This window comes from Girardinichthys multiradiatus, chromosome 3 (genome assembly GCF_021462225.1).
Source record: "Girardinichthys multiradiatus isolate DD_20200921_A chromosome 3, DD_fGirMul_XY1, whole genome shotgun sequence".
NCBI classification, from domain to species: Eukaryota; Metazoa; Chordata; class Actinopteri; order Cyprinodontiformes; family Goodeidae; genus Girardinichthys; species Girardinichthys multiradiatus.
Window position 1 is genome coordinate 27797517 of NC_061796.1, and position 67706 is coordinate 27865222.

General features: G+C 39.5%; 3 protein-coding genes across 3 annotated transcripts; 1 reads left to right on the top strand and 2 right to left on the bottom strand.

Moving 5' to 3' along the window:
* Positions 1-8527: 8527 nt before the first annotated feature.
* Positions 8528-46423, top strand: chrnb2 (cholinergic receptor, nicotinic, beta 2). Its single transcript, XM_047362087.1, has 6 exons — positions 8528-8906; positions 24998-25143; positions 27839-27883; positions 34508-34617; positions 38441-39569; positions 43397-46423. The coding sequence occupies exons 1-6, from the start codon at positions 8840-8842 to the stop codon at positions 43544-43546; spliced, it is 1647 nt and encodes a 548-aa protein (XP_047218043.1). The 5' UTR covers positions 8528-8839; the 3' UTR covers positions 43547-46423.
* A 2833-nt stretch (positions 46424-49256) lies between these two features.
* On the bottom strand, positions 49257-50934 carry s100t (S100 calcium binding protein T). Its single transcript, XM_047356861.1, has 3 exons — positions 50787-50934; positions 49801-49963; positions 49257-49727 (listed from the first exon to the last, which is right to left on the bottom strand). Exons 2-3 carry the CDS (start codon positions 49960-49962, stop codon positions 49566-49568), a joined length of 324 nt encoding a protein of 107 aa, XP_047212817.1. The 5' UTR covers position 49963; positions 50787-50934; the 3' UTR covers positions 49257-49565.
* Positions 50935-54357: 3423 nt separating this feature from the next.
* On the bottom strand, positions 54358-65123 carry si:ch211-105c13.3 (uncharacterized protein LOC325758 homolog). The gene is made up of 3 exons (XM_047356872.1): positions 64969-65123; positions 54870-54993; positions 54358-54780 (listed from the first exon to the last, which is right to left on the bottom strand). The coding sequence occupies exons 2-3, from the start codon at positions 54987-54989 to the stop codon at positions 54625-54627; spliced, it is 276 nt and encodes a 91-aa protein (XP_047212828.1). The 5' UTR covers positions 54990-54993; positions 64969-65123; the 3' UTR covers positions 54358-54624.
* Between the last annotated feature and the right edge of the window lie 2583 nt (positions 65124-67706).

Below are 67706 nucleotides of genomic sequence, written 5' to 3' on the forward strand. Positions count from 1 at the left end.
CTGCCGCAGTCATTAAAACTAAGAATTTGTGTTTAACCTAGATTTAAAAAAAATCCAAGGGTTTTCTTAACTCTTTAACTGTTTTGGGGTAGTTTGTGTATTGCAAACACCTGAACTTTTTTAAATTTAGCCAATAAACCTAATTTGCTGAATACTCAGCAATTATCTTAGGCATGCACTTGTGGTAATATGTCTAACCTGTAAACACCAGTGTGGTGGGTTGCATGAGCATCTCTACCGGAGCGTGTGCATGACTGTGCAGGCGTTACTCTGTGCACCCATGTGTGAGTGTGTATGAAAATGTTGTTCTTTTTCTCTGTGTCTTGAAACAAGAGAGAATGGTAGTGAGAATATTCCTGTTCAGGGATTACCATGTTGCCATGGTGAGTAGTTGGAGTGATGTAGTGCCATTTCTATAGGGAATGATGAGAGAGGAGGAGAAAGAGACAGGAGAGACAGGCTGCGGTGTAAAAGGAGCTATGAATAATCTTCGTCATAGTAGCAATGTAGGTTCCACACAGAATAGTCTGCATGGTTTGTGAATGAACAGCTGCAATATGAGATGTGAGTGCCAGAAATCGCCCAGAAGGACGTAGCTCACCCCTGTTAATGTCAGTTCCCTAAATTGCTTCATTGGTTGTGCAACACCTCTTTGACTGGTCAGAGTGCAAGACTGCCTCCAGAGCAACACGTCTGAAGCGGCTTGTTTTAGCTCAAGCTTAAGCCCAGTCTTTTACAGTCCAGGAGATGCTCCAAATCTTTGATATTGTGCTTCCCAGAGGGTCACAAATTGCAAGGTTACACAACAGTGATCTGATTTGAGAACGTTCTCTTAATTAAATTAACTAGGGCAAACAAACAAGAAACTTGGGGTGCTGTAGGCTACACATGATTCTTACAGCCCTTCCTGACTGGAGAATATAGCAACTTATGTCAACAGCAAACATACAAAACTAAGTTGGAAAGTCAATCTCCAGTTGTTGTTCCTGTTTATATGCAATGTAGCACAAGCACTGTAGCACAGATATCTGCAATGATAAAATTATGGTTAGGGACAACACTAGTGCAGGAAGGAGGGGGCTTCAAGAGATGCAGCACCTATTTTGGGGGACTTTACACAAGCAACAACAGAGGACATTTTCTTAGCATTATGTGTTTACCAAACAAAGTGTTGTTAGCTAAAGCATTGTTATAGAGAAGGGAAAAATATAACTATAACAGAATCTGTTTCTGTTTCTATTTAAGTAATAACAGGTTTTACCTCTGCAGTACAGTTAGCTATCACAGATAGTTAGAAACTCCACTGACCCACTGCTCGAAAGGTTGTGCCCATTGAAAACTATTGTAGGTTGATAATTGTTGTTGGGAGTGTTGGCAATAGTTTTTAATATTGGTTTGCTTCAATTATGGTGAATAATGTTACACTATAAAAAAAAAGCACAGCAGTGAGTGAGTTCTGTTTATAGAATGGTAAGATTGTAAAATAGCATTAATAATGATAGTTGTCTCTCTCTATTATTGTAGTCTTATGCAGTATTCTCTTCAGCCTCGTTCCCTAAACAAAGTTGCTTACCTGCATAATTTTGAATAGCATGTAATCTGGGGAAAGACTTTAAAACTTACACAATGGAGCATGAGGTATTTTATTTAGCACTGTCACACAGTAATGTTGTTTTAATAGGGCCATTCTGGAGCAACTCTGGATTAATTCAACAAGACCTAGCTTATTCCTAAAGGTACTTAAACCATTGCATGCAAGTTTATTATTCTTTGTAGTTGAGTATTTCCATGAATTATGAAGTTTAAAATGCTGAGATTGTATGTATCTAAATTTATGTTGTTTTCTGAAATGTTTCTACTCGTACTCATACTCGTCATCTTCCGCTTATCCGGGACCGGGTCGCGGGGGCAGCAGACTCAGCAGAGACACCCAGACGTCCGTCTCCCCAGACACCTCCTCCAGCTCCTCCGGGTGGAGCCCAAGGCGTTCCCAGGCCAGCCGAGAGACATAGTCCCTCCATGATGTCCTGGGCCGTCCCCTGGGCCTCCTCCTGGTGGGACATACCTGGAACACCTCCTGAATGTTTCTATTACATCTTATTTTATTTTTATTCTTACCTACTTTTGGGCATGTTGAGTCTTGAAATACGACTGATGACTCTAAGAAACCTGCTGTTGGTAGAGATTACTTATTGGTGTAGCCTAACCACATTTAATTACAGTAGACTATGAATCCATCAAGGAAAAGCCACTTGTCAAAATAAAACCTGCAGTGGGTGTAAATTAACGCTATGATGATGATGTTTAGTCTAAATTATCTTGTGCTAGACAGTCCCCTTTTGTACTTGAAAGAGCCGGTTACAAGACGACCAGAACTACAACGTTATAAAATGACGGAGGACCAAAATGACCAGTGCCCAAAATAAATAAATAAATAAATGTCAGTATAGCTATTGTTATTGTTAATATCAGTGTGATTATTTTCATAGTTGTTTTTACTGTTATGATAGTTACTATAATTATTATTAGCCCAATGTGCACCTGTACTACCTAAAAAATAGCCGGCAAATATAAACAAACAACCAAACAAAATTCTAAACCAAAAATAATCATTTATTCATATAATGCACAACTTAAAATTTGTATTATTTCTAATAGCTTTTGTGTTTTAGTAATGTGCACTTTTACTCTTTATTTGTAGAAAAACGTATGAAATAAATAACCTATCAATGGGAATCATGGAGGTAGCAGCCACCATATCCTTCCCTACAGGTTTCTCTGGAGGATCATCCCAAGGCGTTCACAGAGAAGAGGGAATACATACTGTATCTTTCCTCCAGCAGGATAGTCTTGTCCACTCATAGAGCATGAGAGAGTAGTGTGAAATAATAATATGAAAATCATCTGAATTGGCAGTGCCAGTCCTGGCATCAATGGTGACTTGGGCGAGGACATTTTTGACTCCACCTCTTTCTGCAACCCACCCACACATGCACACATAGATCACAATTGTTGTTTGGTGTCTATACCAGATCAGACTTGTTGTACCATCATTGTAAGAAAGTCAGAATTTAATAAAGGAATAACGTTTTTATGCCAGGGCACACACCTGTCCCCACAGTAAAGCCTATTCTGGAAAAATCAGTAACTTATTTAATTATAACTTAGCAGAAACTTTAAAGATCAAAATATTCATGCATTTGATGGTAGTATGGTGCTTTCTAAAAAATAATTTAGATATTAATATGCACACATAACAAAACACATTGAAAATTATGTTGTTTTTTGTTTTGTTTATAAACACAAAAATGATAAAGGGTTTATGAATTTCAAAATACTTTTTTAAAGAATCGTTCAATTTACAAAAATCCATTTAAGGTTTGGTCTGTGGTAAAGATGTTGAACAAAAAATGATCAAAAGCATGCCAGATTTACTAAGATATTTTTCCGTGCTGAGCTTGCAATTTAAATGCCAATTTCTGCCTCTTCAACTTGAATGTTTTCAGACAGTGCTTAAAATGTTCAAAGCAAAGGTGGGCACCCATTCCACCATTACTGAACCTCCAAATAAGCCATAGAAAATCTCACGTTGGTTCCACCCAGACAGAGAGCTGTGTTGCCAGTGTGAACAACTGCTGATGACCCATAGAGATATATGACCAACTTGTTAGGCAGTGTTTTCCATCATCATCACCATAAAACTAAAAAAGAAAGGTGCCCAATCTCTCAACTTGTAGTTACTGAGTGAAAACGGGGGCACATTATAACCATTTTGGCAGCATCTGACATCAAGGTTATAACTAGCAAAAAAAACAGTTCTTCAATCCTCTAAAAAAAACTAAAGGAAAACAGGTAAACTGTAGCAAAAATCTATTTTCTGTCTATTTATTCATCATCGTCGTCTTCCACTTCATCCGGGACCGGGACGCGGGGGCAGCAGACTCAGTAGAGATACACAGACGTCCCTCTCCCCAACCACCTCCTCCAGGTCCTCCCGAGGGAGCCCAAGGCATTCCCAGGCCAGCCGAGAAACATAGTCTTGTATCCAGGATCTTGTTCTTTCGGTCATGACCCAAAGTTCATGGCCACAGGTGAGGGTAGGAACGTAGACCAACTGGTAAATCGAGAGCTTCGCTTTTCGGCTCAGCTCTCTCTTCACCACAACGGAACAGCACAGCGTCCCCAGCTGCATGGATCCGTCTGTCGAATCTCCCGCTCCATTCTTCCCTCACTCATGATCAAGACCCCGAGATACTTAAACTCCTCCACTTGAGGCAGGAACTCCCCTCCAACCTGAAGAGGACAAGCCACCCTTTTCCTGTCGAGATTCATGGCTTCGGACTTAGAAGAGCTGATCTTCATCCCAGCCACTTCACACTCAGCTGCGAACCGCCCCAGTGCATGCACTCGAGTTCGGGGATTGCAGCCGCTACACGCACCACTGACCTTAAAGCTACAACTACGGGCAGAAGACTAGAATTAGTCTGGCTTGCCTTCATGCACAGTGTGGGCCCTGGAATCCAGCTCCTCAAGATAGGCTGGACTCATTTCAACTCTGCAGTGGCCCGCGGGGAGAGGCGGCGAGCTGGGGTGGGTTTGCTTGTTGCCCCCCCTTGTGTTGGGGTTTATCCCAGTGGATGAGAGGGTCACATCCCTGTGCCTTCGGGTCAGGGACAGGTCTTTTACTGTCATTTCAGCCTACGGACCGAGCGGTAGTGCAGAGTAGCCGGCCTTCTTGGCATCCATATTGGGGTTGCTGCATAGTGCCCCTCCCGGGGACTCTGTTATTCTGCTGGGGGACTTCAACGTTCACGCGGGAAATGACAGTGACACCTGGAGAGGCGTGATCGCGAGGAATGGCCTCCCGATCTGAATCCGAGTTTCCCGTGTTCAAGCATAAGGCTGTTCATCAGTGCACTTGACACCAGGAAATCCTAGGTAGGAGGTCGATGATCGACTTTGTTGTCGTGTCGTCTTCAGACCCTCAGACGCATGTTTTGGACACTCGGGTGAAGAGAGGGGCTGAGCTGTCCACTGATGGCGGTGAGTTGGATCCGCTGTAAGAGGACAAAACCCGACAGACTTGACAGGCCCGAGCGTAGAGTGAGGGTCTGCTGGGAAGGTCGGGCGGAGCCCTCGGCCAGGAATGTATTCAACTCCCACCTCCGGGAGAGCTTTGACCAGATTCCGGGGGAGGTTGGAAACATAGAGTTCGAGTGGACCATGTTCTCTGCATCTTTGTCGATTGCCTATTTATTCCTTTCCTTTATTTATCCTACTCCATTAATTAGTCTTTGACTTGCAATCATCAGATTTATAAGTTGTGTATCCCAGATGTGACAGAGTCACAGGAAATAATCGCAGCAACTCGAAGACAGAATGACAGCAGGGCAGGAAGGGATGGAGAAGAAAAGCAAGGAGAGAATGAGTGTGAGAGGGGAAGACAAGCACTTGTGGGGGTCCCAGCTTCTAAATAATTCAGGGTGAGACTAGCTGCACTCAGTGCAGAGGAGGAGCACTGTCAGGTCAGCTCATTCACTGCAGAGAGGAGGTGGGGAGGAGGAAAGGATGAGATTGTAAGGAAAGGGTTTAAAGATAACATAGAGGAATCCGTGGAAGAGTTTGCGTTTGTGCACGTGTGTGTGGGTGTGTGTGTGCACGTGTCGTGTGTGTGTGTGTGTTTGTGTGTGGTGGGGGGGCTTGTATTGTGGGCATAACTGTGCACGAGTGTGTATCATGTGCTAGTTGTACATGCCTCTGCTTTGTGTGTGCATGTGATGAAAATAGACAAAATGAAGAAGAAACAGGATGCTTCTTTGTGGACATTTTCTTAGTCACCACAGCAACTGCCTCCTCCCTCCATCCTGCACTCTCTTTTTACCTTGTTTATTCTTCCCTTATATCCTTCCCTACATTCCTCCTACATTCTGTTGACTTCCCTCTTTCTGCTCTGGCTTTTTTTTGTCCTGCAATATTTTTAATTTGATGACATTTCTTTGCTGACCTCATTGTTTCAGTATTAGCTGGTCAGTAAGTCTCATTTTCAGCATATACACCTGCATTTGTTCTTCCTGCCTATTGTTTCCATTTTCTCCACCTTTCACTATGACTTCTTCACATAATACTCTGACGTCGGGTAGTTAAAGTCATTTAAGAGGCCTTTGATTAGAGGAACAGGGAATGTGACATTAATTGCCACAGTGCCTTTAGACCTCGAATGTTTTCACATTTGTCAATTTACAACTATAAACTTAATGTACTCTATCAAGATTTTATGTGATAGACCAACACAAAGCAGTGCATGTCTGTGAGGTGGATGGGAAAGGATTCATGTGTTATGATCCTTAGGTGTTTGGATTTTTGGGGGTTCTTCGTGTCACTGTTTTTATCATTTGCCTGTTGTTTATGTTCTCTAAGTTGTTGCCATATTAGTTCATTCTTTGTGTTTAGTTTCTTCATTTATTATCGTGTTCTGTTCTTTGGACATTTTGATTTATTTCTGTTAGATCTCTGCTAGGCATCTCTAGCAGAGATCTAACAGATCTAACAGATCTCTGCTAGAGTTCTCATTGTTCTTCACCAGATCCCTTTACTTAACTGCCATGTTTCTCTGTTCGTGCTCCTTGTGTTGTTCTCCTCATGTCGTGCTCAAGGTTTTGTCTTTGATTACAATTAAAGTCCTTCTATTCACCATGCTGCTCTCATGTTCTTGTCTGCACTTTGGTTCTGTTACAACCTCACAACCCTTGAGAACATGGTTTCTCAATTTTGTTTAAAAACAAAAATTGGAAAACTCAATCTATAATAATTTTCTGTAATTTAATACTTCTAAACAAAAATCCAATGCAACCGAATGTCTTCAGATTACACCTAATCGATAAATAGAGTCCAAATAGAGTAACTTGAGTAAATTAATCCCAGCACAAACACAGCTGGTTTGTGAAGACAACTGACAGAGAACATTAATGAACAAACAGCATTATGAAGATCGAGGAACACAGCAGACAGGTCAGGGAGAAAGCTGTGAAGATGTTTGAACAGAGCTGGTTTATAAACATCTTTGAGCATCTCATAGACCGCTATTGATGTGCACACCTACAAAGACATGGCCATCCATCTAAACTGAGAAGGCAAGTAAGTAGAGTATTACCAGTGAAGCATAGAAGATGCTCATGGTAACTCTGCTCCCGTTTGCAGTTTGCCACAAGGGGACACAGCTAACATGTGGAAGAAGAAGACTCAGAGGGGACATTTTTATCTGTGGTCGTAGAATAAAATTGAACACACTATACCCACTGTAAAACATGGTGGGGGCAGCATTATGTTGTGGGAAAGCTTGTCTTTAGCAAGGACAGGAAAGCTGGTCAGAGCTGATGGGAAGATGGCTAATTAGCCTAAACATACAAGCCACCCTTGTCCTCTTCAGGTTGGAGGGGAGTTCCTGCCTCAAGTGGAGGAGTTCAATTATCTCGGGGTCTTGTTCACAAGTGAGGGAAGAATGGAGCGGGAGATCGACAGACGGATCGGTGCGGCTGCCGCAGTAATGGGGACGCTGTGCCGGTCCGTTGTGGTGAAGAGAAAGCTGAGCCGAAAAGCGAAGCTCTCGATTTACCGGTCGGTCTACGTTGTTACCCTCACCTATGGCCATGAACTTTGGGTCATGACCGAAAGAACGAGATCCCGGATACAAGCGGCTGAAATGAGCTTCCTCCATAGGGTGGCCGGGCACTCCCTTAGAGATAGGGTGAGGAGCTCGGCCATCCGGGAGGGGCTCGGAGTAGAGCCGCTGCTCCTCCACTTCGAGAGGAGCCAGTTGAGGTGGCTCGGGCATCTATACCGGATGCCCCCTGGACGCCTTCCTCAGGAGGTGTTCCAGGCACGTCCCACCGGGAGGAGGCCCAGGGGACGGCCCAGGGCACGCTGGAGGGACTATGTCTCTTGGCTGGCCTGGGAACGCCTTGGGCTCCCCCTGGAGGAGCTGCAGGAGGTGTCTGGTGTGATGACGTCTGGGCGACTCTGCTGAGTCTGCTACCCCCGCGACCCGGTCCTGGATAAGAGGAAGACGACGAGTACGAGTATTTTAGTTTCTAGATATACAAAGCTGATAGAAACATATCTTAAAAATACTTGCAGCTGTAACTGCAGCAAAATCTGGCTCTACAAAGTACTGACTTAGGATGGTATGTGGTCTGAATCCTTTTGTGATGCTCTTTATATGTGACTGAAGAAGAGCTCTTGTTTTCTAAAGGATAAGATATTCAAATATATTAAACAACATTTAGATTCATATAAATAACAGATGATAACATCTGAGAAATATTTGGCCCCAGGCTGATATTAAAAATGAAGCAGACAGACAGGAAAAACGCCACCTTTTTTGACAAGGTCACCAGAAAGTCAATATTGGACATTCTGTTCGTGTCTGTGGATGCTTAATATTATATGGAGATGAGTGAGGAAAGACGCTGGCATGGATGGCTGATGTGGAGCCTCTGAGGTACATCCTCCCCTCCCTGCTGCTCCAGCGCGCCCGGCGCCCCGCCCCCGCCTGCGCTGCGCGTCGCATCTCTAAGCGGCGTTCGGCTCGGTCAGCAGCACCCCCCCACAAGCCAGCGCACCGCTCACCTGGGTGTACCGAGAACACATTTCTGTTTTTATATTCCCTCCTCATCAGGCGAGGAAGAAGAGGACCAGATAACCCAGAGAGACGTCACCATGCCAGGTAGAGAGTGAAGGGGAGATTCGGGGCCGTGAGGAGGTGGGGGAGCAACACTGCGGGGTGTGCTTGGAGTGGCCTCTCCATCCGGGTGAACACCTTTCCGGGCTTAAAGCGCGCACGATGACGGACGGCTGGCGGCGGCCGCCTCGGCTGCTGCTGCTGCTGGCTTTCCTCGCCATTGTGGGAGGTGAGTACTTTCTCCATCTATTAGCTCCATCGATGCGCTTGTGTGACAATAATCACCTTGTTCAGCCAAAAATATCTCCACGCATATGGTCATGATGGGGAATGAAAGTAAAGATGGAGTGAGGCTAAAAATAAATAAAAAGGAGTGGTGTGATGTTAAAGAGGAGGCAGGTGGAGAAAATGACTATTTCATTGCTGTGTCACCATCTTTCACAGCAGGGTACGCGATGATGTAGAGAAATATTTCACAATCCATATCTGAAAGCAATCTAGAAAATGCACAAACTGACATAATTAATGTTTCATTAGGATCATGTTTTCACAAGTATATTCTTAAGGATCTTATGCTTGTTAATGTTTTTAAGAAAATCACATTTTAGTTTCTTTATATTTTGGAATATCAATGAAGCCTGCGCTGTTTGTTCTGCTAATTTGTTGAAAAAAATAAAAGCACCACACTCTCCAAGTATCAAGCAGGCAATTATTTTTTTCTTTGCAAAACAGCCACCTGCCTGTAAATTAATACAAAAAGTGATCCGGCTGAAGCATCACACACGAATGTTAACGAGAGCCCGAGTGAAAGAAATTGTGTTATCACTCATCTCTCTGTGTCTCTTTCCCTCTCACTCATTAACACCGAGGTCTTGATTTGAGTGGGTAGGTTAATGAGAGACATGCGGAGCTAAAACAGCTTCCACATCCTGTTTGCCAAGGACAAATTACTTATCATTCAGCAGCAAAGCAAAATATGTCTTTCTGTGTGGAGGAGCTTTTATGTTCTGAGTACATACATCCATCAGCCACTTTATTAGGAACACCTGTTTATGCGCTGGATGCTACATTGTGAATCAGCCAGTCAGATGGCAGCAACTTAATGCATTTAGACATTTTGATGAGGTAAATGCAACTTACTGAAATTCAAACCAAGCACCAGAATGAGCCAGAAAAAGAGTTTAAGTGACTTTCAACGTGGTATGGAGTTGGTGCCAGATGGGTCACTCTGAGTATTTCACAAACTGCTGGTGATTTTCACAACTATCTCTCTGGTTTACAGGGTATGGTCCAAAAAAGAGGGGGAATTTCCATTGAGCGGAAAGTTGCATGTAGACTGGTTTAAGATAATGGAAAGGGAGCCATAACTCATATAACCTCTCATTCCAGCTAAAGCATGCTCTGAACGTAACAGTTGGTACCTTGAAGCAGATGTTCTGTAGCAGCAGAGGACCACACAAGGTGCCACTCCTGTCAGCTAAGAATAGAGACAACAATTCACATGCACTAACCACAGACTAGAAAACGTTTGCCCTGTCTGATGAGTATCGTTTTTATCTGCAGAATTTGGTGTAAACAGCATGAAATCACGGATCCATTCTTGCATCAACGGTTCAGACTGATGGTGTGGTATGAAGGATATTTTCTTGGCACACTTTGGCACCTTTGATACCAACTGAGCATTGCATTAAAGCTAAAGCCTACTTGAGTGTTGTGGCTTACGATGTCCAGCCCTTTAAGACCACAACGTGCTATTTTAAAAAAACGAAAACCCACCATGTCACAAAGCTCAAATAATTCCAAAAAGGTTTCTTGAATATAACCATGAATTTACTGCACTCCTATGGCCTCCACAGTCACCAGATCTTAGTCGTGTAGAGCACCTTTTGTAGATTCACATCATGGATGTGTAGTCATGTATGCCAGGCAGCAAATCTGCAACCCCTGTATGATTCTATCATGTCAATAGGGACCAAAATTTATGAGGAATGCTTTGGACACCTTGTAGAAACTCTGCTACAAATAATTAGGGCAGTTCTACAAGCAAAAAGGGGGTCCAATCTGGTTATAGCAAGGTTTACTTAAAGTATGTAAAGTGAATACATTGGCTAGTTAGGGGACATCTTTTATGCAGCAGTGTTTGTAGTCCATTTAAAGCAAATCCACAGTGTGTGTGTGGATGCCATGTAACTTGTTGGATGTGTTTTACCTCTAACTTTCCTCTGCTTTGGATCGGCTGTCTGCTCAAATGGTCACCGGACCGGATGGTATGAGGACAGCTCATACCATCCATCCATCCATCCATCCATCCATCCAAATTCATGTTTTCAGAATGTGCAATTACAGTAGCAGGGAGTGCATGACGAAAGCAAATGCGTGCACAATCAGAACATGCAAACTTTACACATAAAGGCTCCCATATGGTGCCAATATACTCCTGTCTTAGTTCATGTGCACAATACCAAGGTTTATCCCAGTTAACTCAGATATGATCACACATATAACACAAGATTGTCCCTTTAAGCTTAAAGTGCCTATGCTAGCAGAAAACCTCCGCATTTACTGTCACACTTTAAGAAGTTAGTGACAGATTTAAAACTATGTTAGACTATGTTAATTAAATATTTTTACCATAATGCAACCTCTTAAGATTTTGTAATTAAAACAAGCACTGACATAAGACATCTGCTGTTTATCACAGCCACAGTTGGAGGACATGGTGCTGATAGCTTGCCAGCTCCAGTTTTCAAACACCGTAATCCTAATGGTGGCTGCTGCCACTCTTTTAGTTTCCAGATCATGACTGTTAGTGTTTTTCACAAATGCAAGAATTTCCAATCTGCCAAATGTGTTTTTCTTATAATCAAAGGAAGAGGTAGCAGCTTTCTATTAAACAACTGACCGGCAGTGCACAGCTGTAGGTGTAAGAGGGAGAAGTATGTTGCAAGAGTTACTGGAAGAAAACTCCAGTCACTCTGCCATTTTCTCTGGCATCTCCTTAAAAGGATTTCAAATCATGTGAACTGTATGACCGATACAGAAAACACGCAGAAATGTAACGTAATGTGATAAAAAAACAACCTTAAGTTGATCTTTTATTTTGTCCAAAGTAAAAAGCACTTTCTAAAGGTTTTTACAGCTCTAGAAGCTGAAGTCTAGAAAAATAATAATTAATTTATGTAAAATTATTAAAATTAGGATTTTTGTATGATAACCTTGAGTAAAAAATATACAGTTTCATAGTTTTTATACAAACGCTTACACAGGAATGTAAGACATGATCTAATTGCTTTTATTTAAATCTTAAAGCTTGTAAGCAAAAAAAAAAAAAAATTGTTGAAGCCTTTTTTTCAGCCAGCTTACCAGTAGTGTGTAGCAACAGGTGAGGGAGGGGCCAGAGCTGGCCTTACCCTGGCACCATGCAGCTGAAATAAATTAGAAATTTGAATTTAGGTTGATATACCTGTCATGGTATGACATCTTTGGACTTGGTTTGTGTTTTTGTGTTAACTGTTGCTTAGGTCTATGTTTTCCTTTATTGTTAATTAGTTCCACCTGTCCCTTATGCCTCCATGTCTCCTTGCCACACCTGTTCTTAGTTCCTGCGATTACCTGCCTTTGTTTTCTCCCTGTATATTAGTTGGTCTGTGTTCTTTGTTACCTGCTGATTCCTCCGTCACTATTCCTTGTCACACCCTGGTTTAGTCTTGTGTTTTTCTACGTGCCAGCAGCAGTGAACTCTCATGTAAGTTTTCGTCTGGACTCTTGTGATACCTGAAGTGACTTTTTGCTTCACCTGGAAATCGCTTAATAAACCTCATAACTCATTTAATCATGCGGCTCCCAAGCTCTTGTCTGCGTATTGGTCCGATCCAAACTCAGAACCTGACAATACCTAGAAAGTTGCTAGTTGCTCAATGAATGCAATGGTTTCAGCAAAGACAAATTCTAAAGATCTAAAACTAAACAAAAGGTAAAATGTTATTTGATGTTGAAAACTTAGAGTAACACATTACCTTAAGTCACATTTTCTGACCATTACTATTTAACACAGAGGTATTTGGGCTGAAGGAGAAAACGCAAGGATTGTGAAACACTCAAAGGACCCTGAGAAACACCGAACTACTAATGAGTCATTTTGCCTTAAGGGAGGAAATCTGATTAGCAAAATCCTCGGGGACTATTAACTCTGTTCACACTCAGGCGCACACAGACACATATTTGAACGTTCATGCAATTAGATATGCAGTCATACACCTGGAGCATAACCTTAGAATTACACAATTAAATATTTTCCACTATAGAGCGTCACCATCGAGATACACATACACCTCTGTGTAAAAGTACTTGGCACCTTACAGATTCCTTTGGTTTTATCTATCAAGAGAAAAAGCTATCCAGACCAACCTGGTCCTATGTGAAAAAGTAATTTCCCCTTAAACCTAAAAACTTGTAGTACCAACCTTAGCAGCAGCAATTGCCATCAAGTCTCTGCAATAACAGGCAGTGAAACCTTCACATAATACGGGAGACAATTTGACCCACTCTTCTTTGCAAAGTTGTTTTAAACTCACATTGGAGGCTTTTTGAGCATGAAAGTGACAACTGATCCTACAAGGTCATGCCATAGCATCTCAATTGAATTTAAGTCCAGACTTCGAGTAGGCCACTCCTGAGCCCTTATTTTATTTATTTTTTATCATGCAGTGGTTGACCTGTGCTATAGATCATTGACCAAGTGTGCCTTGGTCAATGATCCGACAAACGTATAGTCAGAGATCCTCTTTCAGGATTTCCTAGTACAGAGAAGAATTCAGAGTTCCATTAATTACACCAAGGCATCCAGGTACTGAACCAGCTACACAGCCAGTTCAAAGTTACTTTTCCATAATTCAGTTTTAGTTTTATCCAGATTTAACAGGACCCAAACCTTTTAAAAAGTGAACTTTATTTGTTGTCAGACTACAGAATATTTCCCTAAAAGTTTCCAGGATTATTAAGATGTTTCTTGGTAAATTTGAGACTGGCCTCTGTTTTCACCTTGGTCAGCGGTGTTTTTCCCATTGGAGCTCTCCCATGGAGGCAAATTCTACTCTGTTGAATCATGAACACTGACCTTAATTAAGGCAACTGGAGCCTGATGAGCTGGCTATACTGTTCTGGCTTCTTTTGTGACCTCCTGGATGAGTTGATGATGAGCTCTTAGAATAATTTTAGTAGGTCGGCCATTCCTGGGAAGGTTCACCACTGTTCCATGTTTTCTCCATATGTGGATAATGGCTCTCACTGTGGATGCTGGAATCCCAAAACCCAGAAATGGCTTTGTAACCCTTTTTAGACTGATAGATGCTAAAGACTTTATTCTCATCTTTTTCTACATTTCTTTAGATTGGGGCATGATTTGCTGTTTTTTTTTAGATCTTTTAGCCTACTTCATGTTGTCAAAAAGGCTCTTTTTAGGTAAATGCTTAATTCTATGGGGTCAGGTAGTGCTCCGTTTAAGTCCAACATGCAAGTTGGACCTGTTCCTGGTGTAAGTTGGTTAAAAAGCTCCATGGTGGCAGGGCTTCGGGGGTGGATGAGATCTGCCCTGAGTACCTCAAGTCTCTGGATGTTGTGGGGCTGCCATGGTTGACACGCCTCTTCAACATTGCGTGGTGGTCAGGGACAGTGCCTCTGGACTGGCAGACTGGGGTGTGGATTTCCCTTCATAAGAAGGGTGACCAGAGCGTGTGTTCCATCTATAGAGGGATCACACTCCTCAGCCTCCCTGGTCAGGCTTACTCCAGAGTATTGGAGAGGAGAGTGTGGCCGATAGTTGAACCTCGGCTTCAGGAGGAGCAGTGTGGTTTTCGTCCCGGCCGTGGAACACTGGACCAGCTCTATACCCTCTACAGGGTACTTGAGGGTTAACGGGAGTTTGCTCAACAGATCCACATGTGTTTTGTGGACCTGGAGAAAGCATTCGACTGTGTCCCTCGTGGTGCCCTGTGGGGGGTGCTCCAGGAGTACAGAGTCGGGGGCCCTTTATTAGGGGCCATCCGGTCTCTGTACAAGTGGATCAGGAGTTTGGTCCGCATTGCCGGCACTAAGTCGGACCTGTTCCATGTTGGACTCCAGTAGGGCTGACTTTTGTCACCGGTCCTGTTTATAACTTTTATGGACAGGATTTCTAGATGCAGCCAAGGGCCGGCGGGGTTCTGGTTTGGGAACCAGAGGATTTCTTCTCTTCATTTTGCAGATGACGTGGTCCTGCTGGCCCCATCTAGCCAAGACCTACAGCATGCACTGGTCGGTCTACGTTCCTATCCTCACCTATGGCCATGAACTTTGGGTCATGACCGAAAGAACGAGATCCTGGTTACAAACGGCTGAAATGAGCTTCCTGCGTAAGGTGGCCGGGCACTCCCTTAGAGGTAGGGTGAGGAGCTCGGCCATCCGGGAGGGGCTCGAAGTAGAGCAGCTGCTCCTCCACATCGAGAGGAGCCAGTTGAGGTGGCTCGGGCATCTATACCAGATGCCTCCTGGACGCCTTCCTCGGGAGGTGTTCCAGGCACGACCCACCGGGAGGAGGCCCAGGGGACGGCCCAGGACCACTGTAGGGACTATGTCTCGCGGCTGGCCTGGGAACGCTTTGGGCTCCCCCCCGGAGGAGCTGGAGGAGGTGTTTGAGGAGAGGGAAGTCTGTGTGTCTCTACTAAGCCACTGCCCTGGGACCCGGTCCCGGATGAAGCAGAAGACGGTGACGACGAGGTAGTACTCCGGCCGAGGTGTAGATAGTTAAACTGAACCTGAATGTTGAATGTTGAACACACTGAATTTAGGATTTATCCAGGAGACCAATTACATTTTCACTTAGGGCCTGGCTGTTTTAGTTTTTTTCTTAATAAATTAAATCATCATTTAAAAACTGAATTTTTTATTTACTAAGGTTATCCTTGTTTTATATTATAACTGATTTGATGATGTGAAACATGTAAGTTTCACAAAAAATCAAAAGCAGAACAAATCTGCAAGGGGGCTAAAACCTTTTCTCAGCAATCTAGCTGTAAAACACAAACTGTGTGATTGATTCTTGTCTACAGACAAAAACAGTCGCTGTGTGTCCAAGGATGATCAAGGACATGTCAGCACCTGTCTCAGACACTGCAGGGAGGATGCAGCCATCCGTTGGTGTGAGGAGGATGTCTCTTGTCATTTCCCCAGCAGGCCATACATAATAAAAACAGTTGTGGAGCTGAGTTGACCTGATGCAGGAATTACTGAGTGTGAAACACAGTGTGTGACAGTTTCTGTTGTTTTTATTCTCTGCTTTGCAACGCTGTAGGAAGTTTAGCTGTACGTGCCTGCTCCATTGTTGAGACTGTCTAGTCTTTGTCTCATCTCAACCTGAACATGACACTCTTTCATCCTTTTGTCTAACTGCCTGCCACTTTCTGCCTTAACCTACTTTTTCCTTCTGTCTCTATTTCTGGAGGAAACACAGTAGCAATAGGATCAGATTAGCCAGAAGGATAAGTTATTACAAATGCTGTGAAAATGCCCAAAAGGGGGGTGGATTTGTATGGTATACTGTTAATGCTTCAATTCATGGCCCTGCAGATTAATATAGCAAAAAGGTTCACTAAAAAAAGAGAAGCACAAAAGGCAGATAAGACACATTTAGTAAATTAGGAGCTTTAATCCTGACCTAGTCTGTGTATATTTAGGAAAATGAGGATTTACACTGAGGCAAGGTTGTCTTTTCCATCTTTTCTGCTTCTTCTAGATAATTAATTGTATCTACTGGCTCAGAAGCTACAAAAACTCAAAGAAACACAGAAAAAAATGAAACAGTTTTTAGAGAGAATGAGTTTTAAGTTAGGACTGACTCAAAACTTATATCCTCAATCATGTCCCGCACTTTGCCTCCTTGCTTCTCCTTGTACCGTCTGCTTATGTGCACACATCATCAGTCTAAGATTTATGTGTATCCAAATGATAGCATATAATAATAGCTGCCAAAAGTTGCATAATACAGTTTGATGTGTTTTATTGCAATCCTTGAAATAAGCACTACTGTTTGAAAGCCATAGACCAATCATCAAACCACTGAGCTTCTCTCACAAATATAACACACTGCTCTAATGCACTGTGCACATGCAGCATGACTTATATGCAGACCGTTCAGCTTTAGATTCAGTCCCAGTTCAGTCCATAGAAAGTCTTGGGGATCATCCAGATGTTGTTTTGGCACACACGAGACGGGGCATTTCCCTTGTTTTTTATACAGTGGTGATTTCCCCTTTGGAACTCTCCCATGGATGCTATTTTTGACATTATTTCTTATTGATGAAGAACACTGACCTTAACTAGGGAAGTGAGACCTGCAGTGCTTTAAACGTTGTCCAGGGATCGTTAGTGTCCTCCTGGATTAGCCTTTGATGCTCAGAGTACTTTCTGGTAGGCGGGCCAGTCCTCACAAGGTTTAGTACTGTTCTAGATAATGGCTCTCATTGTGGTTTGCTCTAGTCCCAAAGCCTCAGTGAATGGTGCTTTCATATGTTTTTGGATTTCTTTAAACTTGTGCATGATATTTTGATTTTTAAAAACTTTTAGCTTATTTCATATTGTCAGACATTGATATTGTCAGGTTTTATTTAAGAGATTTCATGATTCTACAGGTGTAATCAGGTCTTGGTGTGGCTGTATTGAAATTAAACCAAAAATGAAAAATAAAAAGTATTTGAAAACTGCTTTTAAATAATAATTGGTTGGATGCTGTGAAACATTTAACAGGTGTAAAAAATAAACAGAAGAAAAGTAAGCAGCTCTTGGTGGGACTGGAAAACCCATGTAATGAGATAAATCAATAATATTTAAGTTTTTTAGTAGTTTGAACTTAAAAACTGCAGTTGCATCTGTTGCACATGGGGTCAATGTTTGGGAATATTCATTTGATTAACAGAGGTATTGACTTTTTCCATTATCTTCGTGTATATCATTGACACTCTTCCTTTATTCAATGGATTCACCTTCAACAGAGAGTCTAAACAGGAAGATGGAGGGATGTCTAGAAAATTGACAAATTTCTTACGCGCAAAGTCTTTCATTTGTAGATAGCAAAACAAATGTGTATTTGTGTCTGTATTTTATAGATAATTGTTCAAAGCTGTCAAAGGTATTTTATTTGTATAGGTCTTTTATGCTACATATTCCTCTAATTTGCCGGGCTTAAAATTTAGTATCCAGCAAAGATGGTTAAAAGAGGTGGTTATTCATTATTGGAGAGTAGATGGAGATATTTTGGATGCCCAAACATTTTTTAAATTGCTTTAGAAAGCACAGAAATTGATTCATGATGATATTCCCCTTCACATCATTAAATATTGCTAAGTAGATTTTTTTAACCCATGTTAATAATCGTGTCTTCTCTTTGGTGAGACATTAGTTTCCAGCTTATCAGAGGAGGTCCAAGTAAAAAGTGGATTTGTCGTAGAGTTGCACCAATAATAAAACTGCAACAATTATTGCAATATCAGTGTGTGCAATATGAAAGTAGTGGACTGGGACTGGACTATCATATTTTAAGAGTCTTGCATTGATGGTCTACATGCTATGCTAGGAATATAATGGGCTCTTTCGATAGACTCCCACTACATAATATATAGGATTGTTGCACAGATAGAAAAACTTACAGAGAATGATGGTAACATTTTGATCATGGAAAAGAAAAAAGGAGGACAACATAAGTCAAGAGCGACTGAAATCCCCATCATTGTCTCAACAATATTATTTAAATTGAAAGTTTTTAGAACATCATGGAGCCCTAATTTTAACCATGTGAAAACACACAAAGGCTTTTTGATTAAACTTGAAAGTTTTGTCACATTTGGATTTATGACATTTATGAAAACGCACTGCAAAACACAACGTGTTAAACCTATCTGAGCAGAAAGTCATAAAATAACTGGCACTTGAACAACTATAACAATATTGTTCTATCTTTGTATCAGACCACAACTTGCCATCTTCTTCGTAAATAATTATAGACCAATAGAAATATTTAAAGGAAACGGCATGGCATTCTGAAGGTTTATGTCACAGTATCTTTTTAATGAGAGGCCATAGAAAATCCAGGAATTATCAGAGTTTTCCTGAGCTCAGTGGAGCATAGAGTAACACAGGGAAGCCCTCCCTTGCCTGTAGCTGCGCATTGCCTGTCAGCTGGCTGAAAGAAGGCTACTTAATTTTTCTTTTGCGTACAAACAAAAGGATCAATACTGTTTGAAACCGCAGTTACATGAGGCATGTCTGTTTAGTAGCTGTGTGCAGGCTCTACCTGTGCAGATTGTCCGCCTGATTAACCAGCTAATATCAAATGTTTAGACTTTGGGTGTATAAAGAGTAGAAAGAGAAAAAGGTTTAGTGCTTTACTTTACTAGCAATAAACCATGAAAGCACTGAAAACTTTCATTAAATTTAGTTGGTGTTCAGTCTACATTTTTACTTAAATATAGCTATTAAAATCAAAATACCAATATATTATGAATATTGTAAATATTCATAAATTTTTACTATGTTTGCAGTTTTTAAGAACAAATGTTTTTATGTTTCTAATAGAAACTATTTGATCATGAAGTCTACTTTTCAAAATTTTGTTTTGAACACATAAAAACTAATTGTTACAGAAGGATATCACACTTTAAGAATCTGCAAACAGTCTATGCTTCACAACTAACCATCAGAAAATCCATCAAACCTCCCTATTGTTGGAATCTAATACATTTCTAAATGCTTCTTCTCAGGTTTGTTACTATAAATGAACTGGGGCATTTTTGTGCATGTCTACCCTATCTTCATGCCAAAGGTATTCACTGCAAACATAATGCAACGCTTGCTGGTATGAGAAGGGCTTATGAATATAGCAGTACCAGAGTTTGAACTGTTTATGTTTCTATAAAAAGGTAACTTTAGACTAAGTGGAGGTAAATGCATTGAACAACATGCTTTCTGCAGTGATGTAGAAGCAGTTACAGCTCAGGCTGTGCTCCTCCTGACTGTGGAGTTTAGTAAGAACATAAAGCTTCCGCTTCCAGTTAGTCCAAAGTGGGATGACTTTGTTTTTGAGTGCTGTGATGTTGAGGTGAGATGGTGAATCAATATTAATATCTCAGTTCTCTGGCCACTACGGAGCCAAATTGGGTGTTGTCAGGGAATCAATGGATCTCTCTTTTATTGATTTAAGAATAGTTCAGCAAAAAACATCTCAGCCAAAAAGCCTCTTTGGCAGTCCACAGAAAGGAATGATCAACCTTTCTCCTCACTCAACCTTTTTTTTTAACATATATTATATATATATATATATATATATATATATATATATATGAGACGGACGTTTAAATAGAGATTATCACCGTAAATATTCTCTCAATTTCAACACTTTTCCCTTTGCTGTGTGTGTGTACTCTAGTTTCTATTCAATCAAAATAATCCATCAGAATGCATGGATCACTAAATCCCAGACGTACACAGTCATGATGCAACCGTCTCGTCTGTTTCACTGGATCTTTGAAGCGTCTGGGTTCGCACACACCCACATGTGTGTGACTTCCGTTGCTCTGCGCTCTAATGGGGAGCCCTGCTGAAAAATTCATTGTGTCACATTAACTTTGCAACATTTTCACTGGAAAACAACCAGAATACAACCTGAGCAACGAGCAGCATTACAACCTCTCAGGGTCAGCGTCAGCGTTGCATGTAGAGATGGAGACAGAGAGAGAACCCTCTCTGCTCAGAAGCGTTAATAAGCACATGAGAACAGCCGCAGAGTTAACATGATGACGATTAGGTCAGAGCGTGCAGATATTTTTGCACCCTTGTTTCTGAGATAAGAAAAAAAGACTCTCTATTTGGCTCTCGGCACCAGCGCCATAAAATATTAGTCTGGACTTTCATCTTGAGAACATGTGAAGCTTAAACTATGAAATATCAAACCTAAGAAGACTGGGTTTGTTAAATAAGACTTCAAATGTCTCTATCGGTAACTGTTAAATTAAGTAACGCTTTAAATATGGTGGAATAAATTTAAGTCATTAGTTTATGTAGAAATATTACAACCATATGCAATAATGAAAGAAAAATTTAAATTTTGTTAGATCTTCATGCAAACCTTTGTTATTTATGAATTGTCTGAAATTGTTTTTATTGAACAAATTGTCTCCTTTTTTAAGTTGATTTTTTTTTAAGGGATATATGAGTGCTGGATCGAAAAGACATATAAAACTCTTGTTAGAGACGATGATGAGAATAATCCTCATTGCTTATAAGTGAAAAGGCTGTTTGGTTTGGATGCTTTGGACTACAAACTGGGAACTACAATTAGGTGTGGGTTGGTTTTGGGTTTTGAGATATGACTCAGGTTTAAAGGTCACTTTTAAAACCAGAAAAATGTCGCATTATAATGTTCCTGCAGCTAAAATGTTTTTTGGGTAAGATAATTCATGGTTTCCTCCAGTTGTCTGCAGCATAGAGTAGCACTCCCTGTCTGGTGCTGTGAGCTGTCAGTCAGCAGTGTATAAAGGCGAGGGAAGAAAGTTCTCCATACGCTTTAACTCTAATATAAAAAAGATGTGGAGATATTTGTGATGGTAAAACCAGAAATATTGCCTACCTGTAACTTAACAGTAAATCTATTTAGAAACACATTTTAAGAAAAGGCAGGTACGTTGGTAAAATAAACAGCATATTGGAGTGTAACTCTTTAATATAGCACCTATGTGAATCTTCTATATTAATCTCTGTTATTAATTAATCTTAATCTCTATATCAATTAATACACAGTGCTTTGAAAATTTTGTCAGTTTTTGTCTTTTTCTTGCTTTATTGTTTCATCAAACAAATCTTTATATGAGACAAAGACAAAAAAAAAACAAGTAAATGTAAAATACAGTTTTTGAAATTATGCTTTTAGTTGTATAAAAGCATCACTATTACTACTGCCAGACCTATAGAATCAGGAAAACACTTTAAATGTAAATGTCTGACAAAATGAGGTGGGCTAAAAGGCATGAAAAAAAAGCAGCACATCAGGCATAATGTAAAGAAATTCAAGAAGAGTTAAAAACCAAGGTCTGGAACATGTTACAAAGCCATGTCTGTAGCTGTGGGACTCAAGTGAACAACAAGAGGAAATATTTAGAACATGGAACATAGAAATAAGTAGTGAACCTTCCAAGCAGTGGCCTGACTACCTGAATTACTCTAAGAGTGCATCAACGACTCATCCAGGAGGTAACAAACTGTCAGCTTTTATGATTGACAAAAGGAAAGAGAATAGCCAAATATGACTGACAACACAACCATGGATTTTTTTTCAAAGGTTTTTCAAAACCAAGAGAGCATTTTATAAGAGCATCATACCAGCAGTCAAACATGATGGTGGTAGGGTAATGGTCTGAGGCTGATAGAACCATGCAAAAAAATCCTGCAGGATAATGTCCAATCAGTTTATGACCTTGAGGTCAAGCTCACTTGTGTCATGCAGCAGGACAATGGTCCAAAACACACCAGCAAGTCCACGCCTGAAAGAAAAAATAAATAAACAAAGACAATTTTGGAGTGGCCCGGTCAAAATCCAGAGATAAATTCATTTATGTATCCAACGTGACTGAAATAAAATATTTCCGCAATGAAGAGAGAGCCCTCACAGTGATATAAAACATAGTTGCCAGGTATCGGAAATGCTTAATGGAAGAATGGGTGGTGGTTATCAGGTTTAAGGGGCAAAACATTTACACAAAGGGAAAAAGTAAATAAACATTACATAAAACAATTATTTGCCATGTTTTTTGCTGAAATTGATTTCAAACCACTGCATATTAATATCATGGCTATAGAAATAATAAAACATGACTTGTTCTGTTTCTCCCTCTATTGTTTTAAATAGAAACATGACTTAGGCTTTGTTTAAGGACAAGACCACCTTAAGCAATTATGAACTTATTAAGATGTGAGCTGTTCTACTTCCATCTTTGTTTAAGTGAACTGCATTTGCTTCCTGTCTCTTATTCTTTTAAGTTATTGCCTTGTGCGTCTGGGAGTAATATACATAACTCATATTGTACAGACACAGACAGCCATGCTTATTTCCCTCCTGATCATGTGCAGACAAACAGGCTCATATAAAAAATTCCTAGCCAACGTTCATGCACAATGAGTAAGCAGAGTGCTACACACAGCTGCTGACAGGAGGTGTATTGATGACATAGGATCACTGAGGGAAGAGCTAATAAATGGACAGTGGCTGTCACTGACAGCGAGATGGAGATAACTTGAAGAGGAGGCAGGGAGGGAGATATTCAGCTCAGTGAGAGATCAAGATGTGAGCTGACTCCAGTGATGGAAAGATTAAGAGTAAAACAAAAATAGCAGAGAAAGAAAGGAAAGAGGGAGGAGTTGCATGCTAGCAGGGAATAAAGAGAGTCCTCATTGATCCACGGACAGAGGCCATCATTCCTCCTCAGTGAGCACAGGAGCGCTGCAGGGAAGGGAAGGGAGAGGAGGAAGAGAAGTGGAAGTAAAGGGAGAAACAGTAGGACAAAGTGTGGTGATCTGAAGGTTTAAGTTTAGGCTTCTCTATTTTCCTTTAAGTTCATGTCATGTTGTCTGTATGTCAGCTCATCCAGTTTGCTTGGTTGGTTTTGTTGTGTTTGTTGCTGTCTGCTTTACTTCTTCTTTATGTATAGTTTGTTTCATTTCTTTTTCTGAGTGTCTTCAGTTCTACATCCCCTGAAATGTATTTATTTATTTGTGTTTTATGTTTTCTGTTTTTTTTTATGTCTGTTCGTCTGTCTAAATCTAAACTTTGTGCAGCACGCACCCGTCCTGCCCATCTGAATGAATTTGGTCTTCAAAAAAAGTTTGATTCATTTATTAATTTTGAGTATGCAGAATACTTTAAAGTAGTCAGTATCTCACCTGAAGTGAGTAAACTCAGTTTGGAGAATAAGAGCAAAATCCTCATTGCTTTTGCACAATAATGCTGTTTATGTTTACACAATTTTCTCCTATGTATAACATTAGTTTATTGATTGATAACTGACAACCAATGCATAAACCTTCAATTAACAAATCCTCTTAAAAGTTAAAAGTCAAGCAGACTTGGACATTAATGAAATGTGGACTTTGGCATTGGCAGAGAGGATCTGGAAGTTTTTCATTAGTGCAACACACATACCCAACTCTGCTGCTCAATTTACAGAAGCGTCTTGCTTACAAATGTGGTACCAAATTTCAGAATTGTCAATAATCTTTGTTGCTATCAAGAAATAATCACCCAAACTCAAGGTTCTCAACTTCTGCTAGATTTATACAGCACCTCATGAGACAAACTTTACCTTCATGAAAGAAAATTGCTAAATCTTGTTAAAGCTTCACTCATAACAGCAGCAGATTCTAAGTAAAACAAAGGACAGGACGCTAAAATACATTCTGCAGTGATTGACTTAAAATATGAGGCAAATGAGAAATAATAAGCCTAACCATTGAACCAAAAGCATCAAACTCCACGTACTATTGCAGATAGCATTTTATTGTCAGCAGACTGCAGTGTCGACCTGAAAAAGCACGTGTGAATATGCTGAGTTCACAGCAAGCAGCCTGTGTTTGTCTTCGATGGGAACGTGTGAGGAAATGTGCAGCGAGCAGATGCCAAAGAGACTGGGGGTGAAAAAGGACAGAATCAGAGAGGAAGGAGGAAATATGCAATAGTTGTTTCTCCTACGCATTGTGTCTCGACTAAAAACAGAAACAAAACCCTCATAGTGTGTGTTTGCCTGACAGCTCTGTTTAAATTTGACTGCTCACAGATACAGATGGAGGGATGGAGTGAAAAAAGTTCCAAAGCTAAAACAGAGTTGGCAGTTGGGGAGAAGTTCAGCACCATACAGGAATAAATCGAGACAGAGCCGAGTCACTAAGCGAGTGATAGAGACAGGAAGGACAGCGAAAGAGACAGTCAGACTGGTTGAGTCAGTCTTATGATGTCAAAACTTGTAAGAAGTCTCCACCGAGCCGTGCCGACACGCTCGAGCTGGCAGCGATCCGTAACGCCATGCTAAAATCATTGCTTTCTCAGTGCACATGTGCAGCCATGAAGCTCTGAATGCTGGCAGCGAGAGCATGAGCCAAACAGAGAAACTCAGCAGCACGGCTGATTTTCTGCTCTGTGTGTTTGTAACATATTCCAACATGAGAAGTATCTTGGAAAAAAAAAAAACGCTGGGAGAGACACAGATGGGTGAAACCTTCTTTGATGACAATGGCTTCCTCTCATTGCAGTTGGCCTCGGGGCAGACACCGAGGAGCGGCTGGTGGAGCATCTTCTAAACCCGGCACATTACAACAAGCTGATCCGACCCGCCACTAATGGTTCTGAGCTGGTTACTGTGCAGCTGATGGTGTCGTTGGCCCAACTTATAAGTGTGGTGAGTATCAATGTGTCTTACATTTTGTAGCGCTAGAATCACAGATTGCTTTTTATTTCATTTGGAGATTTTGTAACAGATTAACACAAAGCAGTGCTGTTGATATGTGGCTTACAGGATTGTTTGGAACATAAAAACCTGAAAAATGTGGTGTGCCTTTGTATTTGACTTCACCCATCATCCTATCAGCTCACCTGTCCCTACAGCATGATGCTGCCACCATCCTGTCTCAACATGGTGATGATGCATTCAGTCTGATTTTGGTCAATTAGCGTATTGTTGTCTTGTTGACAGATTTTCCAACCTGAGTGGGGCTGTGGCTCTCTGCAGCTCTGCGAAAGTTACATTGGGCCTCTTGGGTGCCTCTCTGATTAATACTCCGTTTGCTTGTCAGGTTATGTGGACAGTCATGTCTAAGTGGTTTGCAGCTGCACCATACTAATTCTATTTTTGAATAATTCTGATAGTTCAAGGTTTGATCATTCAGCACTTCATTTTAGTCAATTTAAGATCTTGACCGTTTTTATTTTTAAGATTGTTTATTGGTGGGTCCCATCTCTTTGTAAAGCATATTTTTTGAAATAGTAGTAATGTATACAATCTCAGTGCAAGGAATGTAAATAAATTGCACCTTCCTGTAATTTATTATTTGAAATAGGTCTGCTTAATTATGGAACAGTTACCTTGAAAGTGCAGTCCAATTTATTTCTCTTAAAATGTTAAAGATGGGTTAAGGATATGTCTTTAGTGAAACATAATTAAAATATTCTGTTTTTATATGCAGTGGTTTGCACTGTTGCTTTGCACCAAGAAGGTCCTAGGTTTGACTTCTAGCCAGGGGTCTTTCTGGATGGAGTTTGCATGTTCTCCCCGTGCATTTGTGGGTTCTCTCCGGGTACTCCGGCTTCCTCCCAAAACAAAAACATGACTGTTAGGTTAATTAGTCTCTCTAAATTGCCCTTAGGTATGAATGGGTGTGTGCATTATTGTTTGTCCTGTGTGTTGCTCCCTGTCCAGAGTGTACCCCGCCTCTCGCCCGTAGACCGCTGGAGATAGCCACCAGCTCCCCCGCGACCTCGTATGAACTTAGCAGTATAGAAAATGGATGGATGGTTTTTGGTGATTGATTGTTTGCAATTAACATTATGTAGGTTACACATTTAAATATATACTGCATTTTCAGTTACATTCGTTCACTTTATTCTTTGTATGCTTTACTTCTTTTGTCTAATTTCCTAACTCTGAAACTTAGCTACTTTTACTTGTAATTTTGAAGTATTCTTAATGTAGTTGAGACAAGAGCTTCTATAAAACCCATGTTTTTTATATCACCAGCACGTTTTGTGTTTTTGTTTTGGATTTCTTGTGTTTCACTTGTATTTGTGTTACTGTGCCAATAAACTAAGCGAAACTACTTTATGATGGACTGAACAGTGCTCTGTGAGTGGACGACTGGTTGCGCTGGATTTTTATCCAGAGGTGCCAGAACAAAGGAGGCTAAATCACTTTTCAGATTATTGTTTGGGGGGATTTTTTCTCTGTGGGTCTATCACATAAAATCCTAAGGAAACACACTGAAGTTTGTGGTTGTAATGTGAAAAAATGTAGTGAGATTTTTATTGGTTTGCATACTTTTGCAAATTACTGTGTGTAACTACCTGACATGTATAGCTGTCCAAGCAGCTCTTTACATACTTTTTAATATACTTTGCAGCCCTGTTTTTGGTCAAAACTGAACAGAGATGTCTAAAAACATAAACAAAAGAGGATGCAAGGTGTGCAAAAATCTTGAGTCTTCCTTATTTGCACACCAACAGTAAGCTTTTAAAATTGTCTCGATTAATTTTTCTACAGACCTACTTTTTTGCTGATCTTTTGCTGCTTTTTGCATGTTTCCAGTTCTGTACCTGACTAGAAATCATTCTGACTTAAGAAGGGTCTGAAAAATGTTACCAAACAACAACTTTTAAACTTTTAGGCACACAATTTGTGTCAATTTCTTTATTAGAATCAATCAAATGTCCTATCAAAAGATAAACCAGTTTGACAGACACAAAGTCATATTTTAGCATTAACAATGTAATTTCAAAAGAACTGAAATTTGTCATATAGCAGATGATGAAGTGATGAATGGGGCATCTCATCTGTCAGCTCCTGCTATTTTGTAGAGTAAGGTCTGCACAATATGCTGTTATAGTCAGGCATTCTTCTCCCTTTCCCTTTGGTTGAGTGGTATCCGTCATGATGTAGACATCATTGCCTTTGCTGCAGGACTCCAAGGAAAAGCACAGAATTGGTCCCCGAGGCTGTCCTGCTCCTTAATCTCCAACTTCTCCATACAGCGTATTGCCCCAGAGACATTCAACCACAAAGAGCTACTTTTCGTTTTAGCAATATCTATTTACTGTGATATTTGTATCTATACAAGTTATTGCTTTACAAATGGACTTTTTATTCCGTCTAGAAGACATTAAGTAAAGCACTTTTTCTTGTTTGTTGCAGTGTATTGTTTATCTCCAAAGTGGTTTGAATTAAATTGAAAGAATATACTTCAGAAATCCCAGGAAACAGTTTAACAAAAGCACTTTAAAAGGATTACAAGAAAGTCTGGCACGATACTGTTGAGAACCTCTCATAATGACAGAAGGGTGGCACTGAATTTATTGCTTGAATGTGTTTTTGTGTTGTGTTTCAGCATGAAAGAGAGCAGGTGATGACCACCAATGTCTGGCTGACACAGGTGAGAATTCACGTGCCTCATCACATCCATCGACCTCACCAAACACACACAGAGGCAGGAATGTTGACAAAATACATTTCATACAAAAAGTTAAACACTTGTTTTTTAGTGTTTTTATATGAGATTTCTCAGTGTCACTGCTAGGTCTGAGCAAGTGAAAAACAAACTAAAGAACAAGGATGCTAGTGAATTAGGCACAAAGTAAAAATTATTATACCTTTTTGTACAACACAGAGCTAATTAAGATGTGTATGGTATAACGGTTGTTTTAGATGTAGTGTTATTTCAATAAATTAAATCATCATTCGAAAACAACTTTTTGTATTTTTTATAGCTATAGTTTTTCTGATATTAAAAATTGGTTGATGATCTAAAACATTTAAGTGTGAGAAAAGCAAACAACAAAGGAAAACCCTTTTTCTCTGCACTTTACCTTTACAAATGAAGTGATAGATGCTATATTTTGATAGCAAACACATCGACATCTATGATGCGTGACGGAAATGCAGTCCACTGTGGCAGGTTTTATGTGCCATCTGTGTTCGCTGTGCTGAAGGTAAAATAAATAAACTTGGGTGCAGAGCTCTGTGACAATTTGGCTACCGTTACTATCAGAGAGAGTCGCACCCAAACATGCTGGAGGTTTTGTTTATGTACACTGATCAATTTGAGATGATTACGCTGAGGTTTTGGGGACTAAAAGTGGTCATTATTCCATGAATGTTGGTGCAAATTTCTTTGTCTTGGTTTAAGTCATGTTTAAAATGCATGTGTTCCTCTTTCTTCATGTCATTTTCCTTTTTTTGTTCAGCTCAGTCCCTAAAAGTTGCATCTTGTTTTACTTTCCTGGCTGTCCTTTTCTAGGCATAATATTTTGAAAATGGAGTATCAAGATAATCTGCAAATTCATTGTGGTTATCAGTATGATCACAGTTTTTTTTAAATCTCTCAAAATATGTTAAACGTATTATTACAAGCTGAAGCTATTGCCTTTATTCAATTCAATTCAATTCAAAGATACTGTATTGATCCCCGCAGGAAGTAGTATCTATCTGTTTTCTGACAACATACAGTACTGTGCAGAAGTTTTAGCCAGGTGTAAAATATGTTGTAAATAAAAATGCTTTTAAAAATATAAATTATTGTTTATTTTTATCAATTTACAAATTGTTAAGTAAACGAACCCAAACATACATCCAAAGTCATTAAGAACTATCTTCAGCGTAAAGAAGAACAAGAATTACTGGAAGTGATGGTATGGCCCCACAGAGCCCTGATCTCAACATCATGGAGCGTGTCTGGGATGACATGAAGAGACAGAAGGATGTGAGAAAGCCTCCATCCACAGACGATCTGTAGTTAGTTCTTCAAGATGTTTGAAACAACCTACTAGCCGAGTTCCTTCAAAAACTATATGCAAGTGTACCTAGAAGAATTGATGCTATTTGGAAGGCAAACGGTGGTCACACCAAATATTGATTTGATTTAAATTTCTCTTTTGTTCATTCGCTGCATTTTGTTGATTGATGATAATAAATGATTAACACTTCCGTTTCTGAAAGCGTTCTTTGTTTACAGCATTTTTTGACACCTGCCTAAAACTTTTGCACAGTACTGTACCAAGAAAGCGATTGATACTGCCTCAACGTAAAAGATGGCACCTCCAGTGTACAGAGAAGATCTAAGAGATTGAATGCTAATGAGTCACCATTAAGAGCTAAGCAGATGTACAAAAGTATCTAATAAGCCTTAAAACATCCACACCAGTTTGCAGTAAAATTGCTTAGATGTTCAGATTTTTTCTTTGAAGTTACAAAAATTGAAAAATGTAGACATGAGTTTATAAAATGGACAGCTCAGGGAGAGAGGTTTGGGGACAAAGAGAAAAGGCTGAAATGCTTAGGACATCTGCACAAAAGAGGTTGTGGTTATAATTGACAAATGATGTTAAATATGTGTGAGGGACCACACAGTAAGGCACAAGGACAAAGGTATAAAAAAATATTTTCTTATTAATTTGTTCTAAAAAATAGATAGCAAAAGTTAATAGACCATCAAATAACTCATGAATCTAGAAAAAGGACCCAAAATGAAATGTCAACTAAGACAAACCTAACTAAAGGCAACAAACAAACAAAAAATGAACATAGACAGGAATATATACACAGAGGCTAACCTACAACAAACAAGAACCGGTGGGGGGGCACACTAAGAAACTGTAGATATATCTAAGGAACTAATTTTAACCAACAAAATATAACTACAACACAAATGCTAAAACTACAAAAAAAACATAAACACAATGTTTTCAATCAATGGGATGTAGAGATCTTTGGCAGCTTCTACAAAGTCAAGTCCCCTGCTTCCAGCAGCCTGATGGATTCCTCCACTTCCTACTAGACAATTCTTTAAAACTCTGCAAAGCTAAACATAGACAGTTAATGATCTAAACAAACATAACAGTTGTTTACCAAATGTGTGCACCCATATTAGCAAACAAACAGTTAAAGTAATATTACGAATATAGTCCAATCATAATCAAATGTGCTAATGTAAAAGAAAATATAGATAATTGAATACTAACACTGAGAAATAGCTGGAGGAACCTCCACAATATGAAACTGCCAGGGTAGTAGAAAAGAGCAAGGCCACAGGGAAAGTTCATAAATGCAGTAAACAGTAAGCATAGGCTGGTTACTTGTATGAAGGTATACCAAGATTTTAAAATTTAAAGCTATACCTATAAAATGCCATCGCTAATGCTGCTCCTTTTTGCTGGTGCACATCACACCCGAGAGTGACAAGTAGAACGGAGAAGCAAAGGGAGGCACTCTGAAGATCTTTGGCAGGAGTTCAGGGTGGATCTCATTGTAAACAAAGCAACCCTGTAGCCCCTTAAACAATGTGGAAAGACTGATTCATCGGAGGTGAAACTGGAGACTGGGTGTGAGGATTTGAGATGGGTTTGGGATGGTGTTTTATCAGGAGTGGTTTAGGCGTGGTCTTTCTCCTCTATATAATCATTTCATAATCTAGGGACTAGAATTTTCAGTGCCTGTATAAAGCATAAAGAATTGAAGCGGTGCCCTTTCCTACGTGTTGGAGCAAAATGATGCAAATCGATGCGGACGGACCGATTTGGGCGAATAGAACGAAGCGAAACCCGCGATGGACTCGAAGTGAATTTCGCTGGAGTTGAAAAATCTGAAGTTTTCCGTCAATTCGCATTGCAAATCAGTCAGTGCAGTCCCTGCAAGGGAATAAGGGAAAACAATACCTACAATCCGCAAACATCACATATATAAAAAAGACAGAAACATTCATGTACACATAGGATGAAGGAAGGTTTGCTCTGAGAGGTTGTTGGGTGACTTTGAAAAAAGCCCTTGAAATTTAGTCCTGAAAAGGACTGGTTAATAACGCACGCATGAAGCTGTGAAGCACAACTGTGACCTTCACACACAGCTTTCTATTGAGCTGAGATTTTTTTACTCACCGAAGACAGATGGACAGGTGTTCTGCAGCAGGGATACAGCGCCTGTAGTTGGTGTCCCGGAGGCTGATTCGTCCCCCAACATGAGCAGAAGGTCCTCAAACTGGGTCCTGGATAAGCACCGCTGAAAGTGACCGTCATCCAGACGCTGCTCCTGGAGTAGGTGGTGGTACTCCAAACTGGTTCCATCTCTGGAAAATCTGGTAAAACAGAGACGTCGACGTCAACAGCATTGTTCGTCTTTCCATAAATAAAGCGCCAAGACTCGCTCCGTAAAATCCATGTTGAGTTGAAACCGGCATGCAGCAGATAGAAGCTCCTCCTATTTGATGACACGGTGAAGGGAGTGGAGCGAGTGGAGCGTTGTCGGCTGTTGGCCACGCGAATTGCTGGCAAGATGTCAGGCGAGCAACAACGCACGAATGAGGCGAAAAATTCGCTGGAGTCGCGGTCGGTCTAAACGCACCATCACACATTCCCCTAACTTACAGGTCCTTCTCAAAAAATTAGCATATTGTGATAAAGTTCATTATTTTCTATAATGTAATGATGAAAATTTAACATTCATATATTTTAGATTCATTGCACACTAACTGAAATATTTCAGGTCTTTTATTGTCTTAATACGGAAGATTTTGGCATACAGCTCATGAAAACCCAAAATTCCTATCTCACAAAATTAGCATATTTCATCCGACCAATAAAAGAAAAGTGTTTTTAATACAAAAAACGTCAACCTTCAAATAATCATGTACAGTTATGCACTCAATACTTGGTCGGGAATCCTTTTGCAGAAATGACTGCTTCAATGCGGCGTGGCATGGAGGCAATCAGCCTGTGGCACTGCTGAGGTCTTGTGGAGGCCCAGGATGCTTCGATAGCGGCCTTTAGCTCATCCAGAGTGTTGGGTCTTGAGTGTCTCAACGTTCTCTTCACAATATCCCACAGATTCTCTATGGGGTTCAGGTCAGGAGAGTTGGCAGGCCAATTGAGCACAGTGATACCATGGTCAGTAAACCATTTACCAGTGGTTTTGGCACTGTGAGCAGGTGCCAGATCGTGCTGAAAAATGAAATCTTCATCTCCATAAAGCTTTTCAGCAGATGGAAGCATGAAGTGCTCCAAAATCTCCTGATAGCTAGCTGCATTGACCCTGCCCTTGATAAAACACAGTGGACCAACACCAGCAGCTGACACGGCACCCCAGACCATCACTGACTGTGGGTACTTGACACTGGACTTCTGGCATTTTGGCATTTCCTTCTCCCCAGTCTTCCTCCAGACTCTGGCACCTTGATTTCCGAATGACATGCAGAATTTGCTTTCATCCGAAAAAAGTACTTTGGACCACTGAGCAACAGTCCATTGCTGCTTCTCTGTAGCCCAGGTCTGGGGAATGCGGCACCTGTAGCCCATTTCCTGCACACGCCTGTGCACGGTGGCTCTGGATGTTTCTACTCCAGACTCCGTCCACTGCTTCTGCAGGTCCCCCAAGGTCTGGAATCGGCCCTTCTCCACAATCTTCCTCAGGGTCCGGTCACCTCTTCTCGTTGTGCAGCGTTTTCTGCCACACTTTTTCCTTCCGACAGACTTCCCACTGAGGTGCCTTGATACAGCACTCTGGGAACAGCCTATTCGTTCAGAAATGTCTTTCTGTGTCTTACCCTCTTGCTTGAGGGTGTCAATAGTGGCCTTCTGGACAGCAGTCAGGTCGGCAGTCTTACTCATGATTGGGGTTTTGAGTGATGAACCAGGCTGGGAGTTTTAAAGGCCTCAGGAATCTTTTGCAGGTGTTTAGAGTTAACTTGTTGATTCAGATGATTAGGTTCATAGCTCGTTTAGAGACCCTTTTAATAATATGCTAATTTTGTGAGATAGGAATTTTGGGTTTTCATGAGCTGTATGCCAAAATCATCTGTATTAAGACAATAAAAGACCTGAAATATTTCAGTTAGTGTGCAATGAATCTAAAATATATGAATGTTAACTTTTCATCATGACATTATGGAAAATAATGAACTTTATCACAATATGCTAATTTTTTGAGAAGGACCTGTACATTAAAGACAAATTCAGCTGTTTGGTAATATTAACAGTTGTGAAAAACAAGGACAGTCTTCATGGTAGCAATATTTTAGAACACTGTTTGCAAGCTACAAGCGGCATTTCTGTTAAGCAGCTGATGGAAGGCTGGATAGTGAAGCATATAGCCACTAATAAACCAGCTAATATCAGCTTGTCATTTTGTGTGGCTCTATAAAGAGCAACAACATATGAGTAAGTTTTTTTTAGACAATTTTTTGCAGCAGTATGAATAATTGTGGTTTCTCTGTTTTAATAAGTAATTAGATCATGTTCTACATTTTTTGTTTTAATTTTTGTGTTCATACAATGATACCATGATGGTGTTTTAACTCAAGGTTAATATACCAGGAGAATCTCATACGAGCTCGTGCCCCATATGTACGTAAATGGTTATTGTGACATGGAAGGATGCTGAGGATGTTAACAGATGAAGGTAGATGATCCGTTGTGATGATCCAAAACAAGAAGACTTATTATTTAATGTTGAAATCACTTAAAATGTAAAAAACATTCCATGTTTCTACATTTTAATTTAAGAGAGACAAATATAGATTTGCAACCTGAGCAAGCACAGATTTGTGAATGTAGTCAAGCGAAGAATGACTACGAGTTCTCGAGACATTCCTCACCATCAGAAAGTCGGGAAGCCGAGGACAGCCATGCAGAGCCAAAACCAAAATAATGATTAGTGTTTCACAGCTACTGTGGATACATATGTGGACAGTATAGCATGAGCTAAAGCTCAGTATTAGTGATTGCACAAGTTACATGGTGGAACCATCAATACCTGCAGAACACAGAACAGTCTTCTAAATAGTGTAACAAAGGTTTGCTGATGTTCACTCGCACGTATCCATTTTAATCAGTCACCATGAATGCCAAGATTGGCAAGGGTTGGACAAACCGGGGCTTATCCATATCTTTACCACTGACTTGTAACCAGACTAGTGTAAAATGAAAAGCAAATTTTCTATTCCCTGCTGTCTTCTTGCTGCTTTTTGATTGGCAGATGAGTGACTAAGCATGATGTTTCTATTGGCCCTCAGGAATGGCAGGACTATCGGCTGACTTGGGTTCCCGAGGAGTTTGATGGCATGTTGAAGGTCAGACTGCCCTCCAAACACATCTGGCTGCCTGACGTGGTCCTCTACAACAAGTGAGTCACTCGCTTATGCTCATGACCTCAGCCGTGTTATTTTCTCATAAGACGATGACCATGTTTCAACCCTGTTCTCCGGTCAGGTCATCCAGCTGCTATCTTTGTAAGGTACTTAAAGTAAGAGCTTCAATTAAATAATCATTTCAAGTGGATGATACATTCAGGTTCACAACACATGAATGAATATGTCAACTAGAATCTCCTCTTGTTGCTCATGCTACCATACTACTGTGCCACCACAGAGATGTCTGAAAGATTTGATCCTCTTCACTGAGCCACAGCTCAGCAGGGAGAATCTGTCAACAAGGCAGCTATTAATGGTGCATGTCACAAATCTGGTTTTAATGGAGGAAAGGCAAGATAAGAAGCCATTGTTGTGAGAGGGCCATCAAAAAGTTCTGTTTGCAATTTCCCTTAAACCATGAAGGGACGAAGTAAGCATGCAGAAGAAGGTGTTACAGTCAGGCATAAATAAAAAAAACGCTTTGGGTGGCGAGAAAACTAACGCTGCACTGATTCCCCCTTAGCACAGCATCACCAATGTGAAATACAGTGCTGGCAGCATCATGCTGTGGGGATGATTTATTAATAACAGGGAAACTGGTCAGAGAAGATGGATGGAGCAACTGCTTGAGGCTTAAAAAGACATGAAACTGGGGTAAAAGGTCCACCTTCCAGGAGGACAAAAACCTTAAGCATATAGGATGAAGAATAAACTAAATGTCAGTCTCTTGATGTGGAAAGCTGGTAGAGAAATACCCCCAAATACATGAAGCTGAAACTGAAGCAAAATATGTGGTTTTACCAAGCATTTACATGCCACAGTTTTGAGATTTGTTGTGTCCTTTGCCTTCCACATTCCTGTTATGTTCTGTTTATGTTGATCTATCTGTTGCATAAAATCCTTATGAAATTCATGAAAGCTACTACTTGTAATGTGACTAAATAGGGAAAGGTTTAAGGGGTACTGATACTTTCAAGTCACTGTGCTTTAACAAAACATTTAAATATTCGCTGTAATTTGTTTCTCAAGTTAGCGGTTGTTTTGCTATTTTTTTCTAAGGCTCTGTATCACCTAGTGTTTACCCCAATTTTTAACTGTGCAAAGGCTTTCTTAAATTCATATTAAAAATGTATTGCAGCGTACAGACAGTGCATTCTGATATATTATATAACCGAATATTGCAGTTTAGTCTTTTATAATATATTTATTAAGCACATAAATAATTAGAGCTATATTTCTTGGAAAAATGTAATCAATTTGGCTGGAGAAAGAAAAATAATGTCACTATCTTTCTCTAACAAACATTGGAAACCATGCACATTGATGTTCAGTACAGGAGCTGCATTGCAGTGGATGAAACAAACCTCTGCAGATTTCATTTGTCATCAATAAGATATGTTTGTGAGGGTTTGCTTGCACGTCTAGAGAAATGTAGGACGTCTTTTCTCAGTGCAATGGAAACTCCGTATCAGCCTTTGGTTTGCAAATCAGCTCATCAGAGAACAGTGATCTGTGTGGCCTTCTCTTCTTTCCCTGCTTCGGTCATTACTTTAGTGACGATTAAAAGATCACTGACCACCTCACTCTGGATAAAGTGATCCTGGTAATCCTGTGTACCCCAGGCCAGCATGCTAATTCCCAATTCTCAGTTGCTGTCACTCACTTTAGCAAAGGGATTATTTTATTTTATAACAGTATCAAAAATATTGTTTTTGAATTCAGGATTGTTTTAAAATAAGGAGTAACCTTCTGGTTACTTTTTTTTTTTTTTTACAGCATTTATCTCCAAGTGGTAAATAAATAAAAAATATAAACTAGACCCTAAATGTTTTCTATGTGACTTCTGACCAAATCAGTAAACTGTGTTGCCTGTCTAAACTGTGTATTTATTCAACCACATTATCTGTTTCCTTATGTTTATATAGACAGGCACTGAAAAATATTTGAAATCATCAGCCATGTGTGCGTCACTCTACTCTAGTTCATATTTATTTGGCTATAAAACTAGAAATATTATGTACTGCTATTTATGAGGAACATGGTCTACCAGTGATGGAAGGGATATTTGGTTCTTTTGAAGTGGGGTCGTGTAGAATAGTTATGAGTAGGCAACATAATGATGTTGTGTATAGCATTTATTTGTTATTTAGATTTTAATGCATAGACACACTCATGGAGTGACAGAGAACAGTTTTGACAGTTTCTTTAAAGCAGAGTCACCCTGTTATTTCATGTGTTCATGATTGTGATTTACAAAATAGTTTTTTCCTTAGTAAAAAATATTTTTAAAAATTAAGATTTATTTCTCCTCCACTCTCAGTTACAGTGCTGTGAAAAAGTATTTGCCCTCTCACAGATTTTGGTTTTATGTTTTGCTTTTTGTCACACTCACATGTTTCAGATAATCAAACAAATTTTAATATCAAAAAAGATAACCAGACTAAATACAAAAAACGTATAATGGCCACCTTTGGTAGCAACAGCTACCATCATGTGTTTTACACTACTGTGGAGGAATTTGGCCCACTCTTGTTTGCAGAGTTGATTTAATAATGCCACACTGGAGGGCCATACTACAGCATCTCAGTTGGATTTACATCTCAACATTGACTAGGCCACTTTCTTCGCCTTTTAGAAGTATTCTTGCTGGTCTGTTTCAGATCATTGTGTTATTGCAAAATCTAAGTGCGTTACAGCTAAAGGTCACACACTGATGGACAGATGTTCTCCTTGAGGATTTTCTGCTATAGAGAGCAGAATACATGATTCCATCAATTATGGCAAGCGGTCCATGTTCTCACCAAAGCCACAGATCTTCAAACTACCACCCCCATGTTTGACATTCAGTATGAAGTTTTTTTTCTGAAATATTGTGTTAGTTTTGAGCCAGATTTAGGGATTACATTTAGATTAAGGGACACAAATCTTTCTAAATGTTCTACTTTTGTCTCATCAGTCAGAATATTTTCCCAAACATCTTGAGAAACATCAAGGTGTTTTTTTTTGGCAAATCTGAGATGGACCTCAGGGTTCAGTGGTGGTTTCAGCCTTTGACTCTCCCTTTCCTGCCATTTTTCCCCAGTCTGGTTGTTGAATCAGGAACACTGACCTGGTAGGCCTTGGTAGGCCAGCCACTCCTGAGAAGGTTCACCACTGTTGCATCTCTATATGTGGCTAATGGTTTTCACTGTGGTTCACTGGAGTACTAAAATGTTGTAAATGGCTTTATAACCCTTTCCAGACTGATGGATGTCAATGACTGTGATTCACACTGTGTAAATTGAGGCATGATGTGCTGATTTTAGAGCTCTTTTAGTGTACTTCATGTTGTCTGACAGGCTCTATTTAAGTGATGTACTAATCCTAGAGATCTGGCACTAATCAGGCCTGTTTGTGGCTAATGAAATGGTTTGGATAGTTTCTTTTCCCAAATCATCATTTGAAACCCAACAAATACTTTCTCACAGCACTGTATTCCCTTTTAATTTGAAACATTTCTTAAAATGTCCTAAACAACTACTTTGTTCAGTTTTGTGTCATATGAAAGCTGCTTTATGTTTACAATTGTTTTACACCTGACTTAGTATGGCAGAAGATCTTAGGATGCCTAGTGGGGCTCATGTGACGTCAGCATTACGCACAGCAAAACTGAGACAACTGACTCAAGCAAAAACAGAACAGTGTATCAAATCTCCCTAATTCTTAGCCTACTGTGAGAAGACCCCACACAAGTCAAGTTAAAAAACAAAACCCTCTCTCCGATGTCTGATTAGATGCTCCATGTAACTATATCGTCTCCCTCTTCCTCTGTCTTAGTGCGGATGGGGTCTACGAGGTGTCCTTCTACTCCAACGCGGTGGTGTCCTACGATGGCAGCATCTTCTGGTTGCCGCCGGCGATCTATAAGTCAGCCTGCAAGATCGAGGTTAAGCACTTCCCTTTTGACCAGCAGAACTGCACGCTGAGATTTCGTTCCTGGACCTATGACCGCACAGAAATAGATCTCGTGCTTCGTGCAGACGTGGCCAGCATGGATGACTTCACGCCCAGCGGAGAGTGGGACATCATTGCCCTGCCAGGTCGACGGAATGAGAACCCAGCTGACCCCACCTACGTGGACATCACATATGACTTCATCATTCGTAGGAAGCCGCTGTTTTATACCATCAACCTCATCATACCCTGTGTGCTCATCACTTCACTGGCCATCCTGGTCTTTTACCTGCCATCAGACTGTGGAGAGAAGATGACGCTGTGCATCTCGGTGCTGCTGGCTCTCACTGTATTCCTGCTGCTGATCTCCAAGATCGTCCCACCAACTTCACTGGACGTCCCTCTGGTGGGGAAGTACCTGATGTTCACCATGGTTCTGGTCACCTTCTCCATCGTCACCAGCGTGTGCGTGCTCAACGTGCACCATCGCTCGCCCACCACGCACACCATGCCGCCCTGGGTGAAGCTGGTGTTCCTCAACAAGCTCCCCGCCCTGCTCTTCATGCGCCAGCCCCGCAACAGCTGCGAGCGCCAGCGGCTGCGCCAGAGAAGGAGAGCGCAGGAGCAGAAGGAGTGCGGGCGTAGCGGGGAGCCGGGGGCCCTGATGGTCGGTCTCGGGCTTGGTGGTGGTAGTGGGAATGGAGGGGGGACCTCCTCATCTGTTTTTGGGAAAGATGACGGGGACCCTTGCACGTGCTACGTGAACCGAGCGACTGTTAAGCAGTTCGGAGGTGAACTGGTGGGTGCTGGAGGGGGATCAATGGACGGTTTAAACAGAGTGAGGGAAGGCCGGGAGGGTGGTTCTGGAAACCTGCCGAGGGGGAAGCAGGCAGCTGGAGGTCCTGCTTTGACTCAGGCCTTGTTGGCGCAAGCCTGTCCAGGGTTTGACGAGGCCGTGGAAGGAGTACGCTTCATTGCCAACCACATGAAGGGCGAGGACGACGATCAGAGTGTAAGTATTCTATTTTCACAGTGAGCACCATTATTACAACAAAGGCTTTTCCACATCCTGATGAATACTTTTGAACTCAAACGATATTTTTTAATTTTTAATTATTATTTAGCGTGATTATTATTAGTTAAACTGATTCTTTTAGTCCAATTGAAGTGTTATTGTGATATTGTGATTCTGAGAATAGACAGTATTTTCATAATATATTCCTCTGTTTTCTTTGATGAGCTTTGCAGTTTACCATTCAAAAATTTACAGTCACAATGACTGTAAATTTTCATGTCAAATAGTCTTTCTATTTTTCTTCTAATTGTATATAATTATTTTTATAATTAAAAAAAAACTGTAATATTACACAATGTAATTATAATAATTATAAACTGTAGCATTCGTGTTCAGGGTTGTCTATTATCAGCCCATGCCTTATCAATATCATTTTACTATATTCAACAATTTTATTTAAAAAATGAACAGAAGAATCCTAGATTTTAGATTTAATCAAAACCTGTATCAGGTGCTACTGAAGGTAAATCTTTCATTTCATCATTTGTTGAAATGAATAAAAGTGAAATGAAAGTCTGCAGATGATGATTTTCACCACATAATTTTTTGTTTAGCTTTAAAAGCATGTAACTTCACTGTTTTTCTTGCCTCCTATGTAAGCTGATTTTCTGATAAATGTAATGGTGCCACAGAAATTTACTCCAGCCAACTGCCTTGCCAACACATTGCCTGTGATGATAGTTTTTACCAAGGCTGTCAGCTTGCCTGTGTGTTAGTCTGATTTAATTCCTCGTGTCTGTGTGTGGATCAGCTTGGCAGTGAGTCATCGTCTTTTATCCAAATACATTACTAGCCATTATTGTTTCCTACGCAACTCAGATGAATAACATATCATGTTATGCAGCTGCACAGCTCCGCCATTTAATTCTGCCTTCTGAAATGCACGGGCTGGTTAAACAGACCAGCAGCAGAGCAGACAGATCTGATGATGTAGCCATAGCCCAGCGACTATCCAGCGCAGTATGTAATTATAGCAGCAGCATGACGTGTGCATAAAGAAGTGGAAATAAGCTGAAGCGCTGAGGTGGAGGAGTGGGGTGTAGTTTTTTTTTGCAGCTTTTTACCTGGAAACATAGAAAAGGACACATTAGTTTACAATCATCACTGTAGCTTGTAGACTGAGTTAAAATCCTTACTCTCCTAGTAGGGTGCGTAGTTTTTCAGCTTCCCTTCCCCCCTTCGCCTTTCCTCCCTCGTCTGTTCCCCTCCTCAAGTTATCATCACAGGGTTCAAATGTCAGCGCCCTCTTTGTGTCCTCCATCTTGTGGGCCTCTTACGTTCCTCTTCTCCTCGACTCATGTTGGACCTCATCAGAGCTGTGTGCCAGAAAAAAGTCTCCCCTCACATTAACCGCTCACCTCCATTAACCCTCCACCTAACTACAGGAAGGGAGATGGATAGACGGAGAGAAAATAGCATTTTTTATGGACGGATACTAGTTGAGTGAGTCTTTTTCATATTTATGGAATACAAAGAACACATAGTTTGCATCTAACTGACCTAAAGTGGCTTTTAAAAAGCCTTGTAGGATTCAACTCATTCTGTTGAATGTATCATATGCTGATATTGCATTGAACATACAGAAGAGCTGCTTAATACACCTTTTTCTTATTGATACTGCTTATATCGTTTCTGAAGACTCACAATTGAGCAGGCACAGAGGTAATCTAAACTGGCAGGAGCGCATTATTTAAAGAAACAGCCAATAGGTCCATGGTAACTCTACAGGATCTGCAGAGATCAACAGCTCCAGTGGGAGAATCTATGGACATAACCACAAGTCATACAAATCTGTCTTTTATGGAAGAGTGGCAAGATTTAAGTCATTGTTTAGAAACTAAAAAGTCCCATTCCCAGTTTCCCACAAGCCATGAAAGGGTCATGGCAAACCTGTGGAAGAAATTAGTCCTAAAGTGACCTTTTGGCCTTGCAAAACAGTATATGTGGAGAAAACCTAACACTGCACACCACCCTGAATGCACTATTTCCACGGTGAAACACGGTAATGGCAGTATAGGGATATATTATTTCCCAATAGAATATATATATATAGCATAGGGATGTATAGTGATGCATTTCTTTAGTAGGGACAGAGAAGCCAGTCAGAACTGGGAAGACTGGTGCTTATTGAGGAAGAAAACCTGCTAGACTGTGGAAGACAAGAGGTTTACTTTCTAGCAGGACAGCAACCCTAAACTTACAGCTAGAGCTACAATGGAGTGGTTTAGATCAAAGTATTTTCATGTGTTAGCATGGCCTAGTCCAGACCTCAATCCAATCTGAATGAGCCTGAGCTATTTTACTAAGGACAATGTGGAAAACCTTTACTCTCTTGATGAGCAAAGCTGGTAGAGACATACCACAAAAGACTTGCAGCTGTAATTGTAGCAAAGGGTTCTACAAAGTACTGATTCATGAAGCGTAATACAAAGCATGGCCCAGTCAAAGTCCAAGTCCACACTTTAGATTTTTAACTGTAAAGAAATTTGAAAACCCTGTATAATTTCCATTGCATCTCACAGTTATGCATGCTGGTTCAATCTATCAAATAAAATCCTAACATAGTAAAGTCTATGTTGTAATGTGACAAAATGTGAAAAAGTTCACGGCTTATAAATACTTTTGCAATTATAATTTCCAATTTACATTTTAGAAAGTCAAACATTTCTTCTGGCTTTTGCCAAAGGCTGTTGAGCTGCATGTCACGTTATGATCCTGTGCTTAAAGCAAGCAGATAAGCCCAAGCAGGATTTCAGTGGGAAGAAACATAATAGAAGCGGTTTAAGAGAAGGAAAAAAGTCAAAAAGAAAAGAACAAAGTCAGTTTCTGCTGAGTGTAAAGGTCACAGAGATAAAAATGGAACGCTTATGTAATGGATCAAATTACAATGCGGCAGGTTTATATAGAAGTTGAAGGTATGAAAAATATGTAAGAAAAAGGACGCAGATCTTGTCAAGTTGTCACTTTGCAAGGTTCCTGCAAAGTCTACAAAAGTCACATTTAATTACAGTATTTTTCTGATCTGGGTGTAGAATGGAAAGTAGCCGGTATGGAAAAAGAAAATAGTGAGTATGGAGAACTATGTATAACTGTGTAAATGTTCTGTCCTCCCTCACTATATCCTTTCTTTTCATTCTTTCTTTATTTTTTCTTTCCTTGTGTCATTTCCTTTCTTCCATGTGTACTTCTTATCATCGATGTGTTCTCTCTTCTTTCCAACCCTCCTTCCTCTATTGTTTCTTTACCTCCCTCCATTCTTGTCTGTCTATCTATCTATCTATCTATCTATCTATCTATCTATCTATCTATCTATCTATCTATCTATCTATCTATCTATCTATCTATCTATCTATCTATCTATCTATCTATCTATCTATCTATCTATCTATCTATCTATCTATCTATCTATCTATCTATCTATCTATCTATCTATCTATCTATCTATCTATCTATCTATCTATCTATCTATCTATCTATCTATCTATCTATCTATCTATCTATCTATCTATCTATCTATCTATCTATCTATCTATCTATCTATCTATCTATAACAGAAATATCTACCATAAACTTAGAGTGAACTTTAATATGTTATATTTTAAAATGAAAATAAAATTCCTGAAAACCTGAAAGTACAGCACATGATGCTCCACATAAGCAACACATTTATCTTCTCTTGTGTACGCTGCTGACTTTTATCTTTCTGGTTGCCCCATCCCTCACACCCTTTTTATGCTCCCTCCCCCTTCCCACTTGATCCACAGGTGAGCGAGGACTGGAAGTACGTTGCTATGGTGATCGACCGTCTCTTTCTCTGGATCTTTGTGTTTGTTTGCGTGTTCGGCACGTTGGGCATGTTCATGCAGCCCCTCTTCCTGAATTACACAGCAAAAACCATCAACACACCAGGCTGATTGTTCCTCTACCTGTAAACACAACTATAGACAGTTCCCCGACCAGTCAGCACAGAAGGACAAATACAGGAGGTGTCTGTGTGGGTGTGTGTGTGTGTGTGTGTGTGTGTGTGTGTGTTTGTACTTTGGGGCGGTTGGGGATCTGAGTTTTATCGTGTCTATGGAACTGGAATCAAAACTGCTACTGAACAGCTATCCGGTCCATTAAATTTATAATAACATTTTTGGAACAAACAACCAATTTTCAATGAGGATAAATGAAAATACAGTGAAACTCTTGTCCTGCATTTTTTGTTGTTGTTGGAGAATTAAAACAGACTGACCTCCCCTCTCTGGTGTAAAGATCCTCCCTTGCTTCCATCCTCAGCCTTTCAGGGAGTGAGGACGCCTGGATTTTCTCCTTGATGCACCCAGCCAAATGACACGAGACAACAGAAATGACTATGATAATGTTGACTCATATTAAGCATCAGAGAGGGAAGGAAGGTTCATTCAGCTGCTTGTATTTTTTTTTTTTGCCAAGAAATTCACTATGTCGGTGAACTGATTCAGTATATTTTATCATAGCATAGCAGCTTCCCACAAGCATATAGCATTGATTAAAAATTAATATCAGTTCATGCAAACGTTTGTTGCTGTTCGAGAGGCTAGGTGTGTTGTATGATTGTATAGATATAAAAGGAATGCGATTTCAACTGTACTGCACAGCCTGTGTCCTGCACATCAATACCATATGTGTAAGAGCTGCAGATTAAAAGGAAATATAAAGAGGATGCTTACCCTAAAGGAAAACAAGGCAGCAATATTACTGAAAAGTCATGCATGGTCAGTTTTTTTTTTTTTGCTTAAAATTGCTGTAGCAACAGAACAGTATATGTGCTGGACACTGGAATGTGATTTTTTTTTAACCAGATGGAGTACTGGGTTAGGAGTAGGTAAAGGTCAGTAGTTGGAACAGTTACATTATAAATCAATCCCAAAGAGACTTTGGGATAAATGTGAATTAACATGGTTACATGGCTGTTTACTTTTTGTCATTGCTCTAACCACAAGACTAAAGCAGTGTCTTGCATATACCGCTTTGCTTTCGGTTCTCCTCTTTAGAGATGCACCAAAAATAAAACAAAACGTCTGGTGATCTGATTTAGTCAAACCAGCTTCCAGATAAGACATAATTCTCTGTTCAGTGCAGGCAGCATATTTGGAAAACTCAAAGTTACCTATATATTGCACATTGTGAGGCATTTAAATTTAAAATCAGAGGAAGAACAGGTATGTGAGAAGGTTTTTAGAGTAGGCAGGGTTGTCCATGACATCACGAGAAGGTTCATTTAGGCTGTGAGAGAGAGCAAGACTTTGAGCAGATGACAGGAAGACTGAATATATTGCAGCAAAGTTCCTTTGCTTAATTTTTTTGATCCTTCAACCTGTTATAGAACATGTGTGATTTGGCAATGTTGAAATCCTTTAGGATCTATATTCTCTAGGGAATACAGGCAGACCCTACTGTTTCTGTAATGCTAAGTGTGCTAACCACTACTTTAAGACACTTAATAGTTTAAAATGACATTTATTCATTTTGTTATTGTTTTTAAATTAGTTAAAATAGTAAAAGCTTGTTGGTGACACATCTAGTCATTTTGTACCTCTCTGCTGTAGATCTGATCCTCTTGGGTTCTTGGTCCGGTGAACAATGCAATGTCCAAAAAAGTACTTGCCTTTCATACATCAATTCATTTATTAGTCCACAATGTTACAAGAAGATCTATTTCAGGTTCACCTTCATACACTATTGCTGTTCAGACCTGGCTACCTAAATACAAATTTCTGTGCCCCAGCGGCATCTTAGGAATAAAATTAGAAAATAAATCCTTTCATTGCCATTCTTTTATCCTTTAATAGTACAACTCCTATAGAGAAATCAGAAGCGAATCATTTTGATATTGGTAACTCAGAGCTTTTGAAAAGTCGGATATTAGAACGGCCACAAAAGTCTGACTGGTGCATCTTTAATCCTCTTGCTCAAAGCCTGAATGTGTAAATGTGCATACCCTTCTGTACTTTCACATCTGAGAATTACAGCATAAAGAATGTGTGTCTTCCCACCATGTGTTCAATTAGTCCCTCCCAACCTATCGCCCTACACAATCCCTTCCTTTGGTCTTTCAAACTCACAAATGTCTGGAAGTTAGTCCATTAAACAATAGTAGTAATCACATGCCCATGAATGCAATGTTTTCATTTACAGCATTTTTGTTTCCAGAATGTTCCCAGGGTCTTTGACACCCACTGAAGATGCAAAAGGACCTTTGCAATCACATGTGCAATTAAAATCTTACAAAATAAAGAAGGAGCTCAAGAGGATCAACTGTAAAGTTGTGGTAGATGGAAAAAAGGCAAACAAAATTAGTGGAAAGATGAAAAAAAAGTGGGACTAGAAAAGAGAAAAGACTCACAGTGTTTCACTATAAGGGAAAAGGACACCTAAAAACTGCTATTCTGTCACTGTCATTGTCATTGTCAGCGAGTTTCTCCAGCTTTTTACAGTCATGTGGCCAAGTCTGCAGCTTCACTCGCTGGGAGCTGTCTCCCTCTCTGCCTCTCGAGGATGGAATTACCCGTGGGGATCCCTGGCAGATCTCAAACAAGTGTGAAAGGCCTTTCAGAGACCCGTAAATACTGTTGGCTGCATGGCTCTGCACAGAGAAAGTGCTCCTGGCTACTCTGTTTGCTCTATTCGACCTTCATGCTCTCCTTCCTTTTTTGACTCACTTCCTCTCTGATGATTATGCTCCACCATCCTTCACCTTCCCCCTTTCCTGACTCTGAAATCTGCTCACCTTAACCCCTCCAATAAAGGTTGTAGGTTCAGATTAATCATGTCTGTGTGTCTTGTTTTATTCCTTCTCTTTTTCACATATACACAAAAGCTTTACTGTGTTGCTAATCAGTCCACTTCAGTTTTCTATCTTTTTTACACCACAGGATAAGAAAATAAACATTGTTGGCTTTCTAATGTGGAATCTTGCTGCATCCTTTTTGCAAACACAGGCGTATTTTGGGAATCTTTTAAATAATCCTGGGTGGTTGGGGTTTATTGTTCTCAATTATCTGCTGTAGAAACGGAAATTTAGTTTATCGCATACACATATAGAAAAAGCCAAATCTCAGCTTGATTAGGGTATTTGTTTTGATGTAATTGTTATATGGTTTTAAATTTAACAGCATTTATTTACCTCAATTAACACACTTTAATTCCTGTAAAGCCATTATTTGGATGGAATCATACTTTTCAAACATAAAGCAATGAATTTTTGTGGCGTGACGGAATCTCTCTACCTCGACTCTCCTGTAGGGATCCCACAAGGCTCCATTCTTGGACTAGTTTTGTTTACACTTCATAATATTGTTATATCATGACCAGTTTACCAGATGTCAGCACAAATATTGATGTCCAGATGCAAATAGACAACACTGATTTTTATGCACGCAAACAAATTCTAGAAAGGTGTTTTAACTCACATCAGCTCTTATTCAGGCAAATGTCTAGTATTATTCTTAGGGTAAAGAGCTTGGTGAGATCAAATGCTCCTACCTTGACTGCCCTAACGGGGCCCACGAGGCTAAATAACTGGACTGGTTTTGTTTACACTTTATATTACTAATTTACCAGATGTCTTCACAACTGCTGATGTCCATATGTATACAGATGACTGTGTGATTTCTAGGCATGTAAAAATTGTCCAAGAAGCATATTTGATTCTTAAAACTGCTCTGAATCTAGGACAGGATTGCATTTTATTAACTGGAAACAATGAGTATGATGGTTTTTTTTTTTAAAAAGCTGACATTACATTGCAATTCAAACTCACTCTAAGGGGTGAGGAGCTTGGTGGGATCAATTTCCCCTACCTTGACTGCCCCAAACACACTTATTCTTTATAAATATGTTTAGTTGATATTGTGCACGTGTATTTTTTTACACTTTTCATCTCGTTTGTACTTAGTTTTTTTTTAGTTTGAGGTGCTGTTTATTTGTCTGTTGGTAGAGTGCCTTGCAAAATTATTCAAAGCCCTACACCTTTTATGGGCTTTTACCGTATGTAAGACCGACTCAAATTAGTGCATAATTGTGATGTGGAACGACAATTTAACATGGGTTTCAAAGATTTTTACAAATAAAAACCTGAAAGTGTGAATGTATATTCAGGTTTTTTAGTATAATACCTCTAACTAAAATACAGTGCAAGCAACTACCTTCAGAAGTCAGCTAGTTAATAAATGGAGTCAGCCATTGTGTATTTAATTTCAGTATAAATCCAGCTGTTCTGTGAAGCCCTCAGAGGTTTGTTAGATGATATTTGTGAACAAACAGTATCATTAAGACCAAGGAACACAGCAGGCAGGTCATGGATACAACTGTGAAGCTTAAAGCAGGATTAGGTTGCAAAATAGAAAGAGTAAGGAGCAACTCCAAACCTACCTTGACCATGTCCTCAACCTGAAGTGGCAGGACAGGCAAAGAGAAGATTAATAATCTGGCCTTTATGTAAGACTGGCAAGAAGAAAGCCATTCAAGTCCCATTTAAAGTTTACCATAAGCCATACAGGAGCAACACAGCAAATACAGAAAACAATGCTCTTATCTGATGGGAATTGCATTTTTTTTTTTTTTTGCCAACACACAAAATGTTGTGTGTGGGGGAAAACTAACACATCAAATTACTCTTAACTCACCATCCACATGGTTAAACATGGCGGTGGCAGCATTATGCTGTGGGGACAGGATAATGCTGAGCAGAGACAGCAGAGACAGTGAATTTGGTTAGACCCACTAGAAAGATGGATGAAGCTAAATTCAGAGCTGTCTTATGAAAAACCTGTAGGTTTACCTTCCTGCCCTAAACATACAGCCAGCGCTAAAATGGATTTTAGATTAAATTATAATCAAGAGTTAGGATGCCCCTATTAATGTTCAGACCTAAACCCAATTGAGAATCTATGGCAAGAGTTTAAAATTTATGTTTATAGATGCATTCCATCATTTCTAACTGAGCTTCGGCTATTTTGCAAAGCATAGGCAAAAATTTTAATAAATGCGCAAAACTGGCTCTGACGAAACCCCAGAAGACCTGCAGCTGCAATTTTTCTTCCACTTCACTATTATGCACTACTTTCTGTTAGTCTGTAACATAAAATCCCAATAAGATACACTGCAATTTGTGGTTGTACAAACATGTAGTAAAGAGTCAAATGATGTGAATGCCTTTTTTAAGGCACTGTATAATGTATTTTTAATTTTATTTCTATTTTAGCGTCGTATCATATCTTATCAACCTGCAAAGGGCTGCAGAATAAAATTAGACTATGGATAAAATATGGCACATTCACAGGGAATAACTATGTTCATTACTGTGCACTGGCTCTTTTAAAAAAATAAATAAACATGTGAACCCTATACCATTTTATTAAAGCTAACCCCCAAACCACAGCAAGTTACTGTTAACTAATGATTAACTTTAATGATTGACTTCTTGTTGACATTCTTGTATGGCAACAGAAACCTGCAACTTGAATCTATGGAAACGCCAGTTTGAGCACTGTAACTCACAATGTTGCTTTTTGACAAACCAGAGGCTAAGGCTGCCCCCTAGTGTCCATAGTTTGTTTTCCTTTTGTTTTGTGCTGTAAGTAAACACAGTCGACAAAGTATGGTTTGAATTAATGTTTATTCTTTTCAGGGAAAGAAACCTTTTTGTTTGAAGGTGTATCAAAAAGTATTTCAAGAAATTGAATTGTGGGTAATGAAATGAGAAATAATCATCACGTTGTAATAACACAGTTATAAAGAGACATTAAAGAGTGAATAAACAAACAAGCCACTATTACAATTCAGGCCAGTATGCTTTTAGGTATTTTTGCACTTCAGTTTCATGACAGTATCTCTATTACCATTTCCTCACTGGAACGCAGGGGTTTTGTGCTTGCAAGAGGGGATTTCTTTAAGCCAAGTAGGTGTTCACTTCTTCTCTGGCTTATCATTGTATTCCAGGAAGAAGTCGTTACAGGCTACGGTCAGAGCTCCGACCAAGATGACGAACTCAGTGAAATCTACCTCTCCATCATTGTTTGAATCCAAGTCTTTCATGACCTTATCCACAGCTTCTTTGTCTTGGGCATTCTGCATTTGCGAGAAAACAAATATGTACAAAGCTAAAATATACTTGTGTGTGTGGCGTTATGTGCTTTCTTACCCCCAGATAGGTGCCGAGCTCCGTAGTGAGCAACTCTTTGAGTTCAGCCCTGCTCAGCGTATATTTGTCCCCCTCGTTTCCAGAATATTTGTGAAATGTCTGGATCATCAGCTGCATAGCATTCTCCAGGGTGGAGGCATTCTCTGACTTGGGCAAAGACATTCTGGGAAGGAACACAGGTGAATGGGTTAGAGATACAGCATAACAGTCTGTGAGAACCTGTGCCTGCAGATGGTGCTCTCTCAGTTTTAGAAAAATTAATACCAGCTAAAACCTCTGTCTGCAATCTTTAATTTGAAGTCCCAGAAATAAATAGGGCAAAATCATGGAAAAGTAAAGAAGTATAATCACTAAGAAAGCTAAACTGCTACCTGCCAAGTAGAAAACGTCCGAAAAATTAGGTCTGTTTTGATTCCCCCTTCTGATAAAGTTTTACCACATATAAAACCAATCTTCAATTAGTTTGCTGCTATGCTAGTGTTTGGACCTCTAAGAGTTGGCCGTTGAACATGCGAGCCAGCTGATATGGGTGAAATGAAACTCTAAGCTGGTCAAACAACGAAAGGAAGAGATGTACTCAGAGGCAACCTGATCTGCCTTTTACTTTAGCTGAAAACAGTGGAGACGGGTGTAAGGTCTTGCCCTTCTCCAAACTGCATCACCTATAACCTGTGAGAGACATTTCCAACTACTGCGTCAGTGTTTTGCTTTTCAATGCATTGTTTTCTGGAAAAAATGAATAAGCAGTGTCAACAATTAATAAAAAAGCATTTTTGGCACCTCCTGACTCACTTCTGTCAGTATTAAGTTGAGGATTGGAGGCATTTTAGTAAACTGATGGAAGCTCTTTCTGCCTTTGTATTTTGCTGTGCACCAAAGCAAAAACAATGTATCAGATGCATAAGTTGCATCTCTAAAAGTAAGCTTTCAGTCATAGCAAGGGAGATGTCTAAGATGCCAGGATCCTCTGTGTCTTTGGTTCCTACCTGAGTGGAGATGAAGCTCTGCCTTGACGATGAGCTGCAGATAGAGGAGGCGATAGCGGCTGATAGGGAGGCTCTGGACGACAGCGCCTTAAATACAACCCCTTTACTCCACCCAAATCACCTCTCTCCCTCCTTCCACCTGTTCTCCCATCCCGTCTTCTCCTCACTGACTTCTCTGTTTACCTGTCGGACACCTGTCAGGGGCACATGTACTCAAAGGTCCACCTGCTGCTCGTAGCAGAGCTACTTGGAGATTATCTTTTCACAGAAAACACTGAAAGATGCATCTTAGTAACTTCATTATAAAGGTTATTAGTTTCAGCTCTTAAACAAATACTCATATTGTATAGACTCAATAAATCGAGAATTTGTTTTATTTACAGCTAATGAAACCCCAAAATGCAGTTTCTCATTATATATGAATGTTACATAAGACCAATAAAAAAAAACATTATTAAGGCCTAAACTATCACAAGGAAGACTGCCGACTTGACAGTTTTTCACCAGACAGCAGCCCACGCTAAAGAAGCTGGCTGTTCACAGTGTGCTTTATGCAAGTATATTTATGGAAAGTTGAGTGGAAGGGAAAAGTACTTGACAGAATACTGTAGCAAAGCCATTCAAGAGTTTAGGAAATTCATAAGGCATGGACTGCTGATGGCTACAAATGTTGCATTCCTTCTGTTACGTTATTCCTGAACCAGAGATGACATTAGAGCCGTCTTAGCTAAGCTGAGGTAAAAAAGGACTGGACTGTTGCACAGTGGTACAAAATATTTTTTCAGGCACAAAATCAATGTTGGTTGAGGTCCAGTGGGAACGTTCCACAGTCAATGATAATTTGAGGTGCCATGTCATCTTCTAGTGTTGGTCTACTGTGTTTTATCAAACCAAAATCTAGGCAGTTTTCTACCAGGACATTTTAGAGCACATCATGCTTCCCTCTGCTGACAAACTTTATGGAGATGCTGATTTATTTTCCACCAGACCCGACAATGCAGACTAGCTGAAGAAACCACCAAAGCAACCTGGACTTCCTTAACACCTCAGCAGAGCAGTAGACTTTACCTACACCTGCGGTGTACCATAAAGGTACACCGCATTGATGCAGTAAGAAATTCAAAAAGAGCCTGAGTTACTGGGCGCATATGGTGTTCAGTACATGGGCATACTTTTTAACAGGTTAACATTTCTGTTAAAAATCTCTTTTGATCTGTCATAGGTAATATTCTAATTTTCAGAGAAATTGTTTTTTAATTAGCTGTAAACATTGAGCTAGTAAAAAAAATCATTAAATTTTGCAGAGAAATCCTCATATAAAACCTTCACACAAAGCAAGGACTTGCACATATGAACACTTTAGTAAACACATTCATGCCCCAAACTCCAAGTTGCTTTATGTTTGGGCAAATAGCATGAAAACAAAAGCGTAACCACTGTCACTTTTGAAGGGGAACAGAAACAGTCTTCAAATAGTCCACTGAAGGCACATTTCAGCAGGAACAGAAACATGCTCTAAATGGTTCATGTCATGAATCCACCTCGGTTTGAAGCAGTGCGTTGAAGATAGCTAACGGCTTAAAATATGTTTATATGCATGCAAGATCTCAAATCTGAGAGTAAACTATATAACCGTTAATGTTGAGGCGTTTTCATTTTAAAAAGCCGTGAAATTTATCTGTGTGCAATATTGATAAGAGCATCTTCTTGTTTATGCACCTTTGCAGCAGTATATTGTGTCAGTGAGTGGGGTAGCACAGTGTGAGTTCACGCTCCTGCGCACCATATATGTGGATAGTGTTGCAGAGACACAGGATGGTGGACAAAGGGAACCATACTGTGTGTCAGGATCTGGTTGCAGCAGTTCATGCAGTCGGACTCGTCAGGGAATTCATGGCTATATTTAGCAAGTGCAGCAGGTAAGGAGAGAGGAAGAAAGGTAGCTTTGCATCAAACAATGTGGAGAGAAACGACAGTGCATAAAGCTCCCTCCATGTTTATAAGCACCCCTGGTAAAGATGCATGAAAAGCCTAAAAACATCAATCCTTTATTGCAGCATTATCTCACTGAAATGTTTAGAAAAAAAAATCCAATCTCTAAGTTGTGAGTGAAAATGTCTAGTGTTAGTAAACTATGACTTCCTGTTTGTCTGTGGCATAAATATGGCATGACACAAGGGGCTATATTTATTATTCACTCTTTGAGATGAGAAAGACAAGAGCACATGCCATTCAGTTAAGGCAGATATATGTCAATATAAATAATGCCTGGTTCACATGGCAAGATTTTTAAAACTCTCTGTTGATTTTTAAAACTTAAGAGAGACCACACGTGATGATTTTTTAAGAAATCGTAGACATAACAGGTTTGGTCCTATAGTGTGTGGTGTCCATCCACACGGCAAGCAAAACACACCACACACGAACAGATTTCACTCGCAAACATTCAAATGTCAGATGGGAAATCTCACCAAACCCTCTCAAGATGAAACGTGAGTTCAGAGAAATTCCTCGTTTGTCCTCGGGGAACACCCCACACTGTAGGATAATGGGCCAAAACAATCCATAATGTTGAACATCCCCAATTTGAGGGGGGAGCAGTCCCGATGTTCTTACAAGCTGACCAGATCACTCTTAACACACCACACACAACAAGAATATTTCATAAGATTATCTTAAGAGTCCTCACGATGATTGGGGCAAAACTTGGCATAAAAATCCTGCCGTGTGAACCAGGCATAAGTCATATAATGGCTGCAAGAGAAAAGCTACTAAACTCACTCTGATCTATGGTTAGAGAAAAGGTTTTAAACAAAAGACAAAGTTTACAAGACAAGTTTTTGTTCCTGCCACCTTCAGTGAGCACGATGGTGAGGGATGTAAACAAAAATCCACATCACTGATAAGTAAATAGCAACATCTTGGGGACAACTTATCTCCATAAAAACCAAAAAATGCCCTTTATTTGTCAACCAGTTGTTGGCGAAACATGCTGAGAAAAGTTATTTCTGTCCCATCCATCACAAAGGTAAACGTGAATTATTTTAACTGCTGCTGGGACTTAACCTAGAAATGTGAGCTTTGGTCAGATGGGATGAGTGTGGTGAGAGATAGCTCATCTAAAATATGGATTCAGACACTGGATTGATTTCCTGGTGAGCAATTACTTTATTCTTTCTGTTCTGTTCTGTTCTGTTTTGTTCTGTTCTGTTCTGTCCTTTACTTCTTCTGCTTTTCTGAGTAGCTCTGTATCACCAGTTCCTTTCAGCAGTGAAAACCACATCTCTGAGTTAAACAAAGTGGTTCAACTGAGCTAAAAATAGCATGAATACATGTACAGGTTTGTCCTGTGGAGGACCAAACTCTTCCTTTGAACTTTTTTGTGCATTTTCAGGCACATTGGTTATTTTGTTGAAAACTTTATTTGTTCATTAAGCCATTTATTTCTGTGTGTATTGTTAATTTAGGCAGATTTGGTCCTCCAAATCCCAGTGGAATAACAGGGAAGGGTAATGTGTAAAAAAATTTATTAAACACTTGATAGAAAAAACGCAATGGCAATGACAAAAAATTATAAGCCACTTTAGTTTTATTACAAAACTCTGATTTGCAAACAATGTTTTCTTTGTGTGTTTGCATAAGGAAGACCAACTTAGAGAACTTTATTTGAATAAGACTATGGAGAAAATAACAAAAAACAAGCAAAGTTCAGAAAACATTGCATTTCAGTAAAATGATTATGGACGTTTAAGAAAAAAAGTATACAAAATGGCTGGAATGTTTTGATTTTAGAAAGAAGAAGGTGTGGTTTAGTTTGAAGATCTGATGAAGGTCTCTTCTATGACGCATTTGCTTTGGATTCGGTCTTGCTCTCACTGAGACTGTTGGCAAGGTAGCCAATCATAGACAGGTATTCCTGGAAGCTGACTTTTCCGTCATTGTTCTCGTCCAGGCCCTGCTGCATCTCCTTAATGGCAGAAGAACTTTTTGTGTCCTGATGTATGGGATGCAAAGAAACAATCTGGGTTAAATGTGTTCAGCTACAAATTATGCATAACAGCAAGCAATTGTGTGTGTTCTCACCTCCATGACGTTACCGAGCTGTTTCTGAACCAGTTTCTGGAAGGATTTACTGTCGAGGCTCTCCTTCCCTTTGGCAGAACTAAGAAACGTTGTCACCATTGTCTTGATGGCTGACTCCATATCTCTAAAATTAGGAAAGACAAGGGCAGAAGAGGGCAGCTGAGTGTGGAGAAGTGACAAGGGAAGATATGGTCATGTCTTAGACTCCCAGACTCTAAAACAGTTTCCCTTTAGGGAGTTCTTAGGAATTGAATTAAAAAAGGTTATTTTTACAAAGCCTTGCAGAAGTATTCACACCCTTGAACTTTTTTTAGATTTTGTCACAATGAGCTCCAGCATATTTTATTAGATTTTAAGTGACAGACCAACACAATGAAAGAAAAATGATACATGGTTGGCAAAACGTTTTGCAAATAAGAATCTAAAACGTTTTGTGTGCAGCTTTATTTAGCCACCACTTACTGTGATACCTGTAAATAAAATCCACTGCAACCTGTTATCTTTAGGTAGGTAAGGTAAGGTAAGGTAAGGTAAGTTTATTTATATAGCGCTTTTCAGTAACAAGACATTCTAAGCGCTGTACATGAGGAAGAACAATTACAATACAATCACAAAGAAAATAAACACAGATAAAGACACAGAAAAACAAATCAAATGACACTAATAATCCTTGGGAGTAATAATAATTAATAATCCTTCCCAGTTTACTGGTAGAAATTGATTCCAAGCCACTCTTAATAATATAGCATCTTATGCTAAAAGAAGATGATAATATTGATAGTCTCATCATTCCTCCGAATTCTAACTAGGGAAGCTGAGTCACTGGTACAAAACAACTTTATTCCACATTTTCAGGTGATAATGATATATTGCTTTTACTGGTACTGAAGTTGAACTGAGTAATAACAGTCCATTGTAGTCTAATTAATTGTAGCAGCCACATTTTTAGCAAATAGTGTGTAATTTAATCTCAGTATAAATCAAGCTGTTCTGTAAAGCCTCAGGGATTTCTTTAGGAAACCTTAGTGAACAAACATTATCATGAAGATCAAGACACCACAGCAGAGAAGTTTAAAATAGGTCCACCAAAACTTAAAACACAAGTAAGAAGAAGCAGCCAAGAGACCCATAGTAACTGCAGCAGCTACAGAGACCCAGAGCACAGGTGGGACAATTTCTCAACAGTAAAACTATTACTTATGGGCTCAACAATTCTGGTGTTAAGGATATAATGGCAAAAAGAAAGCCATTGTTGAAAGAAATCTATAAGATGATTTGTAATTTGCCACAAGCCAAGTAGGGAAGACAGCAAACGTTTTAAAGAAGGTGCTCTGATACCAAAGCTAAACGTTTTGGTTTACAGGCAAAATACTATGTGTGACAAAAACACACCATTCTCACAATGAAACATGGTGGTAGCATCATGCTGTGTGGATTATTTTCCCCAGCACAGATTTTGAGGCTGATCAGTATTGATAGAAAGATAGATTAAGCTAAAAACAGGAAAATCCAGCAAGAAAAACTGTTAGCAGCTTTAAAAGACTTGAGACTGGGGTGGAGGTTCATCTTTCAGCAGGAGAACCACCCTAACCATACATCCAGAGTTGCAACAGAACAGTTTAGATCAGGGGTGTGCAATCCAGTGTCCTGCATGTTGTAGATGTTACCCTGCATGATCACCCCTGAATCACACGGACTGGTCATTAGCAGCTGTAATTCCACTGAAAGGTAGTTCTACAAAGCATTGAATCAGTGGGGGTTGAATTACAAATTTAACAAAATTTCATCATTCTGTATCTAATTATCTTTCAACTTTATAATATGCACTACTTTATGTTGGTCTGTCAGATAAAAAAAGCTTAATAAAATACACAATGTAGGACAGCTTTAAGGCTGAGAAATAGTTTTGCAGGGCATTGTGTTTTAAAGACTTTGTTATAATGGTTGTGGTTTTTCCACTAGACCTAAAATGTTTGATCTCTCACCTGCAAGAAACCAAGATCCTATCAGTAAATTGACATTAAAAGAACATCAGATGAGATGTAAAATAAAAAGAAAACTGAACCCACAAGACTCAATAATAAAGAGAAACACTGACAGACTTTTCATTTTCAACTTTTCATTCTGTACAGTTATACAATAATTTTTCATACTGCATGAATATTCTTAAATATTTTGTTTAGAACAACACAAAAGTAAAAAAAAAAAAACCCACCAAAATATATATATATATAAATAAGGGTTTATAAGCACAGAGGAGGAGGAGAGTGAACAAGTGGATATCAATGTCGTCTAAAGCTAATAGTGAAAGAAAAGGGTGAAATGAGGTGGGAGTCCCTGAAGGTAAAGACAAAGGAAGCAATGATCTCTGACAGCGGATATCTGATCCCAAAAAACACTCAAAGCCCTGAAAGTTTGGATTACTCCTCCCTAATACCTGTCTGCCGCAGCACACCCCCACACACTCTGCATCAACACATGACTCACTATCTGGTCAAGTACGATGTGAAACACATCACTTAACCGGTCAAGCAAAGAACCTCAACACAAATACTGTGGATTGCTCTTTTTGAAGGAATCCAAATCAATCATCGGATACCGAACTTTCCGTGAAACTGGAGATCCAAAACGCAGAAGATTTTGATCCACATTTGAACTGTTTTGCATACAATAACAATGATTCCAGCATGTCACTGCACTAAAAGCATGGGTGTCGCTAATTAGGATAATCATAATGGAATCTCATTTATCTCCTTCATGTTCAGGACCTTTGTGTTGCTCAAGTTGGTGCAACGTTGTGGTTTTCTGGGACTCCTGAGCAGACCAAATAAATTATTACCAACACCTGTGTTCCCTCCCCCTTTACCACAGTGACTAATAGCAGCTGAAAACAGGAGTTCCTTTTTCACAACACACTGCACAAACGAAGGCAGTAATGAGAAAACTCCAGCAAGACTGGTGACAGCAAATAAAAATGTATATTAAACCTCTGTGAACTTTACTTGTGAAGTTAAATAAAATCGGCATTCTACAGAAACAAGCAGGGGCACAAATCTGTCTTGTGCTACAAATGGAGTCTCTCTAATGTTAATTTATGGAAGTGACCTAAAACATCATCTGGTTCACCAAGCTACAAAGGAAACATAAAGAGACATTAGTTAAACTAATGAAACAGAATCATAACCATTTTCTGTTAACTGCTGATCAGTCTTTCAAATCGCATGAAGAAAATTTGCCTCATCTTTAGAAAAGAAATGCACGTGAACCTTTCTTAAAACATATCAGAACTCCAACTTGTGGATTTACAATGTAAACTATACCTTTAAGTACTATTAACATGAATATTTTAGGTGCATTAAGTAATTATCTTCCTGCAAACTGAAACTTTCTGCTGGTGCTCACTTCATGAAAAGGTAATTTTTCTCTAGATTTTAGTTACAGGTCAAAAAAGATATCTCTATCAAAGATATGAGCTGAAATTAAAAGAATCATAGGATGAAGTTCTCGCAGAGTAATCCAGATTTTTCATTTTTCCAACATTCCCATGTAGGCCATAATTCAAGCTCACCTATCTACAAAACCTCCTTTTGTATAACTTTCTTTCTTATCTAGGCGTTCGTTATACCCTACCACTGTTTATTATATCTGCCTTACGTTTCTATGGAATGCCAACATATGCTGCTTTAAGAAAATAACGCTCCAGGATCATCTTATTGCATATCTGATACATCGGAATACGTAATGTGATATTGCAGGTAAGCCAGAGTGCCACAGAGTTTTTGGACATATTAAGAATTCCTTGGTCTGAAGTACCCTATATACTGCAAGTTTGTGTCAGTGCTACAGAAGTTACATAAATGACAGGCAAATGTTGCAGCAATGACACAGCAACAACATAACTTAAGCTCATGCCACACTATGGAGACAATCTGTCTGCACCAATGAAGATTCACTTACCTCTGCCTGTCAAATGCTTAAAATGTCTGATATGGTGGGGGACCTGGTCTTATTATCTGATTAATTCTGTAAATAATTATTTGACCTCTTGGAGGTATTCAGATTGTGTATGAAGCATTTAACTCTCAAGCCGATATTGTCAGTTTGAGAAAAGGTATAAAAAAAAAAAAACTAACATCATGACAAAAAGTAACTAACTTTGTGCTTACAAAGTAACACACTAAATCTTTAAACCCTTCATCCCAATACACATTGTAGACAACAGGGGGACATCCTAAACAGTGTGTATATATCAAATACTTGACAAGGTTCGATGTTTCACAAAATGTGACAAAGTTGACAAAATAAAGTCAAGTCAAGTTTATTTATATAGCGCTTTTCAGCAACAAGGCACTCAAAGCGCTGAAAAATAAAGACGATTTTGTGCAGCATCAAGTCCTGTGAGGTCTTAGAAGTATGTGTGTTGCTTTTGATGTGTTCCCTTTCTGAATAGTGCACCTACACAGGGATCAGATTTGTGGAATTTCAGAGCTGTGTCATGACCACCTACATTACTTTGCAGTCACGTCACCATCTCGTTTAAATAATTTTTTTCATCAGCTGACCATCTTGGTATTAAGTATTAATGCTGTCAGTACCTCCAAGTAGTTTGACAATTATTATCCTTTTTAAGGTGCCAGTTCAAGCATCTCGCAAGCCGAGGTGAGTAAAGCGTTTTCTTTCAGTTTCTTATTTGAGTCTACAATTCTGTAGCGGGGGTGCATATGTGTGGTTTACATGGAGTGTGAGACAAGCTGGCCTCATGTTGAGACTTTTGACACATCCTAAAAAAGGTTTTGGGGCAGCGTGACTTAGCTGGTGATCAAAGTCTGTTTGCTACAGTGTTAAATGCCTAGCACCGTCCGTTCCAACATCACTCAAACAAAAGGCAGATATGCAATTCACATTCTTAACAAACAAGCATTTTTCTTTAATTAAAAACTAATACACACAAAATTGACTCCTGAAGTCAATGAATTTCGTTGTGCTACATTTTATTTAGGCCCTTAAGACTACAGACACCTGAACAAAAATGCAAGCCAGACTTTTCAGGTTTAAAACATTTAAAAACCACTTCTTATTTTCATACAATTGCAAAAATGTGCTCTTCTTTTCTTGGGCTATTATCAAAATACCTTGAAGTTTGTGGCTGTAATGTGAAAAAATGTAGAAAAGTTCAAGTAGTGTGAATATTTTTGCAAGGCTCTGAGTGGAGGTTTTCTCATCTGATGTTGTACTTAAATAAAATCAGGATTTTTATGATTATGAAATTATGCTTTGGAACAATTACATTTTCAAAAATGTGATAACAGGGGCATATTCATTTCAACTATAAATGTTTTCTGACAGAAAAAAAAGAAATCTTGGAAAATAGAAAAAAAAATTATAACTACTGAACGTGAACCAGTTCATTTTAGGATGGTTAATGTGGTTCAGCCTTGTTCAACTGGTGAACTATGAGCATTACTTCAGTTTTAATCTTTGTAAAATGAACCTTAAACTAATTGTTGCACAACACCGGCCTGGAAAAATGTTGCAGACACTTGAGTCGAGTTGATCAGTATCAGCAGAGTGAAGAGCTCTGCAAGATTTCCAGTGTGTATAGGAAACTACCCAGAAGCCGCGGCGGCCACAGTATGGCTGATGGTGACGGATGCCTGGGGCAACAGTACAGAGAGTAACTGTAGAAGCTGCTAGATCTCCTATCTGACACAGATGCCACACCTTAATACTTGCACTACACCTACAGTGACATACAGATACACAAACACAAAGACAATAACACACTCACAAACACACATCTATCATTAGAAGGTCAGCTTGGACTTCTGCTGCATTAACCTAATTAGCAGGCAGCATCCAAACCCTGGGTTTAGTTTCACGTCGACACACAATGCGCACACAGCTAACCAACCAGCAAGTAAAGATCTATCATCAGCATGCTGCTCATTATTATTTGATAGGCTGCTATGATTGTCTCAACACCTTCCTTACATTCTTCACAAGCCAAACAGCAAAGATGAATACACACAATGCGTATCTGCAATGGTGCAAATAAATATGTCTAGCACACCACCTTTCATTAGTGTCTGATTTCAGCATGATGGGAAAAATTTAACAGTAAGAAGCTTTGAGTCAATGTGCAGGATGAGAAAAATAAGGAAAGAGAGGAAATGTTGGGAGCAAAAGGTGGCCTGCATGGCCGCTGTTTGTTCTGAATGCATGAGGGGGAATTCTGAAGGTTCCCCTCGGCACACATTCGCTCCGATTCAGAGTGCACAGAGATCAGAATGACTCACATGGAATGAATGCTTGTGTGAAGCTATGCTCATTGTTTAATTTGTGCCACGGATTCTGTTTATGGGGAGTTTGACTCTTTTGTGTTGGTTTAGTGGAAATTTGCAGCACATTTTAGTTTAGAGATTTAAGTCCCTATGTGAACTCAGACTGGCAGTATATAGCTTTCCTACTGTCAAAAACATATTTTAGAGTCACAGAGTTTTGGAATGTCTCTGTTTCTTGCTGTAACTGATGGATCCATGAGTCATGCGCCCATTACTGACATCAACTTCAAAGATCCTCACTTCAAAAATTCCAAACTATCCCTTTAACTTCAGTAAAATTAAGTAATGGGCACTAACTGTCCGTTTATAAACCACACCAGGGCTCCACGACTTTAGGAGAACATGTTGTGATATATTGCTGAATATTGAAATAACCCACATTTTCCAGATTTTTTTCTTTCTTTTCCTTTATTACAATGTCCGGACAAATTTGTGAGCATCCATCTTCACTTAAATAAACATCAAGTATATCGAGCTGTAAAAGCCTTACTAGCAGGTCAACTGTATTGTTGGAATGCAGAAACAGCATGTAGGGCACTGGAAATTTAATACACTACCAAATACTGCAGCCAGGCAGTCCTGTGTGATTGTGTTAATGATGTCCATGTGACTGATCATTGCTGTTTATCTTTTTTTTTATGCAGCATTAGTGGTCTTTATTTTTCTCTGTTTTTACGACGGTAAGCCGACAAGAAAGGGGTGGAGAAGGTTGCCTAGGTCAAGAGTCAAACCTGCAAAGGCTGCGTAGAGGACTGAAGGCTCTGAATGTGGGACGTGCATTTTGCCCCTGCACCACCCCTGCGCCCCATTGCTGTGTATCTCTTAACCATTTGGACTCAAAGCCGGCTAAACGTAAAAGAGAGTTATTATTCAGAATGTTGTCAGAGAAAGCATTTGTACATCAATCGCTTCATAACTTTGTTTCTAGCTCTCCACTTTCTAAGTCTCTGAATGTGTTTGATCCAGTGACTGACACTTCATCCTTACTTGAAAAATTAAAATATCTACCTGCCCAAACAGCATTCTCCCTGTGTTGTTGTTTAAAAAGATTTTTCCTGCTATTTGTCCTTGTATTACAGAAATCTGCAATACTTCACTCTTAACAGGTGTGGTTCCAAGGTCTTTCAAGCCATTATTAAAAAAGTGCAATTTGGATCCTATAGAGCTTAAAAATTACAGGCCTGTCTCAAATATCCCTTTTATGTCAAAACTTCTTGAAAAAAAGGTGGCAGAACAGTGAATTTATTTTATGGAAAAACATTAGATCTTTGACAAATTGTAGTCAGGTTTTTGTAAGCTCAGCTCCACAGAAACTGTTTTATTCAAAGTTTCTAAAGACAGTTTCATGTCGGCTGACTCCAGAGCATCCACAGTAATGGATCTTCTGGATCTTATATCTGCTTTTGACACTGTTGATTGCAGTAATTTGATTAATAGGGTCTAAGATGTAATCGGTCTGTCAGCTGTGGCTCCACAGTGGTTTAACTCCTATCTTTCTGACAAAACATTTAGTGTTTTTACAAACCAGATTGTCAGACTTCAGCAGCCTGCCATGTGGAGTACCACAGGGCTCAGTCTTAGGACTTTTTCTGTTTGTTTTGTATATTTTCCCCCTAGGTCAAATAATCAGGCAGTTTTCTGACATGTTTTATCATTCTATGCTGATGACATTCGGGTATATTGTTCTTTTAAGCCAACTGAATATTCAAAGTTGTCCTTCTTGATAAACTGTATTAGTAGTATCAAACAGTGGTTCTGTTACAACCAATTGCAGGTGAACACTGTTAAGACTGAAACACTAATTACTGCCCCTGAAAATAACTGAAATCAGGCAATATCTTGGTCTGTTGGCCTCTTCTGTCAAACCAAAACATCAGAAACATTGGTATTATTTTTGAGTCTGACATGTCATTGGAGAGCAATTCTAGGGGAATTAATCATAAATATTTCTAAGTACTGAACTCTCTGAACATCTCATCTCTGAACGTCTCGTCTTGATTATTGACGAAGAAAGATCTTGACCGTATCCAGTCAGTTCAGAATGTTGCTCCAAGGCTTTTAATCAACACACAAGAGCCAGCACTTTACTCCAGTTTTAATCACTACACAGGCTACCAGAACATTTCAGACCTCATTTTAAAGTTTTTAGTCCTCACTTTGAAAGCCCTGTGTGGTCACGCCCCAATCTCTGACCTTCTAGAGCCCTACACCTCGTCTTGTAGTGTGAGATCTTCCAGTGAAAGGCTGTTAATGGTTTCTCGAACACATTTTAAGACCAGAAGGGATAAATCCTTCTGGTCTTAAAATGTGTGTTCTGGTAAAATGGTCTTCTGGTTGAGCTGTGGCCCCCGGATTGTGGAATGTGTTGCGTTTATGCTTTATTATAAAGCATTCTGTAGTTTTTGATCTGTGAAAGGTGCTATATAAATAAAGCTTATGCAGTCTTACTTACATAACACTGCGATTTGATATGTCATGCAACTCTAATTTACATCAGAAGTGTTCAATTTCTACAGACCTCTGTATTAGATGATAATTTGATGGTTTGTTATATTTGTATTTAGAATGTGTGAAATTAGAATTTACAGTAGCAATAATATCCAGACATGAATGTGCTAACCGGTACCAACATTCAGTGTAAAATGAAGCTAAGTAGTTTTTCACAATTATTCTAAAATCTTACCTTATTCTTTACATTCAGTCTGAACTGATTTGTTGTTCGCTGATTGATGTAATATAGTCATATTAGTAGCTCATAAAAATACACAATGAAATGATTGTGCACCAGCTGTGCACCAGCTGATGGCTTAATGTGTACATTGGTTACCACGTTCAAACTAGTTCAGTGAGTTGTGCAGGCCAACCTTGCGCACACATTAGCAGCCCCACCGAATAGACACATAGATGATAGTTTATTGTCATCGCATGCATTAGGCAATATAATGACATTATGTTGCAGTATGTCAGACAACAAAACACAGTGCAAAAGTATCTTAAAGATATAAACTTATATAAACAATAAAAAAGTAGTAATAAATAAAATAATAGGGCAAACTGAATGAAAAATGTACTTTTACTCGGATAGTTTTCTCTGAAGGTTTTCCAAACAGTAACCCCTATTTAAAACAACAATTTTCCAGTTGAGCTGATCGATGCGGTGTCTGTTCAGCTCCACCCCGCTCAGGTTTGCTCCAACAAGGTGTGACTGCCCCGCTTCCTCCCTGTCATCGGTCAGGTCACTGTTCTCCTCCGCGTCATTAACTACACCAGACCGAGGCTATACGGGTTTCAGTGCCGGGATCTTATCAAAAACTAAATAATTCCGACTGATAACTCGCATCTACACTGATGACTGTATGAGATGGGCGCATGTGTGCCAAAAAAAAAAAAACTGTTGTTGGTAATGCTGCACGTAGTAGAGATGTTGTAGGGTGTTTCTCATTTAAATGTATCCCCAGTTAATCTTGACAATTTGTCAAGCGACTGAAAGAAGAAGTGACACACAGACAGCAGGTAAATAAATAAAAAAGGGTGAGTGGAGAGTCCGGTTTCTGGGGAAGTGTAAATAAATTGGAGTTGAATTACTAACAAGGGGAAACCGACCCTCGCTGTCACCACAACTGACACTCCCAAGGCGTATGGCAAAAGCTTATCTTGTATTTATAAAAGAAAAAAACGCAGCTTGGACTCTCCGGAAAGTCGCTCTGGTTAGAAAAAGTTTTGCGCACAGTGAAAATCCAAGAGAAAGCAAGACTCACCTACAGTACAGGGAACAAAAAGTGATCAGAAACTCTCAGCAGCTGCTCTCTTTCCTTCTTCCAGATCCTCCTCACCAGATTAACCAACAGCACATATCTTTTCCGTGATTTAACCTCCTCTCCAGCCAACTTTTTTCTTTTTTTTCGTTGTCACAGGGCGTGTGCCTGAGAGAGGAGGAATGTGGAAAGAGGCGCAGCTTGAACTCTGTTTCAAGCAACATTTTCTTCGGAAAAAAACTCTTTTATTTAATGGATAATTCTCTGCCTTATAAATCCAAGAATAACAAAATTATTTTGATAACTACACATTTATTTATATGTAAGACCAAGTGCGCGCTCATGTTTGAGTGCGCGCACAGACGTTGTCCGAGCAACACCCTGAAACTTGAAATAAGAGATCGCACATGCATTAAGTTTATTTATGTGGATTTTATGGAAGAGTTTTAAAGGTTGAAATCCTGCAACTACTCCGGCCAGCACCACACCTCTGTATGAGTCCCGAAGAGGGAGGTGATATTTTCCAGAAATCAACCGAGCCAAGACCGCTCACACACAGCTTTTTTTAGACAATGCATTCCCACCCAGCAGCTTTAATGACTGGCTTGTGAGCACATGTAGCTGGGAGTGAGTGTGTGTTGAGAAATGGCAAGGGCTGGTTCTGATACAACAGTAACTCTTTCAGTAACGGTTCATGAGATGATAGATAGATAGATAGATAGATAGATAGATAGATAGATAGATAGATAGATAGATAGATAGATAGATAGATAGATAGATAGATAGATAGATAGATAGATAGATAGATAGATAGATAGATAGATAGATAGATAGATAGATAGATAGATAGATAGATAGATAGATAGATAGATAGATAGATAGATAGATAGATAGATAGATAGATAGATAGATAGATAGATAGAGTGGGTATGAAATATTAAACATTTAAACTTTGGTAACAAATCTCATGCCATTTTACCGAAGATGTCGCTTCAGTCAACCATAACTAGTAATTTGTTCTGCAGAGAACAGCAAACGGCGTGTTCATGATATATTATGAACGAATATCTCAACTTGGTAAAAGTTTATGGACATGGTTTTTGTGTTGAAGAATGAATTTAAGTTTGTATCCAGCTGTAACCAGTTTTGCCACAGAGCTAAAGCTAATGTCAAACATGCTAGTCAGGCTCACTGCTTGACTATAAAACAGTCTTTGCAAATAAATTGCACGTTTTAGCTGTCTTCACTCAGGAAAATGTTTATGTGCTACCTAAAAGTTTGCATCCAGTTTTAGCTAGTTTAGCAACATTTAGCTTATTTTAAAGTCAAACTTGCTAGGCAGCAGAGCCACCTAGCCCTGAGGAACATATGGCCAATGGACTGCCCATCTTAGCTGTGGTTGTTAGGGTGACATTTAACATTCTACCTTGTTGTACAGATTTAAAAACTTTGTATCCAACTTTAACTAGTTTATCAAATTTGTTAATCATAAAGTCAAACTTTCTAACAAGTTGAGCTTCTTAGCCCTGAAACTGTCATTCACATTTCACCTTGTTAGAATACTGTAGATTTTATTAGTTTGCTACAATTTGTTTTTGTCTTAATCACCAACCAATTATTATTTTTGTTTCTTTTTAACATGGGAGGAAAAACAAAATGAACAAAATGATCCTAAGTAAGATCATTTTGTGTCTTTCAGCTTTACGTATTTTCTACAAAGAAATATAATATAATATAATATAATATATATATATATATATGGGATGATGGTACATTTGTTTATATATATATATATATATATATATATATATATATAAACAAATGTACCATCATCCCATCCAAATCAATCTTAATGAGTAAATTTAAATAAAACATTTTGTTTTATTAGTGTATTTAGGAGACGGATTGCATTCTTCAGCAGAGGAAACTGACTGAGGTGATTTCCATTTTGAAGCATTTGAGTTTTCTTCATATATGGTACACAGAAGGTTTAATAGCAAACAGTAAACAAAAAAAGAACAGAGTATTTAAAAACACTCTATTGGCTGCATCCCCCATGCTTGCTTGCAAGATGTCCAATCAGCTGCCAGAACTCCAGGAAGCTGAGCTCTCCATCATTGTTTTTGTCCAATGAACTCATGCGCTGGTCAATGGCAGCGGAGTCACCAGCATTCTGCAGGAAAAACAGGAAACCATATGTGTGAGACACTACAAAAAAAAAACCCCTGAAAGCCAACAGATCCTGTAAAGTCTCACCAGGGGTGAAAAAGTTTCAGTGGCAAGGCAATGCCATTGAGACAGGCAATCATGGTGAGAAATAGCTTTAAACATGCATCAGCAGAGCTGGTTTGGCACTCGATTCCCTGGTTCTGTCACCACCTTGTGGCTGCGGTGGATGATCTCAGCTGTGCACGCAAAGAGAAAACTCCTGGAATGTTCCGCACTTGGAAAAGGCAGCCCTGTATCCTCTGTTACGCCTCATAAAGAGCTACTTTCTGCCAGTGTGTTTTCTTGCAAGCAACAGAATCACACAAAGCCTTAAAGCGTGAGTGCCTACAATGAGCGGGGCTAATCCTTTCTTTGTGTGCAATTCATTGTTTTGTTGGTTTTTTTTAAGACAACTTCTCCTCACTTTTCCTTTTTAGAATTTGCACAACATTGCATACACAGTTATGGCTGTGATTCACATAACTGAGAGACATCTAACAATTATCATAGCTTAGCAAACAGACGCCAATAGA

Coding starts and splice junctions, on each gene's coding strand:
- si:ch211-105c13.3 (XM_047356872.1), bottom strand. CDS start 54,989: ATGGAGTCAGCCATCAAGACAATGGTGACAACGTTTCTTAGTTCTGCC. Junction 54,781..54,869: donor AGCTCGGTAACGTCATGGAG/GTGAGAACACAC, acceptor CCCATACATCAG/GACACAAAAAGTTCTTCTGC.
- s100t (XM_047356861.1), bottom strand. CDS start 49,962: ATGTCTTTGCCCAAGTCAGAGAATGCCTCCACCCTGGAGAATGCTATG. Junction 49,728..49,800: donor AGCTCGGCACCTATCTGGGG/GTAAGAAAGCAC, acceptor TCGCAAATGCAG/AATGCCCAAGACAAAGAAGC.
- chrnb2 (XM_047362087.1), top strand. CDS start 8,840: ATGACGGACGGCTGGCGGCGGCCGCCTCGGCTGCTGCTGCTGCTGGCT. Junction 27,884..34,507: donor CCAATGTCTGGCTGACACAG/GTGAGAATTCAC, acceptor ATTGGCCCTCAG/GAATGGCAGGACTATCGGCT. Junction 39,570..43,396: donor GCGAGGACGACGATCAGAGT/GTAAGTATTCTA, acceptor CTTGATCCACAG/GTGAGCGAGGACTGGAAGTA.